This window comes from Microplitis demolitor, chromosome 2 (assembly GCF_026212275.2).
Source record: "Microplitis demolitor isolate Queensland-Clemson2020A chromosome 2, iyMicDemo2.1a, whole genome shotgun sequence".
NCBI lineage: Eukaryota > Metazoa > Arthropoda > Insecta > Hymenoptera > Braconidae > Microplitis > Microplitis demolitor.
This window is the reverse complement of record NC_068546.1, coordinates 15,216,040-15,288,128: the sequence shown is the minus strand read 5'-3', so window position 1 is coordinate 15,288,128 and position 72,089 is coordinate 15,216,040. Positions and strand designations below refer to the sequence as shown.

General features: G+C 32.6%; 1 protein-coding gene and 2 long non-coding RNA genes across 4 annotated transcripts in view; all 3 read right to left on the bottom strand.

The window, feature by feature from the left end:
* Positions 1-4,298, bottom strand: part of LOC128668987 (uncharacterized) — an 8,127-nt gene extending 3,829 nt beyond the window's left edge. For both annotated transcript variants that reach the window (XR_008404539.1, XR_008404540.1), the window contains exons 1-4: positions 4,024-4,298; positions 2,769-2,891; positions 2,426-2,576; positions 1-2,016 (exon numbers count right to left, since the gene is read on the bottom strand). The exon at positions 1-2,016 is cut by the window's left edge. This is a non-coding gene — a long non-coding RNA (uncharacterized LOC128668987). The remainder of the gene's footprint in view (positions 2,017-2,425; positions 2,577-2,768; positions 2,892-4,023) is intronic.
* A 1,482-nt stretch (positions 4,299-5,780) lies between these two features.
* Positions 5,781-6,701, bottom strand: LOC103568768 (uncharacterized). Its single transcript, XR_008404596.1, has 4 exons — positions 6,647-6,701; positions 6,431-6,504; positions 6,093-6,329; positions 5,781-5,995 (listed from the first exon to the last, which is right to left on the bottom strand). It is a non-coding gene; the product is annotated as an uncharacterized LOC103568768 (long non-coding RNA).
* Positions 6,702-25,527: 18,826 nt separating this feature from the next.
* Positions 25,528-51,919, bottom strand: LOC106693212 (uncharacterized). Its single transcript, XM_053737021.1, has 8 exons — positions 50,550-51,919; positions 49,361-50,504; positions 46,505-49,252; positions 27,705-27,795; positions 27,315-27,438; positions 26,856-27,214; positions 26,411-26,694; positions 25,528-25,833 (listed from the first exon to the last, which is right to left on the bottom strand). Exons 1-8 carry the CDS (start codon positions 51,917-51,919, stop codon positions 25,528-25,530), a joined length of 6,426 nt encoding a protein of 2,141 aa, XP_053592996.1.
* Between the last annotated feature and the right edge of the window lie 20,170 nt (positions 51,920-72,089).

Sequence of the window (72,089 nt, the reverse complement as noted above, 5' to 3'; positions counted from 1 at the left end):
GATATTCCTGATCATCGTCATCCAAGGGGGTCAATCCAAGGACGACCTGACCATCCAGCCTCTGGCAGACAACCCGGGTCTACTGTATGACCCGTTTAAGAAGATTCACCTGGTAGAAAAAAACTGGTGCATCATTTCTTCCATTAACGTCCGAGGATTGGTCGATATGTATCCCTTTGAGTGGAACCATCTCCACTCGACCATGCTAGGCTGTACCAAAATTATCGGCTCTGGGTCTTGCATGCACTACCTGAAGATGGACCTAATAACCGAAATACAAGCCTCAATAAATCAAGCTAAATGCCGCTTGGACCAGCTCCTTGAAGAAACAACATTTAAAACTCCGCCGTTTGACCGTAATCAACGAGCTCCATGGTTCGGGTTTGTCGGCACAATTGCCCGAGAACTGTTCGGAACCATGGACTATGAAGACAAAGAACATATCACCAACGAGATCAACAAATTATATCAAGACAATGCAGAAATGGTGCACCTAGTACAGAACGCCATTCACCTCGTCAAGAGTGAGATCATTACTATTCTCCAAAGTGAGGCTTAAATGCAGTCCTATCTGAATAATCTTGTAGGCGCTACTACGAACTTGATGAATTCCACCAACAATTACTTGGGTAAACTCGCATATTTGATGAAAGTCATGATGCTGGGGTATGAGCGAAAGGAGATTGCCAGTAACCATCTTCGAGTCCTGGAGGAAGCTGAATCCATCATAGAGGAAGCCAAGGCCGGCCGACTCTTCCCACAAGCTATATCACCAAGTCAACTCTACCGAGCATCCGTCGACATCATGAGGAAGCATCCGGATTTGAATCCACCTCAACCAATTGACCGAATGGATATCTCAACCTTGTCAGCTGTGTCTACAGTAAAAGTAGCAAGGGCGAAACGTTATCTGCTTATCATAGTAACCCTACCCCTGTTCCATGAAATTCCGTTATTATCATACGAAATGAAACGACTGCCAAAGCCAGAAAATCTGAATGACAAAATTCAGACACTGACGATACTACCGTTGAAAAGGTTCTTAGTTACGGACCCAGGCTTGAGGAGATTCTACTTAGCAGATTCTGAATATATCAACAAATGCAAATCTATCGGGGACGATTTGTCTTGTCGTCCCGACATACCATTCCAGTCTGCCGAAGTCCAAGAAGAAGTAGACTGTGAAATGAAGCTGCTTTTGAAGTCAACTGAGGATATCTCAAGAACTTGCAATGTCCGCACCATCCTAGAGTGTAAAACCACGTGGATCAAGCTCAATCAATCAAATTCTTGGGTGTAATCGACTTGTAAGGAAGAAAAGCTAATCTTCAAGTGCTTATATCCGGTTGAGAAAGAATAACACATCAACGGAACAGGAATGGTCCATGTTCACGGTAGATGCGAAATTAAAAGCGAAAAATATATAATCAAAAGCATAGATAAAGAGATCACTCAGCTGAACATCACCTTGCCAAGGTTGAACTTAGCCTCGGAAACGCTATCAACGAATTTAACAGATGAACCAAAAATATCTAGATTTCTCTTCAAGAAAAACGTCGACCCGTTAAAAACAGTAGACAAATTCCGACCCTGGGGAACAGGATTGGAAGAAACGGAAAATCGAATGTCCGAAATATCATTACACCATCAAGAAGACGATATCCATCGAACGATGACGGTGGGAAACATATCCATCCTAGCTGTCCTGTGTGTCATCCTCGTCGTTCCAATATTCTTCAAATGTTGCGTATGCTCAAGCAAGAAGCGCTGCTTCACCTACAAGAAAAACAAGCAGCCAGGCGAGGTACATCCTAAGCCAGTAAAAGAAACCAGACGTACCTCAGACTTTAAATCAAGGTCTGTCCAAATTAAGGACCAACCAGAAGTCATCGAGCTCCAGGAAACTCCACCAGCTCTTTCAAGTCGTGTCGTCTTCTCTGCAAGTAAATCAGCAACTCCAACTCGTACCACGAGAGGCCTTCGCCTCTCAGATTTCAACGCTCCAATCTAATCATCCTAAACAAGATAAAAATAATGTATAAGTCAAATCAAAATGTCACTGAAAAATAGAAATCCTCTTTTAAAGTACTTTAAATCCAAACCCAAAATAATGTTCGGGCCTTTCTGTGACTTTACAAATTCTTTTACATTTACCGACACTCCACGTCGTCTTAAAAGAGGATTCTTATTTTACCGGCATAACATTTTAAGAAAATTATATTACTATATTCTAATTAGGGAAATATTTAGAATCTAAATTTGTAAGATTAAGTTTCGAAAAATTATATATCTAAATTCAAAATTCACTCAAATTATAACAAGCATTTAAGTCCCCTGGACATTTGAGAAAACAGAAGAATTGGTAATTCCTGTTAAGCTAAAGAAATTATTTTTTTTTAAATCTAACTAAGAGACAAGTGCTTACCTCTCACAGCGCATGCGCAACTCCGAACATTATTAACAGCCGCTTCTTACAGCCGTTGACATAACTCCTGAGGAAACACCATGCTCCACTAAAATTCGCCTTATTAAAATTCAGCTCCAGGAAAACATCCTTATTACTCCTATTTCACTACCTATAATAACAGGAAATGGAAGCAATAAATAGAAGAATAAATTTCTTTCAACAACAAACATCAGGATGTCTATAACGTTCCCTTCTATTTTACGCGTCTCACGGCGGAGTGTGGTTGGCGCTGAATAGCCGTTATGGCTCTCCGTTGGTTGGAAAACTAAAAATAAAATAATAACAAAACAAAATGTCCCACCTGGAGATATCCTGAATCTCCCTGGACCTGCAGCTCTGCTCAGGCTGGGTTAGACAACCTATTTGGGCGCCAGTTCGTGTGCCCCACGAACAAAATTAACTCAAAATAAAACAACGGAGAAAACTGAAAATGAAAATAAAAATAAATGACAGGATAGCGATTTTCAGATTTAAGAATAGGTTAGCAAGAAAAAGATAGCAGTAATTGAAATAATAAAATTTAATAATACCGGGTTGCTGACCATTTGCATTTAATTATCCTTTAATCAATAAATTAATTAATCAAATATATATCATACTCACATAAACAATATCACAAAATAATAGTTCACTTACAAAAATAATAATAGTATGCGCATACAAAATTATAATCCAAATAATAATACTGAATAAAACAATACGTTTATCAGCCGCAAAAATAATTTATTGCACGTACAGAATATAATCACTCGCCTGTGATTGTCGGAAGAAAATATAAATACTAGTAAATAATAATTTCACTCACACGTGAAAATGAACAAACGAAATAAGTGTACTGAACTGATAACAATCTCAAAAATACTACTTTAATAAGTATAAAGTATTATATCACTCGCATGTGATCATAGAAAATATTAAATGAAATAATCTCGTATAGGAATTTGAAGTATCTCCAATAAAATTCCCAGTAATTTCCAATGGTAAATTTTACGGCATTCACAAAATAATATTATTCTATACCCAACTAATAGTTATGGGATGGTAGTCTTGGATCAAAATAATTACAAATAATATTTACACCTCTGTATCACTCTCACGTGATAAATAAAATAATAAAATAATAATACGCACCAGAAATCAATTATAAAAATAATAAATCAAATTAATAATAAATGATAACTTATCAACTATAATATATATATATATATATATATATATATATATATATATATATATATATATATATATATATATATTGGAAAACCAGTCGCATATGTGTTGTCACAATAAAATTATTATTCACCACGTGACATAAAATAATAATAACATCAAAATAATTCCCAGGATTAATATCTGGTATTAAGCAAATAATAATAAATATTTCCAATCAAAACTTAAACATCCACTGGGTTCAAAAATCATTCACCTCATCATATGCTTGAAACCAATATTATTACTAGAGAATTGCTATTTCTGTTATGATCACGCGACTGCAAATGGCCACCAACGCGGGAAAGCAAAGTTACACGCCAATGAATTAACTCAAAGGTACTTACAGTCGTCGTTGTAAGCAAACTGCGAAAACAGCTCCCTACGGTTCCACGATAAGTGATAATTAAAACTCAGCAATTATCAGTGCAAATTTGCACTATTAGATAACAGAAATTGTTGTATGTATATAGCCAAAACCTAAGTGGCGTCTCAAAATAATTTAGCTAGCAACAAGCACACACCCTGCTCGTACAATGTTTATCCCACGTCTGACCACGGCAGCACGTGAATTTCATGCCGGCACCTCGGCCGGCGCCATCTTTATAAAGATATCTTACTTCAACCAATGGAGAACTAGCTCTGTCGCATGTTAGTTTGACTAATACCAACGACAACTTACACGATGTCAATTGTGTAACCCTGCCAATTCCCGACATTACATGGCGAATTGCTCCTCGCATTACTGATTAAAATTCCTATAATATGCAAACTTACTCAATGACTTATGCATAACAACTCTGAATTAATTTATAATATAATGAATTTGTCGATGACAACTGTTGCGTCGGCGCGCACGCGCCGACCAACCACAATAAACACAAGCATATAAATTTAATGCATGATTATTTCCCCAGCATCCTACATTATGCTTAAGCGCGTGTATTCATCAGTGAATTTTCCTGATTAATATCCAGTTTATCTGTAAGGAAACTTCTTAGTAAAACTAACATAATAATTTAAACTAAATTATACATGTAACAAAATAATCCTAATGTATGGAGAGTCGTGTGAGCAGCGTGTGCTGCCATCTGTTGCGCACCGACCCGATGTGAGACTACTGCGATATTAAAATATCGTGACATATTACTCACCTCATAATGGTCTTATGTTCCTTAAAAATTTTAACTAACTTACCTGGCGAATCGCGCCATTTAATAATAATAATAATAATAAATTTAAAAGAAAAGAGGAAAAGAAAATAAAAACCGCTTTTCTCTTCGTTTACACTCGCATATTTTATATCCGAGATTGTATACGGTTATTAAAACGGATGGGAAGGTTTTGGGTTAAAAGAAGGAAAAAACGATCTTCAAGCTCATTTCCTCTCTATTGAGAAGAGAAAATTGACAGCTAAAAGTGACTCGAGAGTGATAGCATATCCGGATTTACCCAGCAAACGTTGGCGATGACCAAATTGCACCATTTTAGTCCAATTCCTCGAATTTTTCCCCCTCTGGCTTATCTTTCCCGTCCTCCTCAAAGAACCAAGAGATCGGTATCCAATCTTCCATCCAATCATCTAAATCCTCGTCCTTTTCCCTCCAGAGATGTTTACTCTAGGCCAGGAAAAGCTCACGCTTCAATCGGTCAGGACAGCAGGGCAGAGAACCACAGCTTAAATAATACTGGGCAAACGATTATAATCATAACGTTATAAACACAACTGACCTTGACTTAACACTTGAACACTTACGTGTAACAGATTGTTGTGCACACCACACGAGTAATAACACTCACAAATATAAATTTTGGGGTCCCAAATTGCAAAAATTCTTCGAATATAAGCAAATTCTGCATAGGTTCTTACAAAATAATAAATGGGATCCCCAAGGTCGTACTTCTGTCCAAAAGACACACACATTATGCTAGCTTCAAACCAGATGACTGAATGGCTGACTTTGCGCATAAATGGCTAGTCAGCAGTAATAAGACGCGTTAGCCATGAGAGAGTTATTACAGTAAAAGAAGTAAAAGATAAAGAATAAAAATATAATGAGAAAACTCTTGAGAAATAATAAAATAAAATTGCAACCTCTGGAAATCCATTCAAAATTTTCTTTTATTCCCCAAAATTTACAACCATTAACGCCTTTTGAATAGCCAGACGATAGAGGAACCTTTTAAACTTGAGTTCAACAACCGCAAATTATTCCTGTTTTCTCGAACGTCACGGAAACTTCTGAAAACTTCCAATAAATAACTGTCACGAACCTCGGCATTATCAGTAAAATGCAAGTGCAAATCGACCACCATATACTGAAATCCATAAGTTAATAAAATATAGAGGGAAATTCCTTCTCTCATTATATCTAAATCATTTTTCAAAAAAAAAAGACAAGATAAATCCGTTTACCTCTAATAGGGTAAGAACACGACCATCAGCATCCAGCGGGGGTGACGGTGGTGCCACAGAATGGATCCAATCGATCTCACACTGGTTAGTCGCGAACAAAAAAATCGGGTCCGAATCCAAGTACCAGCGGGCTTGTACTTCGATGAGAACCTCCTCCAGTGGGATCGGTAAAGGATCCAATTTTGGATCGACAATCTCGAAAGGCAGGCGATTAATACACATTTTTAGCAACAAATCCTGGAATTACCGAAATTCAGATCGTGAACTGAACTAGACACTACCAAAATCCCGTATTTTTAAAATTGAAAATGAGTTTTAATAAAAATTAGCCAACTTACCCCTTATTGCAACGAACGTCCTCTAGCTACAAGAACAACTCGACTAAAACACTAGATTCAAATATTATCCTTTCCTTCAAAAAAAAAAATTAATTAAATAAAATTAAACATGACCTTGCTTGATCAGCACAAAAGTTCATGATAATCTGACAAATCAACAATAATTTATACTAAGCTGAACATGAAATTTGTAACAATTTTTAAATCTAATTTCACCTTTTATTATTGTTAGAATCCATCCAGTATGAGGATTATTCATGTAAAAATCGGGTAATCTATGTCATCAACGAAATAAGCTGTTTGAGAGAATGGTTCCTTTGGCTACCGTAAGATGGTGCCACTTGCCGGTTAAGATCTACTAAGATGAGATCAATACGACGGTCGATAATTAACATCTCATTGATGCTATGCTACCGCGGCAGCGGCGAACGCGGGCAAAGAAGAGACCGATTAACAAACCCCCCCCCCCCATATGCCGAGCATTCGCTCTCTCTTAATCTCCACATCTCATGTCACGCGCTCACTCCCACTCATACAAGCTACACGGCCATAACAAAAACCTATACTTAAATCTTAAAATTAAATTAAAATTACATCTAAAGACTAAAAATTACTTTAAAATTGTAATTAGACTAATTCTAAAAATTTATTTTCTAAAAAAAAAAAGGAAAAAAAAGGGGGGAGGGAGAAACCCATTTAGAATAAAATAAAAAGGAAGTTATTTATTGATAAATAATACAATTTTATTTATTTTTTTTTCCAACAAAAAAAAGGGGAATATATATTTATAAAATCATAAAAAGGGGAGGGGGGAGCTTTTGTTTTTTGAAGCCTCAACCCGCTGCTGGGGATGGCTAATCCTCCTCGGGGGCCCTCGGCAGGTCGGCTCTAAAAAGGAAAAAAAAAATTTCATTAACAAAAATCATAAAGAAAAAAAAACACCTCTAATAAATTCCTAGCTGTCTCCTTATCTCATGAGGTCCTCGGCCGTCTCGATCAAATTGGTTGCCAGGACCCAAATCTCTTCGATATTTGGTGACACCAACTGAACCCGAGGAGGCGTAGTGGGCCAGGAGGCCCGGAAGTACTGGGTCACCACCTCGAGTTCAGGAGGGAGAACTCCCACGATTTCTCGGACACCGAGGAGCAGCCTCATCCCCAGCAAGGGGTTGATGGCCCTCGTGAACACATCCACGAGTATCCCGATTTCTCATAACGCCTGGAAAAAAGGAAAAATATATCAAATTAAGATTTTCTTTTTTTTGGTGAATTTAGGGTAAAATGATAAACGGAAGTAAATAATACTTACATCAAAATTAAACTGGTGCCTCACCAGTTGAAACCACGTCAAGAACCCTCGGTAGTGTCGGCGGGTGACGTACATTTTTTTTTCTCCTGTCTTGTTTTGTTCTTTTATAGAAACTATCGAAGTTGTTGGCTTCAATGCTACTTTCGCAATGAGTATTCCTACCTACAAATTGCACGGAGCGTCAGCGGAATGCGCCTCGAGATAAGACGATAGCCGGAGATCAAATTCTTCATGCAGACGCGGCAAATCTATTCGCAATAAAAAAACGCTAGATTTCGGCTAAATGCAGATTCGCACATTGCGAATAAATCATTTTCTCCATCTTATTTCGGTACCGTTCACAGTCTCAAGGTCATCCATACACATATGCAAATGGACATGCATCATGTGCATTTAGAGAGATAAATCACCTAATAATCTTATAATCCTAATTTTTGGTAAATATCCTATGTAATCGTTATGTTTAAAAATAGTTATTATTTTGGTAATGGGAAAATAATCGATTTTAGAGGAAAACTATATAAAATAATATAATAATACATAAAATCATATCAGAATAATCGTCTAAATTTTATATACTTATATAATCTCCTAGTTCTAAGACGTTTTAGAATTTTAAGCGTTATCGCAAGCTTTGTAAAAGAGGGGACATATATTTAGGAAAGCAAGAGAGTTTTGCAACCCTCTTACTTTCCGGGGGATTGTTATGTCCAAATAATTTTTTTTTTTATATTCTAATAATTATTTGAAAATAATTATTACAGAGCTCTTCTTTTCAAAAGCGCGCGAAAACGCAGCGTCAGCTTTTTCCACCTTTTTATGCGACAAGGAATAGTAGGAGGATAACTGCAATAAGACGAACGAAGAATTAATATACTGTCGTCACCTTCCACCAATGACAATAATTGAAAATTCCCCATCAATCGCGAAATCAAAGTTTATAAAAAGCCTGAGCACCCATAGCTCTTGGCTAGTCGGTTCTTCTAACTTACGGTCCGCGAATATTCGAACGTCGAACTTTCGTGCACTCTTATTGCAGGATTCCGCCCCAGGCGTTGAAAGGTCAATAAGAGGATTTTTAATATTTTCTATTTAAACCTTATTGCAGGAATCCGCTTCGGCGTTGGATAATCAATAAGGCATTCTAAAATTGACATCTTTTTGCAGTCAATTATTGCAGGATTCCGCTTAGGCGTTGAAAAAGCAATAATCGACATCTTTATCTATTAAAAATCCGGAAAGATTAATAGAAACATTCGGTCCGATTGAAATAGTGACGCAAATCACGTGTGTTTGCGATTCCATCTCAGGCTGAGTTATTTTGAGCATAAAATCGCTTTTCGGGTGTGTAAAAAGGACGCATTGAACATGAAATAAGAATCTTGTAAAACTATCCGTGAATAACAAATATTCTTAAAATATCATTTGTTAAAAATTGTGTAAAGGATTCAGTGTACAAGTGAATTGTAGCTAAATCAGTAATAAAAAGCCAAAAATCCTAAGTTCAGCCTTCCGAGTTTTATTCAACAGTAGCACATAAGTTTACATCCTACTACCCCAGCCGCGCCCATCCAACCAAATCCTACAAGAGGAAGCTGAGTGAGCTGCAACGTTCTGGAGGGATCTAACCTGCCGTGACTAGAAAGAAAGAAACATCGAAAGGTAGATGTAAGATTTACATTCTATTCTTTCATAAGATAACGGGTTCAACACAAGATCACCAGTCTCTTCGGAGACGTTTGGGTTCTTACTTTTCAAAAGATCCACCATAAATAATAAATTATAGGAAGATACCTCTTCCTCGCATTCTTCAATGTTGTCCGCAACCTCCAAATCGCTCGTCTAAATTTTTCTATCGCTACCAAAGGGAGAAATCCCGGATAATTGATTTAAATTTAAGCGGCGGACATAACATCAGCCTGTTTTTTTTTTGTTAAAAAAAAAGTCGCCTCAAAATGGCACACCCTAATATACATATATATATATATATATATATATATATATATATATGAGGGTATATCATTTCATAGCAACATTTTTTTCAAGTGCTTGTGAAACTGAATTTACCACAAAAGAAAAATTTTCGTACCATAACAAAAAATTCTATCTCTATTACAGATCTAGCTCATTTAATAATTCGAGTGGCCCTTTAAATAACACAGAAAAATTGTTTTTTCAAGCCTTGAGCTTTTCTAACTTATTGACAGGTCGATAGATCGAATCGATTTATATACAGTTTTTTCAGAAATTTTCTGGAAAATCAGCATTATCGTATATCCCTTCTGCTTTAAATAGTAGTATAATTTATGCGCTGTTACAACACATAAATGATGCATTTCAACATACACAGATACATACAAACGTTAGCATCGACTCTGAATCACCCTTCTTATGGGTATTGAACATCGCTAATCATTTTGAATCGTTTCTTTTAATCAGGGGCTCATCACAACATTACTTTGATCATTAGTAGTATGGGACTCCATCACTTGTATCAGCTCCTGTTCCTCGACGGATAATTCCTGCATTTTAAACCTAAAAAACATAGATGAACATTACTATTAATTCAAATATATATATATATATATATATATATATATATATATATATATATATATATATATATATTAGGATGTGCCATTTTGAGGCGACTTTTTTTTTCAACAAAAAAAAAGGCTGAAAACTCGCAGAAAGGTAAGAAAAGAAGCCTGTTAGAAGCGGATCTCTTAATATTAATATTTAGAGGTGCCTATTTCTAATTTTTCATTTCCCATTTTAATAACATGGTAAAAAAAATATTTTATTTTTTTATTTTTCTAGCTCGGCATTTGCACCTCATATAAATAAGTCCATAGCATAATCTTATAGAGAATTGAACGCTCTACAAAAAAGGTCTATTATCATTTTTCGATAAATCCATCCATTCAAAAGTTATTAGAGCTGGAATTCAAATCTATAATGAATTTCCAGATCTTTAAACTTTTCCAGCAAAACTATCAGACTTATCAAAAAATATCGTATAATATTTTTATAGACAATTTTATTCCCTTCAAATTATTTTAAATAAAGTTTTTGGAAATTCCGCATTGTTTTCTAGTTATTTTTATTTTAATGCCAAGCTCGAAAAAATAATAGTCTTCTAATCTATTCTGAGAACTTAACATTAAAATGAAAAAAAAACTAGAAAATCATAGTTTTTAATATTTTTCTCGGATATTTCATATTTTATTGTTGCTTACATGAGTCAAAACTTATTTAAATCTTGATTTTGATCCCTGACATTGATTTCTGCCTCAGTACACTTATTTTATCGAACATAATCAGGAATTAAATTTAAAAAACCGCTTCATTAATGATTTTCGATTCTTAAATTTTCAAACTTCAGTATAAAACGTAACTTGTTAGAGCAAAACGTAACTTGAAAAGATCATAAAAAAACAATCGCATGTGATAGCATTTTCGAGCGCAAAGAACTCGAAAATATATCTGCACTAATGTTTTCGAGCTCCTTGAGGTCGAAAACAGCGGGAAGTTTTGGGGCTGGCCCGCAGGGCCAACCGACGCCCAGATTCTTTTTTAGAATTTTCTAGCTTACAAACCAATCAACGGATTTTCATAGACAATATACATTTTTGTTGGGAATTGAACGCTCTACAAAAAAAGTCTCGTATCATTTTTTTATAAATCTCATTGTTCAAAACTTATTCAAGCTTCAAGTCCAATTTATTATAAATTTTGAGATTTTTTTAGTTTTCTAGCGAAACTATCAGTCGTCTTGTAAAATCTCATTGGAACTTTTTGTAGATAATTTTATTTTTTACAAATCATTACGAATAAAATTTTTGAAATTCCACATTGTTTACAAGTTATTTTCATTTCATTGTCGATCTTAAAAAAATAGATTTTTAATTGATTTTAAGCCTTTGACTATGAAATGAAAATAACTTGTGAACAATGCGGAGTTTCAAAAAACTTTATTTGTAATAATTTGTAAGGAATAAAATTATCTACAAAAAGTTCCAACGACATTTTTCGATAATACTGATAGCTTCGTAGGAAAAATGAAAAAAAACTCAAACTTCTATCAAAAATTTATTAAAAAATGATAAGAGACTTTTTTTGTAAAACGTTCAATTTCCTACAACAAAATTTATTGCGCATAAAAATCTATTGAGTGATCTGTGAGCTAGAAAATTCTTAAAAAAAATTTTCCCCGTGTTATTTAAATGGAAAATAGAGAAATGGATTGAAGGAAACCTTAATATCATTATTAAGAGCTCGAATTAGCACAAAAAATTTTAATTTTCAGTTATACTTTTAATTTTTGGATACCAAAAAAAATTTGTTTTTCTCGAAACGCTCTAATAGTCATATGGCAGAGTTTTAAAAAACTTTATCAAAAATAATTTGTAAAGAATAAAATTGTCTATAAAAAACATCTCAAGACTTCTACACGGACTGTAGTTGAAAGTACCGCTAAGCACATACAGGCTTTTTCAACGAGCATATTATTCTTTTTAAATAAAAGTTTAAACAATTGAGATAGGGCTGAGTTTTATTCAACAAAAAGATAAAAATTAAGATTTATATGTATTTAGCATGGAAAAACTTCAACGACGTTATTACAGTTCTTAAAATTGATATTAAGAGCTGAAAATTAGATTGAATTTTTATTTTAGCATGTAGATCGAGATTTTCAATGGGGAACGAAAAAAAAATATTTGTCTGAAACGGAGCACTTTAATATGTATATTAGAGTGTTAAAAAAAACTTATTTTCTTTTTTTTTTTTTTTTTTTTTTGATTGTATCGAAAATATTGTTGGAAATGAGGCAAAAACAATACTATGAGAGTTTAAGGTCTTAATATTCAAAGTAAGAACTGCCGCATCACAAATTTCTATTTCTCATTTAAATAACATGGTAAAGATTTTTTGTAAAGTTTTGAATTTTATTACTCATCAGCGAATCAGCGTATCGGTAAAATCAATAGGTGTTTTAGTTGAAAATTGAACACTCTACAAAAAAGGTCGACCTGAGACCAGAGATCGAACAGAGATCTTATCATTTTCCGATAAATTAAAATTTTCAAAAGTTGTTCAGAGTGAAAGCTCGATTCATAGTAAATTTCAGTATTATTTGACTTTTCCGGTGAAACTATCAGACTTATCATAAAATGTCGTAAAGTTTTTTTTTGTAGACAATTTTATTTCCTACAAATTGTCTCTAATAAAATTTTTTCTGATTCCGCACAATTTTCTAGTTTTTTCCACTTCAATGTCAAGCCCTTGAAATCGATCAGAACATTATTTTTTTAGAGCTTGAAAATTAAAATAGAGATAACTAGAAAACAATGCGAAATATCAAAAAACTTCATCAGAGATAGTTTGTATAAAAGAAAATTGTCTGCAGAAAAAAAGCCAGTGACATTTTGTGATATGCCTGTTTGTTTCACCGGAAAAGTAAAACGAAATTGAAATATACTATAAATTTGACTTCAAGCTCTAATTACTTTTGAACAGATAGATTTATCACAAAATGATAAGAGACCTTTTCTGTAAAGCGTTTAATTTCCAACAAAAATACACTCTTTTTGATACACTGATTTGCTGATGAGTGGTAAAATTCCTAAGTTTAAAAAAAATTTTTCCCATGTTATTTAAACGGGAAATAGAAAATTGCGATGCTGAAGTTATGAATTTCGATATTAATAGCTCAAACTCTCACAGTGTTTTTTTTTCATCATTTCCAACAATATTTTCAACATAATGAAGAGAAAAAATTACTCGGTTCTTTTTTCAAACAGTCATATATATATAAATGGGCAGATCCATTACTTTTCGAAGAAAGTGTGTGCGGATGGATTACCAATTTGGACGCTGTTTTTTTTCTTGAAAGTAGATCAGAAAAGAAGGCGATCCTAAAAATTTGAGCTCGATACCCCTAAATCCGACCACTGGAGAATTGTTTGAAATTTAAAACAAGTTAATTTTTTAATTATTTCTAAAAATTTGTATCTTAGCTTCTATATAACTTACAGACTTTTCCGGTGGCGTTTTTTTTCTGTGTATACTCTACTTTCAAGAAAAAAATAGATATTTGCTCAACACTTTTATCCGGCTTATTTGGTAGCTTCTAACTGAACTACTGATTTAATAAAATTTCCCCCTTTTTTTTAAATCCTCTCATATCTACAGTTATTAGAGTAGAAGAATAAATAAAAACTAATATTTTTTGTGTAGGGGTCTCCGGTTGAAATCTACCATAATTTATTTCCTTAATCGCTTCGATTTCGTTTATATACGGCCATCCAATGCCGATCAACTTTTCGAAAATTGCTATTTTCAGATCGCTATTACTTTTTTCTCGGAACTTCGATTTGCTTAAAATTTTTAGGGAAGTTGCTTTGTTATATCCCTGAAAAGCTCTAAAAATTTTAACTTCGGTATCGAGCTTGTATCCGAGTTATAAATTTTCAAACATCATGAAAATTAGTTTGCTTAAATGAATTATTTATTTGTTTTTATGTTTGTTATCAATACCTGATTAATAGTATATTAACGCATTAAGTGGAAGGTGTTTTCGACAACGAGTTTGATTTGTTCACGAGCCGTTAGGCGAGTGTTGTCAACACAAGAGTGTCGAAAGCCCTTCTCACTAATGTATTTTTGCAACTCATGGTAAGAGAGCATGTCTCTGGTTGGTTCAAAACGACACTACAAAGAATAAATATCGCGAAAAATACACGTTATATATATATATATATATATATATATATATATATATATATATATATATATATATATATATATATATATATATTGGAACAATGTGAATTGTCTTCATCGTCCTCAGCCTTGAAGTTCCCAATTTTCTCCGTCTTCTTGCCGCCCGAATTTAATACGTCATAGTGCCATGGTCACATGACTTAATTCTCACGGCGAGCCATGTCCGTAAGGGTGAAGTGGGGACAGAGTCAGAGGCGAGTCCCAGACCCTCAATTATCGGTCAATCACTTCGATCCTGGATCACTTAGTATTTAGACGTACTTTTCTTATTAATTTGCGATACTTATTAGTTATATTGAGCTATTTCTATTATTACACTGGCAATTTTACTTGCAATATTATTACCTTACTTTTTATAAATTGTTATAAATATCCTAAATCAAGTGTTAATAAACTTATAAATATTGTACATCACTGGCAATTCACTCGTGACATTAAATAAAATAATATCAAACAATAAATTCTGTGTAAAACTGCGCCAATCTGCGTGGAGGAGTATTGTATCCAGCATCTACGAGGAATATTCTATATATTGTTAATTGCGACGCATTTATTGTAAGTAATTGAATTTTATTATAATTAGCAATAAAACTTGCATCTTTTTAATTAATCCATTCACTCTATCTTTCACTTATATTATTTATTTTCCTATTTTACTGGTAAGAATTATTAAATCGTCTATTAAGAATATTATTAAATAAGAACTAATAAATCTATTCATTATAAGAAATCTATTGATAAATAATAAGCCGTGAAGTAAGTTGGTAAATTTTACATACGTTGCCGTGTTTGAATAAGTGCGGGTCCTTGCTTTGCAAGAACCCCAGCCCACTGCTCTGTCCAAGTAAAATAAAAATTTGTTAGAGGCCAGCCTAAGCTAGGGTTCAACCCGCAAATTCTGGTGGCTGCTGGTTAAAATCGCGAAAGTAAAAAGCGATTTGTCTCAATATATATATATACATATATATATATATATATTAGGGTGCTTCATTTTGGAGCAACATTTTTTTTAAAGTGCATGTGAAAAAAATCATAGTTCAACACAAAAAAAAAAATTTTCGCGCAAGAAAAAAAATTTTGTCGATTACAGACCTAGCTCATTGAAAAATTCGATTTTCCCATTTAAATAACACGGGAAAAAATTTTTTTTTAACTTTATGTATTGTTAACTCTTTAACAAATTAATAGAACGAATAGACTAATACATATTTTTCTAGGAAATTGAACGTTCTACAGAAAAGGTCTCTTATCATTTTTCGATAAATCCACTTGTTCAAAAGTTATTATAGGTCGAAGTAAAGTTGGAGATCTTTTTACTTTTACGGCGAAACTATCAGACTTATCACAAAATTTTATAGAATCTTTTTTGTTGACAATTCCATTCTCTACAAATTATCATGAGTAAAGTTTTTTCGAATTCCGCATTGTTTTCTATTTATTTTTATTTTAATTACAAGCTCTTAAAGAAGTGGTTTTGATCGATTTCAAGAGCTCGACATTAAAATGGTAATAACTAGAAAACAATGCGGAATTTGAAAAAAATTTACTATTAATAATTTGTAGAGAATAAAATTGTCAACTAAAAAGATCTTACAACATTTTGTGATAAGTCTGATAGTTTCGCCGTAAAAGTAAAAAGATCTCCAACTTTACTTCGAGCTCTAATAACTTTTGAACTAGTGGATTTATCGAAAAATGATAAGAGACCTTTTTTGTAGAGCGTTCAATTTCCTAGAAAAATATGTATTATTCTATTCGCTCTATTAATTTATTAAAGAGTTAACAATACTTAAAGCTAAAAAAAATTTTTTTCCTGTGTTATTTAAATGGGAAAATCGAATTTTTCAATGAGCTAGGTCTGTAATCGACATAGAATTTTTTTTCTCGTGCGAAAAATTTTTTTTTGTGTTGAACTATGATTTTTTCCACATGCACTCAAAAAAAAATGTAGCTCCGAAATGAAGCACCCTAATATATATATATATATATAAGATACCCGCGGGTAATAAGGCCTGTCGGGTAATAAAGCCTAAGTGACGGAAATGGTATTTGAAATAACCGCCTCTGCTAAAGGCTACTCTAGAAGAAGGGTCTTACATATAGATATTACGACAAATTTATTAAATCCCGATACCACGTGTCCTGTCTTCTATATTTCATCATCCGTCATATGCTGTCGTAGCGCAGAAGAAATTATAAAAAACAATCTAGTCTTCTGACTCTTAAAAAGTATTGTCGCTAAATTTAAGTGATGATTCATCTCTAATACCAATTTTATTAAGTATAGTTAAACTATTCCAGTTTGTTTAACCCGTAGACCTTATTACCCTACCATAGTAAAATAAGACCTATTCGTATGGTTTTTGTAAAAGTATAATTTTTTGTTTTTTTATGGTAAAAATTACCATTGCTTCATTATATTTCATAGCTAATGTATTGACATAAATATTAATGATACATTTCGATAATTAAATGCAATATTTTCGATTCTATTCAAAATCTCCCTTAGTCAGGCCTTATTACCCGCCGGTACCTTACAGACATACTATTTATTAGTCATTGCCTTATTATGTTTGCCTTAGTTATGACTATTTTTTAAATTTTACAAATATTTTTATGGACTGCTGGATTTGTTTTCAACGATTAATTTAATACTGTGCTTATGTAATTGTGTTGGTTATACTTTATTTTTAAAATAGTTACATTTCACAGGTTAACCAATAACAGAATAGACCAACAACGAACTGGATTCACGGATGAAAGTGGTAAGTATCCCTCTAAATCAATTACAAAAAATTATATTTCAACAGAGGGTCCAAAAGTTGATTTATCGCATTTCATTAATGAAAAAATTAATGACGAAAAATCAACTATTCAATTACCGTTCTCATCTGTTAATGATGATAACAATGTCGCTGTAGTAGCTAAAGGGATCGAGGCCATTGTATTCGATATTCATGACAATAATGCTGAAGCAACTAATTTTCAAACAATCTCTGATGAGGTATGTGAGGATAGCACTAATGACATTGATCTATTAGTTTCACTTGCAACAAATCTTTCTCAGCATAGAATAAACAACAATTCTACAGAAAATTCGAATTCAAATGAATTTCTTTCTCAGAAAGTTGAAGCAGAAAATTTTAAACACTGCCAGCTTTTAACAGAACCTGAACCATATATATCAAATGTGGAAAAACTTTTTAATATTATTCGAGGTAGTATAAACCAAGCAAATGACAAATTCAAAGAATCTGCTGGTAAACAGTGTACAGCGATGGCTTCTTCTGCCATAGCGTTGGCTACCTTCGTTCCTATTCAACATTGGAAGTCCCCAATTATTGACTCAGTTCTCGATATTAGAAATGGTCTTTATGAGACTAGCATGTCTCTTCGCCCAGATCCTCCTGTTGAAGATGGAGCTAGTGATCAATATTACTTAGAAGTTTCTGAACTTCATGATGAAGTATGCATTGACCCGTCATTCAGTTGTCGTTTTAAGATTAAAGATATTTTTTACGGCAAATGTATTGATAGTATTTATACCGATTTTATGCAACTACAACAACGACTTGAGATATTTGTAGGAAATAATATTAGTGCAATATTAACGATGAATGGTCTTTCTATATCTATTATTTCCCATGACGGTTTGTATTACTTATTTGATTCACATAGTAGAAATGAAGCAGGCTATGTAAGTAATGCAGAAGGTAAATCTTGTATTTGCTGTTTCAATAATTTGCAACAATTATTCCTCATGATAGTCAATAATATGTATATTGCTGATGGAAGTGCTGGTACTCAAAGAAACGTATTCCTTTCAGCTACAACTGAAGTGAATGTTGTTAAAGTAAATGATCAAGCTTATCAAATGGAAGGATTACTTTTAGGAGGACCATTTGAAATTTTTGAGACATTTTTGAAAAACAAATATCCGGAAATAACAGAATAATCGGTCAGTAATAATTTATCAAGTTATGAATCAGGAAGTCCCGATGTTAATATCTTAGAAAACTCGGAACAAGGTGACTCTAACCTTAATAAATCTACAAATTCTTGACAAGGCGACCCTAATCTTAAAAGACCATCATCTGCTGAAAAATCATCATCACAAAAAAAAAAAAAAAAAAAAAAAAAAAAGAGAACTCACCGCCCACGTAGTTCTTTTGTAAGTAATTCACATACTAAATTAATCATTGATGTTGGATACGTACAAAATCAGCTCAATACATCTTTTTATGAGCATCGCTTAAGCTCATATAATAATCAATGTCATTATTTGAAATGTCAACTAAACTTCATTGGACCAATTATGAATGGCTTACAAAGTACATTATTATATGAATGTTCTGAGTGTAAATTTGAATTTATAATTCTTAGTGAGCCAGAAGCTGACGATATTGCACGAACTAATGATAGCATTGTATTAGGTTGTGTGTCTAGTGGAATTGGTTTTTATCAGCTGGAAGGGTTATTTACTGCTGCAGATTTGCTTTGTCACAACTATCAATCATATTGTGTAGCTGAGACAGTAGTAGGTTGTTATGTTGCTAAAACAGCATTGAAATCAATGTCTGAAGCTGCGCTAGAATCAGCGAACAGAGCTCGGGATGAAGGGCGTGTTACTGAAAATGATATTCCATATACAACAGTTATTACAGACGGCACTTATCAAAAAAGACGTTATTCGTCAGGATTATTTAATTCTTCTTCTGGAGCCGCTTTTGTTATTGATAAATTCACTAACAAAGTTCTTGATGCTGGAGTAGCAAATAAAAGATGCTCACAGTGCCAATACGGACAACAAGCATATTATCTTTGTTGGCATAATTACTCAGCAAACCTGAGTTCTACACAAATGGAATCGTCTATTATTTTGGAACTATTCCAAAGTAGCGTTAAGAAGTATAGTTTGATATACCAAACAATATTAACTGATGGTGACAGCAGTATTCATCAAGCAATAGTTGATAATAATGTATAAGGAGAATATAACATCACAGTCAATAAAATAAACTGTGTAAATCACTTGATTCGAAGATTAGTAAAAAATCTTTGTAATGCTGCAAAACTTAGTCAGCTGAGCAGACAAGTTAAGCTCGAAAAGCTATTAATGAAGCGGGTATCCGATGTTCTAAAGCTATACGAGCAGCAGCTCGTCATTGGAATTCTACGAAAGATTCCTATAAAACAAAAATAATAAAAATGCAAGAAGATTTAGAAAATATACCATTTCACGCTTTCGGACAACATCGCAATTGTTATCAACATTATTGCGATAATAAACCTGATATTGATAACGTACTGGCATTAATAGAACTTAATGTTTGGAATACAATATTAGGATATTATACTCGATGTATATCTGTCCCTGAAGACATATTGTCAAATTCAAGTAATAATCCGGCCGAGTGCGCAAATAATGTTATTACTTCGAAAGTCGCCGGTAAACGAATTGATTTCTGTAAATTAGGTGGGTATACAATTCGTGTAGCATTTGCTGTGACTCAATTTAATAGTAAAACTGCTATGTGCGATACATTTTCTACCTGGGAAAAACATGTTTTTGAACGATTATTGATTTTAGAAAATAGAAAGCTTAAAAAAGTCGAAGATAATAATCGTCGTTATACTGAAAAGGGAAATCAAACTCGTTACACTAAAAATAACAATACTACAGAAGATTGTTATTATGGACCTAGTGCCGGTATTGCAATTACTCCTGATGAGTTTGAAAAATTACTCAGTCGTCATCGAAAAAAATTGATACAATTGCAAAATAAACGCGTTGAGATAGAACGTGAAACTGTTGACCAAGCTAAATCTACAAAATGGCACACAACCCGACGTTTGCTTTTGACTGCATTAAAATTTAAAAATATATGTAAATGTAAAAAAGAAAATACAAGAAATAATGTTCTCAAATCAATCTTGTATCCAACGATTAACAATAATAGTCCTCCGTTGATTCACGGTAGGCGTAATGAAGCAAATGCACTCGACAGACTTGAAGAGCATTTGAATATTGTAGTTGAACCTTGTGGATTATTTATTGATGATACTATTCTTGGGTTTGGAGCTTTACCAGATGGCTTAGTTGGACAAAATGGAATAGTTGAAATGAAATGTCTTTACTCCATCAAAGAATCAGAACCCTCAGAACCTATAAGAAAAGGTAGCAAATGGGGTAATGAACACTTTAAAGATAAGAATCCATCATTGTTAAGAACAAGCAGTTCTTATTATTATCAAATTCAAGGTCAACTACATATTACCAAAAGAAAATGGTGCACTTTATCAACATGGACACCAAGAGCTTCACTGAATCTAAAAATCATTTATGATGAAAAATTTTGGACCGAACAAATGTTTCCTCTTTTTAATGATTTTTATTGGAAATATTTAGTGCCAGAATTGCTAAATCCAACTTTGCTCTACAACTCTACGAATTCTAAGAGAAAAGCTGAACAATCTCAGAAGATTCCGAAAGTTCATAAAGAATCAAATGAACCTTTACAGGAATTTTATTATGGTGAGAAGAAAATTCAGCAATGGTTTTCTTTAACTCCAATTGTTCGTAGTAGAGAAGCTCAAACAGGAAATCTTAACAAGAACAACAATAATCAAAATAACGATAATGATTCTTGTAATATCAATGTTGATTGTAATATTGATGAAGAAATGGCACAGTCAATGGAAAATTTAGATGATTATTTTTCTGATGATGACTTCTTTGATTATATATGTCAAGAAGACGAATATTATTCGCTAAGTGACAATTAATACGTTGGCACTTAATAGACGATGTATATTTTATAACTAAACTTAATAATTAGAAAATATCATGAACGTACCATTTGTAATCTGCATTACTTTTGCGACTGATTACTTGTAAGTACCTTCTGCAGTCTGCATTACTTTTGCGACTGTTTACATGCAAGTACTTTCTGCAGTCTGCATTACTTTTGCGACTGATTACATGTAAATACCTTCTGGAGTCTGCATTGCTTTTGCGACTGATTACTTGCAAATACCTTTTGCAGTCTGCATTGAATTCGCGACTGGTAATATCTGAATGCAATTGCAGTCTGCATTAATATTGCGACTGATAATATAAAGGTGTGACATAAAATTAATCCTGTTTCACCTATATCTCTCCATTAAAGTAAGTAAAAATTTCTTATAATAGTAAATTAATAATGTAAAATAATATAATAACAGTAGATTTTGTATGAAATAATAAGTAAATAAACTTAAAGAACTAGTAGATTTATCATTAAATTTGTAATTTTGTTCAAGTAATATGAAAAATCATGCAGATTTTATACAAAATATACTATAAGGATAAAAAAAAATTTTGGGGCGTACATTTTTTGGTAAAAATGAAATCTTTATTTCAATATTTATTGATTGGTATGTATTATTATTTAATTGCAGTTTCTTTCATTTTCAAATAATATTTTCTTTTACAATAAAAAAAAAACATGCAAAATTTGTGAATTTCATTTTCTCAAAACCCGACATCCACCTCCTCGATTGGTACGCCCTGGAAACTGATACTTTGTATTGAACGTGAAAATCAAACACAGGCGTATAAAATACAAACTGTCAAGCTAACGGATGCGGAAACAATGTATTACTTACTTAATATCAATTTATGCTTATGTCATTAATTTGTTTTCAAATGATCGACTTGTTCCCTTATTAAAAGAATCGATTAAAAAAATTTTTTTTCCAATCGTTTTTATACTTCTTAATGCTTTTGAATACTTTGAATACTTTTGAATCACCCTTTTTATGGGCATTGAACATTCCAAATCGTTTCGAATCGTTTCTTTTAATCAGGGTTTCAAGATTTGATAATCGATACAGATATTAATGCAGCCCTATTATAGTAAATGTAAGTTACCGTACAAATTACATGCTGTAGGATATTCTATAACGAAATTCTTTTTGTTAAATATATTTATGTAAATTTTTTTAAAAAACTAATGTCTGAATTACGAATACAACTATATGATGTTTATAGACCTTCAGTTTACTGAATTTATAATTCAATTGTTGTGTTACTAAATAAAAAAATTAATCATAGTTGTTATATTCTGTTACGTTTTGGAAAAATACCCCAAATTAATTAAAAATCAAAATAATTTTTAATTATTAAATTGAATCTAGGTTTGGCCTCGTTGGAGTGTCTATAGACCCCCGGTGGGCCCTGGTCGTTGATTATTTTATTAATTATTAATTTTATTTAATTTTCGCGATTTTAAAATATGTTCGCGACCCGGTCTCCATATTATTTAAGAGGATGCGATTATTTGGGGAATCCTGAACAGCTGGTGGCAGCGCCCAGGACTGGATAAATTAATGAGCAGCCGGTATCAGCGCTCAATATTTTATTGATAATTTTGGATTATTGGGCTGCTGGTAGCAGCGCTTAAAATAACCGTGAAGTCGTAGGGTATTGGGCTGCATAATGGCAGCCCAAAATAAGGTTGAATTGATTTCAGAATTAATAGTGTTTATTAATTCTAAGGAGAGCAGAGCAGAGGTTTGAGCTCTAGAAGCTCTCTCTTAAGACTGACTTTTTAGTTATTATAAAAATATAATAAAGCAACAAAAGTTGGCAAAATGTTGACGCTGCATCTCAGGTTCCCTGTGAGAGAATCATCGTGGCCCGGGTCTCATGCATCGTCATCTGTTTTGAATACCCGCGAACCACGGCGACTCTCTTATCGTAACCGATTTCCGTTACTTTGCGTAAAATTAATTCAATAAAAATAATTAATTTAATTTAATCAATAAACTATTACGGGAATGTAACAGTTCTAAATTTTATTGACATTTTGCTAGTTGTGACTTTGGAAAAATTAATTTTTTAATAAAATCCATACTAAATGTTGCTATGCATGTGAGTTTTTTTTTTTTTTACTTTATCTTCAATGATGATTAACTCTTTTGGATACCCGGGAAAAAATGTTTTCATACAATGTTATAAAATTTTATTGAATTTAATAAGATTTTACAAAATTATATAAATTTTTATACAATTTTATTAAATTGTATTGCGAAATTTTATAGAATTTCATATAATTTTATTAAATTTTATATAAACTCAAAAAATTAAGTAATTGTGTTTATTATGCCAAATTTTTAATTCCAATCATCTAGAATGATTGGAACGTTTTTCAATGCAAAAATAGTTAATGTTATAATTTTTTTTAATATAATTAATAATTATTGAATAATAACTTTGTCACGATATTTTAATATCGCGGCAGTCTCGCATCAGGTCGGTGAGCAACAGAGAGCAGCACACGCTGCTCACACGTCTCATCCGACATTGTATTATAATTATTGTTTGTTTACATGTAAGATTTTATTTAATTATTGTGTTAATAATATGTTATTGATTTCTTAGGTATAAATTGTATTTGAAGCAGGAGATTTCACTAATGAATTTGAGCATATATTTGGAAGTTTGTAACGCTGGGGAATATAGTTGCGAATTTCATTTATGTGCTTATGATTATTTTGAATTGGTTGGCGCATGCGCGCCACCGCAACAGTTGGCATCCGTAGAGTTATTTATTACAAATGAATCTACTAGTTTTGAATAAATCATTGGTTGATTTACCGGTAAATCATAGTAACAATTAATTATGAAATATACAGTTGGTACAGTTGAGTATAGTAAAATTTTAGTATTAAGGGACCTAATAATTAAATGAAATTTTATTTAATTGTATGAAATTTGATGAAATTTTATTAAGTTTTATAAGATTTCATGAAATTATATTAAATTTTATACAATTTTATAAAGTTAGATCTTAGAAGGAAATTAATAAGTAAATTTCATTTTATAAAATTGTATTCAATTTTATAACATGTCATAAAACTGTAGAGAATTTAATGTTATTATTGTACATAGTGTGAAGTAGCATTTAGTAAAATTGGATGAAATTTCACATAATTTTGTAAAATTTTATCAAGTTCATTATTATAAAAATTGTTATATGACAACTATATACATACAGTTTTATCTGATTTTGCTATAAAATTTATTAAAATGTTATAGAAACATTGTCCCGGGGATCTTATTAAATTAGACCTGATCACGCTCAATTGATATGAAACCTATATATATATATATATATATATATATATATATATATATATACATATATATATATATATATATATATATATATATATATATTAGGGTGATTCATTTCCGCAAAAGTTTTTTTTTTTTAAAGTGCTCAAGCAAAATCTTAATCTACATCAAAAAAAAATTTTTTTTCACCAAATTTGAGCTCTTAATTCCAATGCTAAGTACTTACTATTTTAATTTTATTTTTTCCCATTTAAAATGCTCGTAAAAAAAATTTTTTTTTTTTAAATTTCTAATGCTGAGCTACTTTTGATGATATTGAGAAATGAATGGCTGAATCTTGTAGGGGATTCCATGCTCTTCAAAATTCCCCCTGGACTTTTTAATGTAGCTAACACTGGTTCACCAGTAAGAGCTATCGAACTAAATTTTTTGACGAACATCGTGATTTTCTCATTTTTTAGGACGAACCGCTAAATATAGGGAAACAATGAAGACATATTTTTTAAGGAAATTTCATCCTCTTTAAAAAAGGTCCTGAGGCCTAAGTTGCTCCGACCGATAGTTTCTGAGTTACAGTAATTTTTACAATTGAAAATGTAAAAAATGGATAAAAAATGGAAAATTATGACATTTAAATTCAATTATCCGATTGATAATTGTCATATTTTTGTATATTATGAATTTCATTTATATTTATTTTGAAATTTGACTTGTTATAAAAGTAAAAATAACAAATAAAGTAATTAAAAAACAAGAAAAGTAGTCGAAATATTTAGAAAGTTACGTTACTGTTTAACATATTTTAAACGTGATAAAATTTAGAATATTTATAAATATTATCCTCATATATTTTAAATAATTATTAAGTTTTCTAAAAATATATTAATATTTTGTTCTTGAATACAGCTTTTTGGCACACGTCGGAAATTCTTTCCTACATTCTTGAACTACTAATAGTAAATATTGTTTCTGATCTTCGTCATATGTACCAAAATCGTTAAATTTTTCAATTAGTGCAACGCATCGTTCGGCAGTATCGTTAACAACACGTAATTCTTTGAATGTTTCGCGAGGAAGCTTGAATGTTTCGCGAGGAGCTCTGAATTTTATACCGCCGGTAGGTACACCACCTAAAAAAATGTAGCTTAACGCCAAAAGTTCATAATAGTCATCTCTTGAAGTGCGATTCTGTAAAATATAATAAATAATCAAAATTAGTATATCTTTATAATGTTGCCGTACATTTATTGATCCCAAATAACAATCCTTTGCAATTCTTGAGCAAGTCTGGTCTCAAGATCGATAGGTGCTAGTGTCTTTTTCTACGAATGTGTCTTGCTGCAGATACTTGTAACCAGATTTAAATTGCCTAGGGCAAACCTTATACAAAAAACTCGTGCCAGATTATAACTCAATTCTGGAGGAAGACTATGGTTAAAGATAGTTACGTATGGCTTGCTCAAGATCCTGCGTAAGGCTAAAAATTAACCTTGAGCCTTGAGCAGATTTTGAGCAAGCCATGCGTAAGTATCTACGGTAATTTATACTGGTAAAAAAGGATCAACGATTTATTTTTTTTTTAAATAAATAAATTAATTATTTTTAAATGATAAATTTTACTTTTAACTTATACGTATGTGAGTAAGCTTCAGAATATTCATTAAATAAAAGAAATTGTTAGCTAATTAAGAAAATCATGTGCAACTCAACAATTATTTTCCTGAACAGTAATAAACTATACCATGTTTTCGATTTGTGTTGTTACCTGTAGATGATCTTCGATAAAAGGTAACACATTATTTTTTTTCTCGTTCAGGATATCTCTAATCATAGTATCTTCAATACCGACGTCATATTTTAACTTGTCTATTTTTTCCCAATTACTTTTGAATCTGACAAAAATAGGTACATTAGGACTATTAGTAGCCGGCCATGCTACTGCTACCACATTCTTCAATACAATTTCAAAAATGTGGTGTCTACAAGCCAAATTCAATAACTTCTTGTTTAATTTTTCTTCTAATAAAACGCACGCACCTTTTTTATCACCTTCGAGAAATAATTAAAATAATTAAAATCAAACACTGCTCGAAAAAATTAAATTAGCATAAAAAAGTTCGAAATTTTTCAGTGGTGTTCGACGGACTGTATCTAAATAAAAAAATTTCTTTAAGTAGCGTATTTTTAAATTACAATAAATTTCAATTTACCAGTATTTACGCTGGTTGTATCAAAACACATCCCTACTATGCTGTCAGCAATATTACACTCATTTGAAGTTTCAAAAATTACTTCAGCTTCATTAGCTCCACTTGATTCATCTAGCACAGGTACACCGAGTAATTGTTCCATATTTATTCCCGAAACAACAATTGGTAGTCTTTCAACTTTCTTCATTGGCTGATTTGAAAGTTCAGGAAGTATCTTTCCGTCCCAGTGTACGACCAGATTTTTTGCAGTTTGATGAATACCATCTTTCAAACTTCCAACGACCGATTTTCGAAATTTTAATCGAGCATTACGAATTGTCGTGTAACTTATATTATAGGTTTTAACTTCTAATCCAAGGCTAACAATCACAGCAGAAATAATATGTATAGCACTCCGATTACTTGTTTTAGTACGGTCTAATGCTGCTACCAAAATTTCTGTCATGATATCAACCTTACGTTTTTTTTTTAGCTTGTGGAAGCTCATCTTCGTAATCTGATAAAGACCGTTTTTCAAATTGATTCGACGATTGGCTGCTTCCTTCATTTGACATCGAAAACTGAGATAATTTTTGACTCAGGTCTACGAAAAAATAAATGAGTAAAAATATTATACAGTTAAATTAAGATTACTTGAGAAATGAAAAAGAAGATGTAAAAATGTGCTAATTTAATCAATGAAAGAAAATTTTGAAATATTTTGTTGTTCTAACAATACATCAACGGATTTTGGTCAATATGACAAAAACAAAATAAAAAAACTTTAAGCTTTACTTCATAGTTAAGATAAATTCGTTGCGAAAAGAACGTAGCAGCGACAATTAGATTATGAAAAAATTGTGTACTTACTAAATTCAATGTTTCCATTTTCATCTCTTATTTCTTCTTGTTTATCATGTAAATCAGACTGGTCGTGAAATATTACGAATTTTCCATCTAACTTAGATATTAGTGGTAAACATTTATTACAGCTGTTTTGACGACATTCTTCTAAAAATAATTGTAAATCACTTGAAACACTTTTAACTTCACTATTATCAGTGATATCAAATAATTTATCTAATTGAACAGAAAAATTTTCCACTTTTTTCATTTGATTGTTGGACTTATTGTTAATAAATTTTTGCTTTTTAATTTCCTTATATTCTTCATAAAATTTTTCAAGTTTTCGAATGCTATTTCGTTTAAGTGCCGTTGGAAGTCCAATTTTATTCCACAGAGCATCTAATTCATTAATAGTTTCGGCAGAACTCAAACGGATAGTTAATTTTAGAGTAAGATGTTTATGCATAAATAAATTGATAACGTCACGATAAAAAGGTAATTTGCAACAATTAAATTCTTCAATCTGAAAACCAAGTAGATAGTTGTATGTCCTATTGCCAACTTTTTCAGTCATATTGGACAAATGTGAGGTTATGAAATTAATTTAAAAAAAATCAAATCACTATTGATTTAATTACTACTTAAAAAAAGAAGAAAAAGTGAACAAAAACGTTTAAAAAATTAAGAATATAATGAAGATTTAAATATATTTAATTATAGAAATTAATTTGTTTTATTTAGGTATGAAAAATGATTGATTAACAAAATGATCACTTAACGCGAAAAACAATGAGAGAAGCTAAAGTGAGGTTATGTATATCAAAAGCCTCAAAGCTATTTACGTGAAGAATAGAGTCGCCAATACTATATTGATTCGTGATAGCACTCGTAACATTACGTCAGTTACTTATCCAATCGAATAATCAGTATTCTTTTTCAGCTTAAGCGAAAAAAACCATCTTTAGGCTAATTAGTGTAGCAATAAATAGCGATTTCTACTCATACGTGCTTGTTGAAAATGTAGAAGACGATGACTATAATTAAATCTTATTTAACTTATACAGATATTTTCCTCTTATAATATAAATATGTTAAAAAATTATATAATATACGTTACAATTTAACTTTTCTTGTTTTTTAATTACTTTATTTGTTATTTTTACTTTTATAACAAGTCAAATTTCAAAATAAATATAAATGAAATTCATAATATACAAAAATATGACAATTATCAATCGGATAATTGAATTTAAATATCATAATTTTCCATTTTTTATCCATTTTTTACATTTTCAATTGTAAAAATTACTGTAACTCAGAAACTATCGGTCGGAGCAACTTAGGCCTCAGGACCTTTTTTAAAGAGGATGAAATTTCCTTAAAAAATATGTCTTCATTGTTTCCCTATATTTAGCGGTTCGTCCTAAAAAATGAGAAAATCACGATTTTCGTCGAAAAATTTAGTTCGATAGCTCTTACTGGTGAACCAGTGTGAGCTACATTAAAAAGTCCAAGGGCAATTTTGAAGAGCATGGAATCCCCTACAATATTCAGCCATTCATTTCTCAATATCATCAAAAGCAGCTCAGCATTAGAAATTTAAAAAAAAAAAAAATTTTTTTTACGTGCATTTTAAATGGGAAAAAATAAAATTAAAACAGTAAGTACTTAGCATTGGAATTAAGAGCTCAAATTAGGTGAAAAATTTTTTTTTTTGATGTAGATTAAGATTTTGCTTGAGCACTTTAAAAAAAAAAACTTTTGCAGAAATGAATCACCCTAATATATATATTAGGATGCTTCGTTTCCAACGAAAGTATTTTTTTTGCTGCTCATGTAGCAAAATATTGTTTTTTCTGCTAAAAAAAAAAATTCCTGCCAAGTTTGAGCTCTTAATTCTAATCCTAAGTGCTTTCCATTTGATTTCCAAGATTTCCCATTTAAAATACACGTAAATTAAATTACTTTTTTTTTAAGTTTCTAATACTCAGCTGCGTCTTATAATTTCGACGCGGTTTTGGTCGCAAATTGTAGAGTATTTGGTGTTCTTCAAGTGCCCATAGTTACTTAGCTGTGATTCCAGCTGTTTCACTTGTGTCGGTTGCGGAAGTCATTTTTCCTATGATATTGACCTTTATTGGCTTGTAGAACGTAAACCAGTGAAAGCATACTGAAAATGTTAATGGGAATTATGTAGGAAATTTTATTCCTTTAAAAAAAAGTCCAATGAGTCAAGTCGCTAAAGTCTATAGTTTCCGAGTTATAGTGATTTTAATAATTTAAAAAATAAAAAAAAAAAAAAAAAAGACGATTGATATTTTTCAAACAATTTTTCAGCCAAGAAATAAATTGCTTCAATGGAACTAATAAATTTATCAAGCTAAAAAAATTTTATTTTCTTATTTTTTTATCTAATTAATTATTTTTCGGTTAAAATATTATTAGCACTGCCGTGAATCAGATAAATATTATTTATTTAGAAGCATTTAAATAAGGGATAAGAATGTTCGCCCGCATGAAAAAACTTTGTATGTGAAAAAATACATATTTTGAAATATATGAATATTGTAATGTGATATATTGTACAGTATATAAAATAATATTTATATTTTTGCCGTATTAATATATGATAATATATTGAAAAAAAAATACACTGCTGCATTATATTAACTATGTATTTGTTAATATAATTTTTGTTTATGTAAGTTTAACATTCATATCTTGGTATATCTTTTTGTAACAGGGAACTTTGAATTTTCCGCGCTTAATTACCGTGATTTTCTATCATGTGCGCGGTCGATATAATCTATTACTGCCCCAGGGTTATCCGGGGTAGAGTGCGACTGTCGTCTCGAGCGGAAATCGTAGGGGCTTGTCTGTCAGTCCCACTTAGCGATAAGTAGGGGTAGCTAATTTTCCGGAAGTAGCCGAATTCGGCCGAGTGGGTGTACAGTGATAAGTGAAGAGAACCCAAACTGAGACACAACCGGACAAGACGCCGAACCACCAAGACGCTTCCATCACACAGGTAATTAATTAATTCTAAACTTGGATTCTTTAGTGGAACCAAGCGATAATTACATTAAATATTATTGATACCAGGCCGTTAGCCGGTACCTTTTATATCACTGTATTAATTATCTGGAAAAGCAGGTGAAGGAGCCAACACCAACTAAATTAAAAGTGAGGCGAGAATTAACTGAAAAAAAGGCACGAGAGACAAGCAGGAGAACGCGACGAACGAGAAGGAAAAGGATCTCAAGAGAGACGGAACAAAGAGAAACGCATTGAAATAATCAGGTATTAATTAAATTAATTATTTTAGGCCAAAGCCGAAATATTAATTTAATTTAAAAATACTTAGTCGTTCGTCGAGGTATCCGCGTCTAGGCCCATATTTAATTAATTAGTTGTAAAATTAATTTATTAATAAAATTAAGCCAGACGGTTGTCTAACCGGGTCCAGGCCCAATTGCCGGGTCCAGGGCGTTGTCTTGAAATTCCAGGCCGTTGCCGGAGTTATTGCGTCGTAGAAATTTCTAGGCCGATGAGCCAGAATTTTCCATAGTTTAGTCCGCGTTGTTACAAATTAATTTATTAATTAAAATAATTAAATCAACCAAATAAAATATTAATTAAAATAATTACTCGGACCAGACTAATAATTAAAGTAAATTAGTAATAAATAAAATTAGTTAATAAAATTATTATGAAATATTCTCGGCATAAGAAAATCTGAAAACAAAAGTCGGGAAAGTTGAGTCAGGATTAGAAATGAGACTTTACTAACTAAAACTTAAAACATTAATTCTAGTAAATTCGGATCAGTATTATATTGAAGAAATAATGTTAGTTATTGGAAATGAATTAATTGAAATTAATTAATTAATTAATAATCATAATTCTTCTCTTAAATTAATTAATTAATTTATAATTGTGTAGCGGGAAAACCCATTTTAAAGTCAGTGTGTGTGTGAGAAAAGTCCAGGGGACTTGAGTGCAGTATGTGTGGGAAATAAGTTTTAAAATGTGTAAATTAGTTAATAATTAATTCGGGAGGTAACCGATTTTAATCATAAGTCCAAAGGTAGTTGGCAATGATTTTAACTGAGTGTGAGTGTGTGTGTGATGCCAAGGTAGTGGCTACGTAGTTAAGTAAAGTAAGTCCAAAGGTAATTGGCAGAAGTTATAAGGTCAAAAAGGTTAATAGTTATAAGGTTAATAGTTATAAGGTTATAAGGTCAAAGGTTATAAGGTCTAAAGGTTTAAGGTCTAAAGGTTTAATAGTTATAAGGTATAAGTTATAAGGTCTAAAGTTATAAGGTCATAAGTTATAAAATTATAAGGTTTTAATTGAAAGGTTGTGAATTAAATAAAAGGTAATACTATTGTAATAACTAAATCTAAGTTATTTATAAAATTATCCTTCCTTTTCCTACTCTTACAATTAACTTTTACACCGACCCTGAGTATTAAGAACCGGTTCTGGAAGACCGTTAATCCTTCCAGTGGCGCCCTTAAAAAGGTAATTTAAGGACGACCAGAGTAACAGCCTAGCCCTGTTATATTTTTTTATTGTATATATTTTTATAGTATATTGCAAAATATATAATACTCTATATATTTTGCAATATACAACATCCAATATATTGAAAAATCTATAATACTTTATATATTTTCTGTCGTATAGTGAGCTTGAAGTCAAATTTATACAAAATTTTGAGATAATTTTACTTCTGGCGAAACTATCAGACTTCCCGGGAAAAAATGTTTTTGCCTAATAATATATAATTATATATAATAGCATATGTGATCAGATCCAAAAATTGGCCAGATCTGATTATATATAATCATGCATGAACGAATATAGTCATTTTTAAAAGCTCATTGAAAATATCTTAAAATTATTAATTAAGTAATTTAATTAAGATTTATTGTCTTCATTAATATAAATTTCGGTTAAATTTAAATTAAAAAAAAAAAAATTACTATCGGTTAACTATTACTGTACTAAGGGGTCACCCATCCAATTAATGATCCACGTTGATGCCGCTTAACTTTGGTAATCACTGGATTGTAGTTGGGTCCTCTAGTCTGTTACACACTTATGATAATAGAAGTTTATGGCATTACTTGACTCAAATAATCAAATTGATACATCCTACGTAAATAATGCACCTAATGATGAATTTGGTTTTCTACATAAATTACAATCGAATTCATTAGATACATATAGTCAAATATATTTATCTATAAACTTATAAATATTCGTATATAAATCGATATCGATTTATACTTTTGAATTGCTGTCGAAATCTTTGAACATTTCTTTAAGTATCGAAGATTTAAGTTTGATTGATAGTTGACAAAATAAAAATTTAATAACATTGATTCTAAAAAATTATCATATTATGTAATATATATATATATATATATATATATATATATATATATATATATATATATATATATATATATATATGTAGATGTATATATTTATATATATATGGGGCGCTCCACGCCAAATTGGACACCATTTAGCTTTTGCATCTCGGATTTTTTTGAAACTTTTTTATCTTTTAGTAAAGAATGAAAGAGGCCCTCATGATTTTTTTTTTAATTTTTTCCTCCAACCGTTTTCGAGATATCAAATTTTGAAAAATATAGAAATTTTTTTGGAAATGCCTACAACTTCGCGAAAGGTGGTTTAAATAAAATTTTAATAGAGGCAAAATATGTTTGTTTTTAGACATCTTTTCAGTAAAAAATAAAAAAAATTTTTAGAACCACGCTACTATTGAAATTTAAAATTTTAAGTATAAATTGTCGATTTACAAAAAACACGTACTGATCGATTTTCCTCATAATTTTTCACAGCAAATTTTCACCTTTTCTATAAATTTTTCAGCTATGCTCATAATGGGATAACGATGGGATCTATTTTTTGTCGATTTTTTAAATTTCACATTCCAGTTTTTTTTAAAGAAAAATGTATAAAAGAAATATCATGCTCAGGATTTACTATTTATAATTATCTGACACACAATTATCATAAAAATTTTCAAATTTTATTTTCACAGAAAAATTATTATTAATTCACATTTATTTCCTTACACGTTTAATAATTTTTCTGTGGAAATAAAATTTGAAAATTTTGATGATAATTGTGTGTTAGATAATTATTAATAGTAAATCCTGAGCATGATATTATTTTTACACATTTTTCTTTAAAAAAAACCGGAATGTAAAATTTAAAAAATCGAAAAAAAAAATATATCCCATCGTTATCCCATTATGAGCATCGCTGAAAAAGTTGTAAAAAAGATGAAAATTTGCTGTGAAAAATTATGAAGAAAATCGATCAGTACGTGTTTTTTGAAAATCGACAATTTATACTTAAATTTTTAGAGAGGCCCCTCTTTCAACGTATACTAAAAGATAAAAAAATTTTAAAAAAATCCGAGATGCAAAAGCTAAATGGTGTCCGATTTGGCGTGGAACGCCCCTTATATATATATATATATATATATATATATATATATATATATATATATATATATATATTTATATTTATAGGTTTCATATCAATGAAGGCTGATGAGATCTAATTATATATAGCTTTATACATAGTTCGAGACATAATGTATTGGTCAGACATGATCAGATTAAATTATATATAGTCATGCATAATTATATATAGAGGTAGATATAATTATATATAATCATACATAAATTAATGTATAATTATGTATAATCATACATACTTATATATAATTAGGCAAAATCATTTTTTCCCGGGAATTATCATAAAATGGCATAGATTCTTTTTAGTAGACAATTTTGATCCTTAAAAATTATCTTTGATGAAGTATTTTGAAATTCCGCATTGTTTTCTAGTTTTGCACCACTTTTTACTGGTTCATTTTAGGAGAGTGGTGTTTTGATCGATTTCAAGAACTTGGTAATAATACCTAGTATTCAAAAAGTAGAACACAATTACGCGTTTATCAATCAATATATTGGAAGCAAAGAAGGGGGAGGGGGTACTTAAGGAAATAATACACTAAGAAAATTAAGTAATTGTGTTTATTATGCTAAATTTTTAATTCCAGTCATCTAAAATGATTGGAACGTTTTTCAATGCAAAAACAGTTTTTTTTTTCTTTTTGGTTATCGTCCCAATTGGGCCACGTACCAGAATAGTTAGTGCTATAATTTTTTTTTAATAGAATTAATAATTATTGGATGATAAATTCTGCAATACATTTCGTAACAATATCAGGATAGTAACAGTTACTATCAGGACGGTAATATTTACTACGAGGGTTATAATATTTACTTCAGCAATGAATTTCGTGACAGTTACTATCAGGATGGTAACAATTATAATTTCTGATGGTAACTGTTACCATCTGGATTATAAATATAACTATTCAAAATAATATAATAATTAACTCTATTTAACATACAGGATTGTAACAATTATCATAAATATATGGTGAATATTACAATCTACATGATTTATATACAATCATGTAGATAATATTTACTACTATCTGATTGATGGTAGAAATTTTTACCATAGCTAGATAGTAACTCCTATTATTTATTTACTGAGTTTAAGTTTTCGAGGTCCCACATACGCTAAATCTTTTTTTCTATGATTTTCAAAGCAACTAAAGAAAATTTCAGCTACCGTTAAAAAAAAAAAAATTCATTTTTGCGGGCACAATGAGATACTTCCTAAAAATGGTTAAAAAAGAAATTTCTGGATACTAAACAAATTTAATGAAATTAATTTTTTTTGTGAGTAACTTACATTAAGAAAAATTATATTTTACACAATTATTGGATACAAAAGAAAAAAAAAAGTTTAATAGTTTTTATCATAAAACAAATGTCTAACACTTTTTGGCTGACACTCGACTTGTGAAAAATAAAAAAAAAAAAATTCAAAATAATGCTCAATTATATTTACACAAATCATTTTGGAATGTTTAAAAAATTAAAAAAAAAATTTCAGGGATACCTAATTTTGTCTCCCGCCTCCTAATTTATGTGAATTTATTAATAACAATATTATTATTATAGCAGTTATGTCTTATTATAATTTTTTTTTTGTACTACTATTTTATTATTTACTTATTAATATTTGTATCATTAATATACGTCATCAGCGACTTGTATGGTAGCTGAAATGAAAAATTAATTTTTTTCGTATTTATACTATTTGAATATTTTGGAAAAAGCGTGTTTATTATCGTTGTCCCATATTTTATTGTTGGTTTATTCGAATTACTGTGCATGGATAACGTTATAAATATAAATAATCAAAAATTAAGCTTATATGTAATTTATTCAAGCTTCTATAGCTGCTCTTACACCCATATAAAGTCGCCGAGCTTCGAAATTTTCCTATAGATTGGCCGATGTCTGGTTTGCAATGATTGGCCAATAAATAGCTACACTGTCAAAAATTCCTAATAAATTTTACTGTGGGCGCATAGTAACACCGGGATATAAGAAAACTGGTACAAAATTTACAAGTGTCCTATAGTAAACGTATGCGCATACGTTTACTATGGGACACTTGTAAATTTTGTACCAGTTTTCTTATAGTCCGGTGTTACTATGCACCCATAATAAAATTTGTTGGGAATTTTTTACAGTGTGACTTGTGACAGGGTAATTTTAATGAACATAAATAAATAAATAAAATTGAATTTGAATTTCGTTCCCGCCATAACCGGCCGATGACCTCGTAAGTTACAAGTAGTGTTGCGACTAGTCACCGGGTGTCGCATAGATCACTAAGGCCCGTCCGTTCGTCATTTCCTTTAGTTTAAGAAAGTGGGAATAGGTTTCCGGAGAAGTGGACGGGAGTGAAAAGATATAATGGACTGCGGAACAAAAAGAAGTCAAGAGTTGTCCAGACGACGAGAACCAACGGACGCAAACTTAGCATCATCAAGGTAAATATATACGTCCGTTCACGCTTCACGTGGAACGAGGCGATAATTAATTTATATTTAACTGTTCAAATAATTATTAGGCCTTTAGGCCGATAATTATAATAATCGATAACTTAGCAAAATATTAATGCGTATTGTTCCTTGACAGATTACCAATTGAAATTTCTGGGTGACGAGAGAGAGAGTGCAGACCAGCGGAGAGAAACATAAAGGAGGCGACGAGACCACTTGATACCTTCTCATCAGGACTGTTTGAGTTTTCTCGAGGTAAAAATTATAATTAATTCAGGCCTCTAACTTAAATAGTTGAGGGCCGAATTAATGATAATTAATTTACTTAATATCTTTCTGCTGGTTTCGCGATATTAGATTGATATTTCAAGGCCCGTCGGCTAGTGTAATCACGCGTCTCGGAGTCCCGAAATTTACGTAAAATCTTTGCCGTGTACTCGTCGTTCTGCTGTAACTCGAAATTTATTTCATTCGAGGCCTCTCGGCTGGAATAAAATAAATTTTTCCGAATAAATTATCCAATAATTAAATTCAATAATTTTAATAAAAGTATTCAGGCCTGTCGGCCGCTCTAGACAAAAGTTTTCCCGCGTTGTAAAATCGTAAATTAAGGCCTTGCGACGTCAATTTACCGGCCGAATGTTCGAGTCAATTTTAACGTAATTCTAGTCGTAAAATTAGTCATAAAATAATTATAAAATAATGTTAAAATAATTCTAATTAAAATTATAAAATCAAAAATAAGACGCTAGAAAATTTACGATAAAATTGTGTCGAGTAAAACTTAAGAATGGATTATTTTGTCAGTAAATTAAGTTGAGTAAGAATAATTATCAGAAAATTTCGAGTAAATTAAATATATAGATATTGGAAGCAATTGTTAAAGGAAAATTTGTCAGTGAAAATTAATTAATTAATAATTAAATTAAAACCAAAATTAATTAATTAATAAATATAATTGAATTAAATAAGACAGTGAAAATTAATAAATGAATTAAATGAATCAGTGAGAATTAAGTAGTTGTGAAATGTTTATACTGGAAATTTTATTAGTGCAATTTTATATTAAAATATCAAGTTTAATAATTGAGTAAAAGAAAGTGATGTCATTGAGTACGAATTAAATAAAATAAAGTAGAGTGCAAAGTCGAGTCAGTAATTTTAGTAAAGGAAAACTGTGTCTGTGATTTAGGTCCGGTGGACATGTTAAGTTATTTTAAACAATTATACATCCAGGGGATGTTTTTAAATTAATATTAAGGTTTACCGTCCAGGGGACGAGGTATATTTTAAGTGGGTGTGTGGGTGTGGGAAACCGTCCAGGGGACGAGAGAAATTTAGTTTGTCATAAGTTACCGTCCAGGGGACGAGAAAATATTAGTTTGTCATAAGAAACCGTCCAGGGGACGAAATTTAGTTTGTCATAAGTTACCGTCCAGGGGACGAGAAAATATTAGTTTGTCATAAGAAACCGTCCAGGGGACGAAATTTAGTTTGTTATAAGTTACCGTCCAGGGGACGAGAAAATATTAGTTTGTCATAAGAAACCGTCCAGGGGACGAGAAAATATTAGTTTGTCATAAGGAAATTTAGTTTGTCATAAGGAAAATATTAGTTTGTCATAAGTAATGTCCAGGGGACTCAGTAGTTTGTCATAAGAATATTAGTTTGCCATAAGTAATAGTTATTGTCACAAGGTCAATGAAATAAAGCAAGGTGCTTAAAATAAAATAATTTGGATTAACATTATTTCAGCCTATTCTATAGTTCCTCTTCTCACTCACAAAATATTACAAACGATCCTGAATAAATAATTAGTCTCAATTAATTAAAATAAAATCCTACAACATCCGGTTCTGGAAGGCCGAGTCCATCTTCCAGTGGCGCCCTAATATTCGACCATAATACTAGGTGCGACCAGACTTGGCAAGATTAGTCTCTCTGTCATAGACTATACTGGCTCGTGCATGGTGAATCATTAGCAGCCGTCTTTTTGCTTATAAAAACGGCGCACAATTAACCACCATTCGTTGGCCAACGGTTTGATCGAGTGCGCTTGATACCAAGCTTTGGCCGATGATTGATTGCTACGATTGGCCAATGCTTGCGACTGCGATGCTTGGCAAACCGTTATCATCCGATATTTGACCGATCTTCTGCCGATGTTTGCAAATTGGCAGCGATTCACCTCCCAATAATAAGCCGGTTATTTTTCTTTGTATGAGCAATTACTATGCGACCATTAATTGCTGTGATATCAATAATCAAAGTCAAAAAGATCCTTTTTCATTCCAAGACCAAAATCTCAAAAACAAATAGTCATATAGAGGCAACAAAAAGGCAAATTGTAGCTTAATAAATTTCATAACCGAACTGTACATTAGTTTTCTAGAAAAACGATTTTTCCGGGCTCGTAGAGCCAAAAATCAAAATCAAAAAATTAATAGCATTTTTTTTTCGAGCTATTTTTTATCACGCAATAACCATGGCTAAAAAAATCGGTAGAAGATCTTCAAACTACAGAATTGAAGCTTCGAATTTTTTTTTTTTATTTTTCGATACGGCCAGTTTTACAAAAATAAAACATTCCAAAAATCACTAAAAAATTTATAAAATTTTGTTATTCTTTTAATTTCATCAATAAGAGTATTTGTGCTGTCTTTTTTTATTAAATCTATATTTACAGGTATGTAATATTATGAATGTCTCAAAACTAAGTATGCCAAAATTTTTTTCAAGTTGCGTCATGATAAGTGAAAAATTTATGTAAAAGGTTTTGATCTTCAATAATTTCTTACGATCAGAACTTTTACAAATTAAAATATTCATTTATTTATTTTATTTCCAAATTTTCACATAAGGGTTCGAACGAAATTTAATATTAAAATCAATTATGATTCATCAAATTAATAATCAATTATTAAACAACTACGGTACATATCTTCTTTTAATACTTTTTTGATGATACGAAATTCAATTAATTGATACCAATAAATAAAAAATCGCGTGACCTTGACAAGTCCGTTGTAAAGCACAACTCCTCCGCTTCGCGTTCGAGGCGTGCAAAATAAAATTTTATTATTACTATTTCTGAAAGAAATGAATTTTTAAAAAATGTAATTTTTCCCACTACTATATTTGAGCGCCCTGCACGCGCCCACAAAATAGTACAGACCTGATGTTTATATCTGTCAAAATAAAAAGTTACTAAATGGCAAATATAATGATGAAGGTTATTAAAGAAACTACGCTCAACTGGGTATTTATAATTACTGTAAGTAATTTTTTTAATATTCTACGTGTCTTTAAAATTACTTGTAAGTTGGCCTTTTTTTGGATAAATATTAAAATTATTTTTTAATTACTCATATAAAATAAATATGATATTGACAGTTCAAGGTCAATAAAAATATCATTTTCCAATCTCAGGTTTGAAATTTTTCTTGAATTAACTAATGATTTTAAAAAATAATCTCAATTTTTTTATCCATTATAAAATTAATATTTTTTGCATCTGCTTATTTTAAATAATTTTAATTTAATTATAAAGTTTTTTAGCTCTAGTACTTTTTTTAGTACGGCTGCCGGCCACCAGGCGGCGCCACAGTTTTTTGAAAAAAGTGGGGGGGCACCCTTGGAGAATGGCCTTAACAAACTTGTTTATGCATTGGCATATATATATATATATATATATATATATATATATATATATATATATATATATATATATATATATATATATATATATATATATATATATATATATATATATATATATATTATAACGAAAAAAAAAAATTATTAATTCCGCGCTACAAACTTCGTTCTCTGTCCTTAGCATCCAGTCTCAAGTCTATCAGGGCGCCAGGTAATTTTTATCACTGGAATCACCAAACCAGTAAATCTTAAGGATTAGATAAAATTTTTGATCTGTGGAACTATCTCAAAACCACGCATAAATAAAACGGGATAATTTTTGATCTGTGGAATTATCACCAAAACCACGCAACTAAATAAAAACTAGAACTTAACAAGATGCTCAGAACTTATAAGCAAAAACAAAAACTGAGACTGGGAAAACTAAGAACAGAGTTACGGTATGCCATGGTGTCGCTCAGTGTGTAGGTTTATGGAGAGAGGGAGTGGTCCGGGTTACATCATTCCAAATTCATGTAGATTATCAGTGAATTTGCAATTTTTTATTAAACAACAAATAATCTAAAATCTCCATTTAACAATTAACAAAATACTGTAGCTTCGTACGAACGATTCTTCTTTATAACAAAATACTGAATCTAATAATAATGAAATTAATCTTAACAAAAAGGTAAATCGACATCTAAATAAATTAATTAATTACTAAAGCTAATTAACAATCAACTAGTATTTAGTAACCTGGAACAATAACTTATAAAACCGATATTCTAGAACATTCGCTTTTAACAAAACTCATAAAACTAACGTACATGGGTCTAATATTGACGTCAATTAGACGACAATTGCTTTAATAATTAAACATATTTCTTATAATTATTTGTAAAATAATAGTAACAATAAATCGTGAACATGACTCTAAACTGTACCAATATTCTCATAATTCTCTCAGTTCTTAAATATTTTCTTTAATTAAAACAGTAGCATCGTATCTCAAGACTCTGACTCGAACTCAATTAATTATTGATAATTATAATAATTATTTCATACCTGATTACTGATGAATAAAATATCGAGTAACGTCTTACACTGTTTTAAATAATACTTCTATAACAATACTCGATCTGTAGCCTTCCGCAATGCCATGAACTGTAACGCCATTTCTGGACACGTCTGCTCGCTTCGAGCGACCAGAGCTGAATGCTCACGTCCGTACTCTTCGAAGGTCTCCCTTCGACTCCCCTTTTCTCAATCATCAAAATCCAAAACCAAATCTTATCATTATCTATAACTGACCTCTATATCCTAAATCCATAAACCAATTCCCAAACTCTACCATATCGATAACTGGAGGCTTATACCTCACCAAACGTACTCACTAAACCTAACTTTGAGTATGGATATCCTTGGTAGTTGCTCTCCTGGAACAGACTTCAGCTGGGATCGTAAACTTAAAACTAAGTGACCTATGACTTCCTCAGCGGTACAAGTGGTCATGACTTGTCCTCTGAGGCCTGTCAGACAAAACAATTAAAAATGACCAAACGGCTTCCACAACAGCAACGGTCACAATATTACTGTTGAGGCCTGCCAAACCAAAACTCAAAAACTGATCCCAATCTGCATCCATCAGATTCCTTTTATACTGGAGCGCTAGCATTTCAGCTAGACCTCTGCAATCTACCAAGAAGTCTCATAGGGATAAAACTAAGTTCTATCATCAAATGATACCGGGTGACTAATTCAAGTCCCGCTCCGCGGTAACACTGACTTCTCCACATACTCAAAATTCCAAACTGTAAACCAAAACTCAACTTTATCTCAAACATTAATCTCAAACAATATTCCATACTAAATTCCCATAATTCTGATTCTAAATCTTTACTATAATTTTTCTTAACAAAACCCATAACTGTAGCTAAACGTTACTCCATATTTAATTCTCAAACTATAACTTAAATCAAAGATCTGTATCAAAATCGTTAATACCTGTACGCTAAATTCTAAGTCTTGAGCTACCACGCTCGTAAATACAGTAAAAATCAGTTGGTGCTTGTGACGTTCACTTTGATTTGACCCCCATACGAAAAATAACGTCACAATATATATATATATATATATATATACATATATATATATATATATATATATATATATACATATATATATATATATATATATATATATATATATATATATATATAAATATGTATATATATATATATAAATATCTGGATATTTTTAAATATATAAAAAAAAATGTCTAACGATAATTAACAATAATTATTTATAATATATATCATGTATCATTCAGTTGGCGATTATAAATTAATTAATTTTGCTCGCCGCGGCGACCAACAACTACCGGGGGAAGTTATCACGTGAAAATATAAACGGCGAAAGAATCCCAAAGTACTTACTCAAAAATAATATCCAGACAATCAAAATAATATAAGTTGAAAAATATACGTTAATTCACCCAGTGAATCAATAACTATAATCTTTAGCAGAAAATAGTAAAACGCAATTATGCAGAATTTTACTCAGAGGTTGTCGTCTGTGCACAATAACTGCCAGTATCTTTCTCATTTAATTACTCTATCCTCTACCTGTTGGTCGTCGCCCACGTGGCGCGCTCGTCGCCCTAATTTATGATTATCATTATTTTCCCTAGCACTGGGCCTAGTTTTAATTTAAAATATAAATTATAAAGATAATTTCGCGACACCTGAATAATACATTGATAATTATTCAAGTGTATGAACTATTTATTCATACAATATGCATATTTTCATTTTATCCAATAATTTAAGTAATAATTATTTAAAGTCATGAAATTGACGTCGGGAATATAGCTTAGGTATCGATTTTCCCCTACCCGGCGGTCAATATTTTTCCCAAAATATCAAATGACATCCATAATCGGATTACAAGTGTTACGTCAAAATAACACATATTAAGAGTAGCGCTCCTGTTTAGCCTTCGCCTAGCGAAATAACTGGGACGGAGCTATAAGGATGACTGTTTATTTGAAATTAAAAGAAAATAAAAATAAAAATGTTTTGTTGTCTAAGAGATAAATCAAAATAATAAAAATTAAGTAAAATAAAATTTAATTAATTAAGTTAAATAATAAAAGCAAAATTAAAACAACATTCAAATTTATTTAAATCAAAATAATTATTTAAAAATTATTAAAACCAAAATTTAGTTTACATTAGATAATTAAATGCAATTTACAATTTTACACTTTTATGAAATGGTTTAACTCTCGATTTTACTTGTTATTTCATTTATTTGAAATCAATCAATTATTATCTATTTGATTTTTTTTTTTTTTATTTGTTATTCTTCCTTCTTAACTCTTGATAATTGATGAAATTTAATCAAATTGATGGAATATTTATCAAATTTATTTTTTTATTAAAATAAATTATTACTTTTAATAATTCAATAATTATTTAAAAATATTCTGAATTATATTTTTATAATTCAGTTTATAAATATTTAAATTATATTACAACGATTTAATGAAATTAAGGACCTTGCCTTTAAATAATTAAAATTTCGTCAATGACGAATGAGCTCACTTAGGAAACTGAAACTTTTTTCGATTTCCAGAAGAGCTGTTACCGGGTAGTAACATCCCTTCCAATAATTATTTAATCATACCAATTATTTTATTGGCTATAATTAAATCAATATTTTTTTTATAATGATTATTTATGTATATATACTTTTCATGACTTCCAATGCAGTTAGCAACAACGCATAAAGCATTGGAGTCAAATTCACAAATCAATACTTATTGATTCTTATTATTTTTTTCTTTATTACAATAAATTCATTTTATTATTTTAACATTTTATAATTTATTTCATTTTAATTATTATTTATTTGTTTATTGATAATTATTACTTTTTTTTTTTATAAATATTTCATTATTTCATTTCATATTTCTTTATTTTTATTATTAATAAATTTATTATTAATAATTATTTTTTCATACAAAAATTTTTATCAATATTTTTATTATTTTAAAATTTTATTTTATACTTTTTATAATAATATTCTTTTCATATTTCATAATTTCATTTTATTTTCGATTATTAATCATCATTATTTATTTATTTATGTATTTTCATTAATTCATGTCATATTTCATATTTATACAAATTAAATTATTTCATTGTTTTTTTTTTTCATTATTTCATTTTTCATATTTATTTATTTTCAATTTCAATATTTATTTTATTCAACAATAATTTAATTATTAATAAATTTTATTATTTATTAATAATTAACAAACGTAAAAATTTGAAGTATATTCAAATTTAAAACAACATTTTTTTTATTATTAAACTTTTTCCAATAATAATCTTACAAAAATAATTTAAATTTCAATTCAAATTTAAAAATCATCAGCCGTAATAATGGCTGGAAGTTACTTGCTAATTAATTAATTTATGCATAGCCAGATGGCATAGCATGTATGATAATTGATTGACAGCAGGAATAAGACGTCGTGACGTCACACAAGTTTAATAAAAGTAATATGTTAAACAAATGTTGGGGCATAATGTCACGCTGGATTATGCATCCCAACTGTTTCAAAATCCTAAAAAAAAACTTATAACTAACAAAAATCAATTGTTTGTATTTTTAAATTATAAATAAAATTATTTCACACACGTGCTCTCTCATACGCTGCGCGCATGCGCCAACACTGTGAACGGACTGCTGTCTCCATCGGCGAAATGGCGGAATGCCTGCGCAACGATTCAAATTCAGACGAAAATTAAAACATTTGATTTACAACTAATTAAAATTAAATAATTTTGAATCGTTACGTGAAAATCTAAAATCCACAACTCAATCTTATCGTTATCAATAACTGACCTCTATACTCTAGTTCGTAAATCAAACCTCGAACTCTACTATATCGGTAACTGGAAGTTTATACCTCACCAAACGTACTCACTAAACTGATTTGAAGTATGAGTATTTTTGGTCTTGCTCTTCTGGAACAGATTTCAGTTGGGATCATAAAACTTATAAGCTGAGTGACCTATGCCTTCCTCAGCGATACAAGTTGTCATAGCTTGTTCTCTGTGGTCTGTCAGTGTAAAAAGGCTTCGCGTAACGAATTCTAAAATTAGCGGGTATATACTGGGACCTGGGTAGTATAGGTTAAACGCATAGAGTGACGACCTTCGTTTGTATTACGCAGTTTATTCATACGAAAAAATTATGCACCTTGACGGCTGATGAACGTCGTTGGATGCAGGTTGTGGTTCACACGCGAATAACACAGGGAGATTTTCGCACTAGATGGTCCCAATCTACCTTTCCACCAACGCAGTACCTATCCGTGGTACTCAGCAATGCGTCGGAGTTGTCAAACGCGCACCAAATAGACATAAACAGCACCAAGTTCACTGACACGAGGTTTAATCAAATTTAAGTTAAACCAAACTACCCAGAATCCGGCTCGAAGGACCAAAAAATGTAAAAAGGCTTCGCGTAACGAATTCTAAAATTAGCGGGTATATACTGGGACCTGGGTAGTATAGGTTAAACGCATAGAGTGACGACCTTCGTTTGTATTACGCAGTTTATTCATACGAAAAAATTATGCACTAGTTTAAATAAATAATATAGAGTTATATCACAGTTAAGCTTCAAATTATAGCAAGTAGTTTGTGTTAAAAGATAACTAGTAGGATATAAAGCGTCTTTAGGTTAAGCCCTGTCACGCCATGCGGTATGGCACCACATGCCGGAAATCAAAGCAATCTTGCAGAGTAAAGCACTGAGTTTGTACTGTGAACAGAAAATTTATAATAAAAGATGCACAGAATAAGATAAAGTAATGTAATAATGCAAATTTAGCGTGATTAATTGATAATAAGCGGATACGTGTGTTCGAGAGCAAACAGCAAGAGGTCCATGTAATTCGGTATAGCTGGTTCGTTGTTTTTTTTTGTAGGAGAGCGCGCAGCTCCAGTAGAGAAAGATAACCACCGTTCAAGTCTGCCGCTGTCATGCCACCTAGATCGATGATCTGTACCTGACGATCGATAAGCAGCATAGGGTGATACACGGTCAGTGTCCGGCGGTCGATAATGTAGCGGGAGGCGGGAGATTTGAACATTCTCCCCCCTTCGCCGCTTGTAGGCGGAGAACCTGTGATGTTGCTGGAGGAGCATCATGAGAATCTTCCTCATGACGTGAAATTGGCAGTAGTACCAACTTGTGGATTGGTCTGAGGTAAGTTGATGTGGCAGTCTTGACGGTGACGACACGGGTAAGATCATCTTGCCCAGGATGAACGTGCGTGACACGACCCAGCGGCCATTTTGATGGTGGAAACCGTTCATCTAACAATAGCACCATGGAACCTATTCCGATGTCGTGGAAAGACGTGTTCCACTTAGATATGGTTTGATGAGTTTTCAGGCACGATTCAGACCAATTAGCCCAGAACAGCTGAAGGCGCTGCTGAATGTATTGCAGCAATGAGAGACGGTTGATTGGTAGATGCAGGAGTGAGGGTTCAGGTATAGTCGTGAGGGGTGCTCCTCGAATGAAGTGACCGGGAGTGAGTGCAGTGAGGTCATCCGGGTCTTCGGAGAGAGCACTGAGTGGACGAGAGTTGAGAACAGCTTCGATCTGGATCAGCAGCGTTGTATAGTCTTCGTAGGTTAGCAATTTGTCAGAGTTAATTTTAGCTAGGTGTTGTTTGACTGATTTCACAGCAGCTTCCCATTTGCCGCCCATGTGAGGAGCTCCAGGTGGATTGAACTTCCAGTGAGTCCCGTCATTAGCGATCAGCTGTTGCAAGTGTTGCGATTCTTTGGTGAATCCTGCTAGGAGACTCTTCAGTTCGACTTGTGCGCCTTGGAAGTTGGTTCCGCAGTCGCTGGAGAGAGTCTTGCAGATTCCTCGGCGAGATACAAATCGTCTGAACGCTTTGAGGAATCCTTCAGCGCTGTAGTCCGTTACTAATTCCAGGTGAACGGCGGAAGTCGAAAAGCACACAAACACCGCGATCCAGGCCTTATAGGTACGCGAACCACGTACGTTGAAAAATTTAAGAGACACTGGACCAGCACAGTCGACTCCAGAATGCTCAAACACTAGAGATGGGGTAACACGTGATGCGGGAAGTTGTCCCATGCGTTGTTGTGCTCTGGCTCCGCGTATTCTCGTGCAAGTGACGCATCGGTGGATGTGGGACTTAACTGGAGCACGACCACCAAGAATCCAGCAGTACTTGCGCAAGTAGTTCAGAGTTAGCTGAGTACCGCCGTGCAGGGTGCGTGTATGAGCGTTGGAGATGATGAGATGGGAGAGGATTGAGTCTTTCGGCAGAATTGGAGGATGTTTGGCATCTTCATCTAGTTGAGCGTTTTGAAGACGTCCACCAACGCGGAGTAATCCGGTCTGATCAATCCACGCTGTCAGGCGAGTGAGAGGATGGGATTTTGCAAGACTTTTGCCTTGAGAGATTGCTTGGAGCTCGCTGGCAAAGTACGATTGCTGCGTCGATTTGATCCAGAAGGTGAGAGCAAATCGCAGGTCAGCAGGATTTAGTGGTGACGATTTGAGACCAGAACTCGGGACTCTTCTAAAGCACGCTGCGGCTCGTTGAATTGTAGCTGTGACGCGGAGTAACTTGGTAAGAGTTGTGTCTTGGCGGAATAAAACGCCGAACGGCAGCTGTGGAGTTGAGGAGACGTGCACTGTGCTAGGACGAATTCCCATGTCATCTGGCAGTTCATCAGGAGCTGCGAATGAAGGCCAGAGATGATTTGGTTCAGCTAACCAGTCAGGACCTGACCACCAGAGCTTGTGCGTGATGAGTTGGGATGGAGTGAGACCTCGAGAAGCACAATCTGCAGGGTTGTGCTTCCCAGATACAAACCTCCAGGTTGCGTCAGGTGCAGATTGTTGAATTTGTTGCACTCGATTCTTTACAAACTTCTTCCAACGCAGTGCATCACTGTTGATCCAAGCAAGCGATACTGAAGAGTCTGTCCACAAGGTGACGGGAGCGTGTTGCAGCTGGAGAGTGGTTTGAACTCGAGTGATAAGTTTGGAGAGTACTAGCGCGGCTGATAGCTCCAAGCGTGGAATTGTTAAACGATGGAGTGGAGCAACTCTGGTTTTGCTGCAAACGAGAGTCACTGTGGAGGATCCCGATGGCGAAGACACTTTTGCATAGACTGCAGCAGCCATTGCAGCCAGTGAAGCATCCGAGAAGCCATGTATCTCGACTTGAGAATTATCGGATCGTAGTTGAAGCCATCGAGGAATAGTGAGTTGCGAGGGTTGTGCAAGTTCATTGCGAAACGTCGTCCAGCGATGTATGATTTGAGGAGGGAGCGTGTCATCCCATCCGATCTTCTCTTGCCACAAATCCTGCATTAAGACTTTCGCGCGGACGATGATGGGTGAAATCAGACCGAGAGGATCAAAGAGCTGAGCGGTTTCAGAGAGTATAGTGCGTTTGGTGATGGTTGCTTGTAGGATGAGCTGACCCGTGAACATAAGCAGATCTGGAGCGCATTGCCAAGCAAGACCAAGAATCTTAGAGGATGATTCGCTAAATTGATGAGTCTCTGAACTTGTTGACTGAAATAAAGGAAGTCTGAAGAAACCTGGATGGTTGCTTTTCCACTTTGCTAGAGGAAAGCATCCTCGAAGAGCCATTTCTTCAACTTGCGTTGCAATAGCGTTAAGAGATTTGATATCATCAGCACCACCAATAATATCATCGACGTAGCTGCCTTTCTGGAAAGGTTCCACTGCTAAGGGAAAGTCGTGACCTTCATCGAGAAGTAGCTGTTGCAGAGTACGGCCAGCCAAGTAAGGAGCTGACGTGGTACCATAGGTAACAGTGCAGAGATCAAAGTCCTGGACTTGATTGTTCTAGTTGATCCACAGTATGCGTTGGAATTTTTGATCTTCTGGGTGAACCAGAATTTGGCGAAACATCTTCTCTACGTCAGTTGTGAAGATAAGCTGGTGGCGCCGTACGTAAAGGAGGACGTTGAAGATGTCGTTCTGAGTCTTGGGACCTACGTGAAGACAATCATTGAGAGAGTTGCCTGAAGTTGATTTGCAAGAGCCATTAAATACCACGCGGATCTTGTTATTGCGCATGACACCGTGATGTGGCAAGTAATAACCGTCAGCTTCTGCGTTTGAGGGTTTGCCCTTCTGCATATGACCCAGGGACTCGTATTCGTCGAGGAACTCATGGTAGAGATGCTGGAGCTCAGGTTGAGTTGAGATGCGTTTTAGTAAGCGAGTTAATGCGCGTTGTGCGATGCTCTTCGAGTGCCCTAGTGGTGGCGCGTTCGATTTGAAAGGCAGGCGTACAATATAGCGCCCAGAGATGTCTCGCGAGTGGGTAGCCATATAGTAAGCTTCACACTCTGCTTCTTCGGCACTGAGAGACTCCTTGCCTGACGATGAGACGTCTTCCAGCTCCCAGAATCTCGCGATGAGGTCATGAAGCTGAGAGTTGGTGACGAGAAGGCCTTGATGCGCAGGCGATGCGAGCGTTGTCGAATTGATAGGTCCCAGAACTGCCCACCCAAATATAGTTTGGATTGCAATGGGCTGCCCAGGACTTCCAGTCCTGATTCCCGGCTTCATGATCACGCCATAAGAATCAGCTCCGACGAGGATGTCAATGCGGCCAGGTGATGCGTAATTAGGATCCGCTAGCTCTAAATCAGCAATATGAGGCCACGATTGAGGTGAGACATCAACTGGAGGCAATTCAACGGTAAGGTGTGGTAGTACGTGTGCGTGCAGCGTGACTTGATCGTCAGAGTGCGCTGAGCGTAGTAGAATATTAACAGCACCCTTGATAGATCCAGAGGGTACACTTCCGACTCCAATGATTGGAATCCATGATTCAGAGCTTGATAGGTTCAACAGGCGAGTAACGTGCTGAGAGATGAGTGACAACTCGGATCCTGGATCAATCAGAAGCCGTACTGCGTGCGGGCGTTGTGTAGGCGTAATAAGAAAGGCGTAGGCTGTGGCTAGCAGCACTAGAGGTCTTTCTGGTGAGGATGAGTGATAAGATGAGCGTGATTGTTGCGTTGATAGTAGTGACGCAGCAGTAGACGTTGGCGAGAGCGTGCGTTGTGAGCATGGAGTTGCGTTACTGAGTAGTCATGATGACGTATTCGGGTTTTGCAATGAGTCTTGCGTTTGAGAGCCTTTAAAACGGCTCGAGAGAGTCGTCGGAGCGTTAGATTTGGCTGGTGGAGCGTAGAGATGCGTGGAATCGTGTAGCATGGAATGATGTGCTGCATTACAGTGACGACAGCGATTTTTGCTACGGCAATTCTCCAGAGCATGCGTCCCAAGACAATTGAGGCATAATGACTTGGAGATTGCTCGCTGATGACGCTCGTTAGGCGTTAGATTGCGGTACAATGGACATGAGACGATGAAATGCGCTTCACCGCAACATGAGCAAGGATTTTGATGTCTTGTAGCAGGTCCAGGACTCGGTCCAGGCGGAGAGTTAGCGTTAGTGGATGACCCGGAAGTCGTAGTGACGCTTTGTTGCGAATTCGCTACATGGACATGCGCAGGGGAGTTTTTGAACCCGTGAGGAGGCTTGTTGTTGCTGGAGGCCCTTTTGTTCGCCTTGGGATCACGTGGCTTTACTGGGAGACGTCCTTCCATGGCTTCGAGAGCTCGTGCACGGGACAAGAGGAACGTTTTGATGCGCTCGTAGGTCGGGAATTCGGACGCAGCTCCGAGAGTAAGTTCCCAATCTTCTCGTGTCGTAGGATCGAGCTTTTGGGTAATGAAGTGTACCACGAAGTGATCCCAATGCTCCACTGGCGACCCGAGTGCAGCAAGAGCGTTCATAACCTCACTGACTGTGTTGATCACATTGTTGACTTCCTTGCTTGCGCGCGACGCCATCTGGGGGATGTTGAATAGTTTGTTCAGCTGAGCGGTGATTAGTACGCGTTTATTCTCGTACCTTGTATTTAAGGTCTGCCAAGCAGTAGCGAATGCAGTCTCAGAGATCTCCACGTTGGCAACAAGGGAGAGCGCGGTAACCTTCAAGCTCTGGAGGAGATAATGCATTTTCTCGACTTCACTGACGCCTTCTTTGTTGACAACCGACGCGAACTTGTTCTTAAATGATTGCCATTCGAGTAGTTCGCCGTTGAAGGTTGGAGGCTGAATCGTGGGCAGCAATGGACGAGCAGTTGTTGCTTGCGCATGTAGGGAGAGATTGTGCGGAGAGAGAGGCGCCGGACGTGGCTCAAGCTCGACCACGCGACGCTTCAGTGCCGACTTGACTAAGACGTAGCGACTTAGTGCTTTTGAGTATCGTCCTTCTTTGAAGTAGTTGTGGGACATGTCGATGTCCTTGCAACCGGTAAGCTTGTCGTGAGCATCAGAGAGTTTGTTCCACATTGACTCAAGCACTTCAAGCTTGATCTCGCAGTCGGTTAGTGGAATGAGCGTGTATTGTCCATCTCCTACTTCAGTGACCATCATGTTGAGACTGCTCAGGTGGGACTCGAACGATAGCAGGTACTTGGCCGACATCTTGGATTTTGCTAAAAGATATCGAAAAAGAATCAATACTAGAAAAAGACGTTAATTAGCAATAAAAGATATTATAAAAGGAGCGAACTGACAGTTTAAGTGTCCTCTAGGAGAAAGTAAGCGATGGTGATGCTGATTAGTGACCTTGACGGCTGATGAACGTCGTTGGATGCAGGTTGTGGTTCACACGCGAATAACACAGGGAGATTTTCGCACTAGATGGTCCCAATCTACCTTTCCACCAACGCAGTACCTATCCGTGGTACTCAGCAATGCGTCGGAGTTGTCAAACGCGCACCAAATAGACATAAACAGCACCAAGTTCACTGACACGAGGTTTAATCAAATTTAAGTTAAACCAAACTACCCAGAATCCGGCTCGAAGGACCAAAAAATGTAAAAAGGCTTCGCGTAACGAATTCTAAAATTAGCGGGTATATACTGGGACCTGGGTAGTATAGGTTAAACGCATAGAGTGACGACCTTCGTTTGTATTACGCAGTTTATTCATACGAAAAAATTATGCACTAGTTTAAATAAATAATATAGAGTTATATCACAGTTAAGCTTCAAATTATAGCAAGTAGTTTGTGTTAAAAGATAACTAGTAGGATATAAAGCGTCTTTAGGTTAAGCCCTGTCACGCCATGCGGTATGGCACCACATGCCGGAAATCAAAGCAATCTTGCAGAGTAAAGCACTGAGTTTGTACTGTGAACAGAAAATTTATAATAAAAGATGCACAGAATAAGATAAAGTAATGTAATAATGCAAATTTAGCGTGATTAATTGATAATAAGCGGATACGTGTGTTCGAGAGCAAACAGCAAGAGGTCCATGTAATTCGGTATAGCTGGTTCGTTGTTTTTTTTTGTAGGAGAGCGCGCAGCTCCAGTAGAGAAAGATAACCACCGTTCAAGTCTGCCGCTGTCATGCCACCTAGATCGATGATCTGTACCTGACGATCGATAAGCAGCATAGGGTGATACACGGTCAGTGTCCGGCGGTCGATAATGTAGCGGGAGGCGGGATATTTGAACAGTCAGACTAAACTATTAAAACTGACCAAACGGCTTCCACAACAGCAACGGTCACAAAATCACTGTTGAGGCCTGTCAAATGAAAACTTCAAAACTGATCCCATTCTGCAACCGGCAGGTGCCGTATGCACTGGAGCGCTGGCATTTCAGCTAGACCTCTGCAATCTACCAAGACGTCTCAGAGAAATAGAACTAGGTTCTATTATCAGATGATACTGGGTGACTAGTGTAAGTAGCGCTCCACGGCAATACTGACTCGTCCACATACTCAAAATACAAAAACTGTAAACTAAAACTCTAACTTTATCATTATCCAAAACTTTAATTTCATACCACATACTATATTGAATTTCCATAAATCTGATTCTAATTTTTTACTCTGATTTTTCTCAATAAAAATCCATAACTGGAGCCAAACGTTACCCTATATTTATTTCTTAAACCTTAACTAAAACAAAATCTGTATTAAAATCGTTAATTTTTGTAAGCTAAATTATAATTATAAGTGTTGAGTTACCATTTTGATTTTTGGACAGCTAAGAGTGAAATACGAGGTTCAAGAGGTCATGGAATTTAATAGCGTCAGGATGCAGATAGAAAATGACTCTGCGGTGGACCGTGGGACATTTCAAAACAATGTCACTTTGTCAAATATATGATGACATTTATGATCAATATATTACGTACCCTAAAAAAAATATAATGTTAAAATCAAAAATCGAGAGGAAAAATTTTCAGTGATAGGAAAAGGGTAAAGAGAGGTTTTGCGGAGGACCGTGGAATTTATTGGTAACAGATATAAAAAATTGAGTCAATCTAAATCACGGAAATATTTTGATGAATTTATGTAACATTTATGGTGACATTTATGATGATTTGAGGGACTCGCTTTGGGTATCTGAAAAATATTGAGTCGGTGAGTTTATTGTAAGAGACCGGCGATAGCGGGGAACTTGTGCATAGAGAGAGAGAGAGAGAGAGAGAGAGAGAGACGTATAATTTTCTTGATTGGTTACTCTTATTTTCCTTTTCTCTTTGACTCTTCTGACTCGACCATTCGTACTCACACACTCTTCTGGTGGAAATTCAGAGCAAACCCAAAAATGGGCTAGATAAATACATGTGCGTAAAAGGTATACACTAGAATATACCTTCACACATACACACACGCATAGATTTCTATACATATCATTGTACATTGTTGGGTGGGCCTTGAACTATGCAGTTTTAATTATAATTTGAAAAATAAAAAAAACCAGAATTCTGAAATCAAAGTTTGATTTTAACGTAATATTGTAAAATTATATTCAAGTATTTAAGATATCATTTATCTGGGTAAAATTCTTTTTGTAATTTGATGGCAGCAACTCAGTGTTGACAAGCGTATTTTGAGTACCGGTGTCTTTCTCTCCCGAAAGTAAATAATGTAAAACGAAGAAGAACATTAGTGTTTTTATTTGTTTACAATTTATATTGAGTAAAGAAAATTCGTAATTGGTTATTTGAGTAACCCGGTAGGTAATTTAGTTTGATTATTATTATTATTTGGCTAGAAAGAGTATATAATTATTTAATGAAGTTTATGATAAAGAACTAATGTACAAAAAAAGATATTTGGTATTGTAGTAATTCAGTGGAATTATATTTATAAATAAATTTGAATATATAATATTGTAATAGGTCCACTTGCTCAATTAATTAAGATGTGGCCTTAATTAAACAAGGGTCCACACATATGTGAAACTTAGGGTGTTTCACAACCTTTGCTCGACTAGTCAGCCTCAGGACAGGATTTTCCCCGTTCTGGGACTCGCAATATAAACTTTAGAAGAGAGAAATTATTATTTACTTATATTTATAGGGAAAATGTTAGGAAAATTTAATAAGTAAATATGTTAAATTAAAATATAAAACTATGGCATTTATTCAGACGAAGTCCCCTTACAAATAAATAAAATGAAAATGTACAATGTATAAAGATAGCTGATGCCATGTGACTCGACTATTTAGAATATTTCAACACGACTCGACTGACAAAATTAATTACTGACTTACTTGTTTAATTATTTATATTGACTCTACTGATTTAATTATTTTACAAATTACAAATGACTCGACAAATTTTAATTAATATTTTACAAATGATTTTAACGAACAAGAACAACTTCACTCACTTCAAACGTTATCAAACTCCAACTAACACTCCGACCTCCTCTCAAATCCAATGTCCTCCAGATCCTCCAATCCTCCAACAGTCCTCCAAATCCAATTCCACAATAATCTCCAAGGTTCCAATAAATTATAAAATAAACTCAGTACAATAAGCTTCCACACCAAGTGGGCTTATAGGCTCTTGGCTGAATAAAAGGATATGGCGTATATCACAGGTACTTGATGTGGTAGTAAAGTAATAGTATCGTAGCAGTCTGGAAATGTACGTCCGTCGCTGATGCGTGCCAGTGACCAATAGTTGAACTGGTTGAAGTGGCCAGGAAAAGCGTCCGTCCACGATGCGAGCCAGTAGCCAAGAGGCTGATTGCTCGCAACCTTGGAGTCATATACCCTCACTCTCACACTTCTAATAACTTCTAGAACCAAGAACTTCGTCAACACTCGACAGGAGCGACCCCAATGATAAGTAGGAGTTTACTTGTTCGCTCATTGTTGTAGAAGGATGTCGTTTTAGCTTTTGGCGCGAGTCGATTTCCAATTTAAACGAAACACAAAAATTCTACCCCGTTACAATATAATATAATATAATATAATATAATATAATAAAATATAATATAATATAATATAATATAATATAATATAATATAATAAAATATAATATAATATAATATAATATTCCGTTCCAGCCCTCACTTGGGACTCAATAATGCTCAACGCACTCAAGTCATTGTTGAAAAACGGCTTTGTAAGAATTGTTTCGGGCATCATATGCCTGACGTTTGCAACTCATTGTTCAAGTGTAAGGTGTGTTAGCAGAAACAACACACAATGATACACCCGGGACTCAATAGTACTCAGAAAACATCTAGCTAAGCCGCTAAACGCACTCAATAAAACCGTCTGCTTCCACATGACGACTCGAGCGGCGCTCAACTGAACTCATCTGTCCTTAACACTTCTGGCACTCACCCTACTTGCGCTCATCGCCCAGCAATCTTACTTGCAATTTGCCTAGTGTGAACTCACTCATCTATACAGATCATTGGTATTGGTGTAGCCAATGCTGGTAGAACCAAAGGTCAAGTTGCATTCAAGCTCTCATCTAGGCATTCAAACGACTCAGTCATCATCAGTGCTCATATACTAGGTGGTCTCACTACTCAACTACCATCTGTTGCACTCAACGAACTCAACTGGGACCAATATAAACAACTACAATTGGCAGACCCAGCGTTCATAAGACCAGGACCAATTGATATCATCATTGGTGCTGATCATTATGGTCTTATCATTAAAAATGCACTCATCAAAAGATCTGAAGGCCAGCCAATCGCTCAAGATACCATCTTCGGCTGGATATTACTCGGTCCAGTCACTCAACACACTCACTGGGTATCTATTGTCTATCATGCTGCTGTCGAGCAGTCAACTCAACAACTTTAAGACCTGCTATCACGCTCCTGGACTCAAGAAGAAATTCCAGTCAGCAAAATCAAGGAACTCAACTCAGATGAAGAAGCGTGTGAAGCGCATTTTTAACAAACTCATCGACGAAAAGATTCAGGACGGTACATAGTCCGATTGCCAGTCGAATCGATACCTCAACAACTGGAAAACTCGTACTCAGCAGCATACCGCTATCTTATTCATCTTAAACGTCGTGTAGAACATGAAGATTGCTTGAAAGCACTCTACCTTGATTTTCTGAGGGAATACAAAGAACTCAATCACATGGTGGAATCAACTCAATCAACAACAATTGAACCAGCCCACTATCTTCCTCATCATGGAGTATTACGGGAGAGCAGCATAACAACTAAGCTGCGAGTAGTCTTAAACGGTTCCAAACTCACCAGATCAAGTCTTTCACTCAACGATGTGCTTCACTCCGGTCCAGAACTGCAACAAGACATCTTCGACGTACTCATAAGCTCATCTTCATAATAGATATCACAAAGATGTTTAGACAGATTTTGGTTGACGAACGTGATCAAAAACTTCAACAGATATTATGGTTCAACGAACAAGGCCAAATTACTCCATACAAACTCACCAAGGTCACCTGAGGGACTAGACCAGCCCCATATTTGGCTGTTCGTGTTTTACTTCAACTGGTTGAAGACGAAGGATATCGATCCGATTTCCTCTAGCGATCATTCCACACACACGGAAGATATGTTGCTGATATCTTTGGTGGAACTGATGACTCAATATTTTAATTAAACTAAAAGTTAATTTTCACTGGTAGCTTTTGCAATCATGCTACCAGGTGTTTAACAAATACATTCACTTCAGCGTAACTTATTACGATTTCATTCAATTAAATTAAATTAAGTCATCACTAATATCAGAATTCAATGAACTCAAATATATATGCATTTAGTGCTATTAAAAAATAATAATTAAGTGTTCAATTATTATCTTCGCTCAATAACCTCTGAATTCATGTCACTTATTATCATGACATTATTGCAATCAACTCAGTATTCAAATATATTCTAATTAATTATCTCAATTATTTTAATTAATTACTTGAGCTCAATTCTATAATTTGTATTCAATTAATTAAGTATTCATGGGCTCAGCCATTAACAGTATTAAAAAATTAATTCAACGATTCAATTTTGTAACTCAGTGATAGTTTGTGCTGTGGCAAATAAAAATATTGTTATATTTTTTAATATGCGTATTTTTCCAATATTCCAACCACCAACCAGTTCTGGCATGTATTTATTGAATAATTATTATAACAGTATCTTTGAACAAAGAGAGATGATCAAAAAGTTCGATAAAACGATGATGTTATGGCTGACAGAGGTTTTACTGTAGATGAGGTATGCCAAAAGAATGATGTGAAACTTATTTCATCCCCTCTTCTGAAGAATCGTAAACAATTTTCAAAAATTAAAGCAACGAGTGGACGTAAAATAGCGAAAGCACGTGTCATATTAAAAGAGCTAATCTGCGAATCAAAACTTTTGAGATTGTATCATTTAAAATATCTATTGGCCTTGTCCATAAAATTGTCAAAATTTTTACTATTGTTTGCACCATTGTAAACCTAAGTCAACCTATTCTTAAAGATGACTAATTTATTCAGGATTAAAATAATGTTAACATTATTGTTACGTTTTAGACAATTTCCAGTTTAATTTAATTATTCAAAAATTCTTTTTTGTGTTTATAAACAATGGTCACTGATTCTGGTCACAGCACCACTGTTACGTTTTGGGAAATTACCCCAAATTGATTAAAAATAAAACGAACTCTTAGTTATTTAATTTTATCCAGTTTTAGCCTCTTTAGAGTGTCTATAAACTTCTGGTGGGCCGTGGTCGTCGATTATTTTATTAATTATTAATTTTCGCGATTTAAATGATTTTTGTGACCCGGTCTTCATGTTATTTAACAGGATGCGGGATTTGGATAATCCTGGACAGCCGGTGGCAGCGCCCAGAACTAGATTAATTATTAGGTCCCCGGTGTCAGTGTTCCTAATAGCAGGACAGGAAGTGAGGACCGCCGGTATCAGCGTTCCCAAATGTACGGGTGAAACCTTGGGGTACCAATGGTACCCAAAAATAAGAAGTTAATTGATTTAAAATTAATTGTGTAGTTTATTAATTATGGAGAGCACAGGTTCGAGCTCCATGAGCTCTTTCCAAAGATTGACTATTTAGTCGTTCTAAAAATATAATAAAGCAACAAAGTTGTAAAAATGTTGACGCTGCATCTCAGGTTCCCTGTGAGAGAATCGTCGTGGCCTGGGTCTCATGCATCGTCATTTGTTTTGATTACCCGCGAGCTACGGCGATTCTCTTATCGTGACCGATTTCCGTTACATTGCATAAAATTAATTTATTAAAAATAATTAATTTAATATAATCAATAAAATATTACAGGCACGTAACATTATCTTTTATATTATATGTATTATATTCTATTGTTAACTTATTCAAGAAAAAAAAACTACAAAGTAAAATTAAAACTTATAAAAAACAATTAAATAATTATTTTTATTCCGTATCTTTCTGCTTTTCATTTCCTTCTTTTTCTTTAATACATATATTATGTAACATTTTATTAAAATATACTTTCTTTAATACTGTTAATAAATTTCTAGTAAATTTCACATAAAAAATAATTGGCATTATTCCAATATTTTTATTTAAAGAAGAGTAAATTATAAAATCTGTAGTTGATTGATTAAGTATCGCCATACTTATTTGAACTCGAGCAAGAGTTCTGAACAAGAGAAAAACACCAGGGCAATATGGTGTTGGCTTTTTGATAAAAGGCAAATATACCAACAGAATCGAGGAGTTGAAAGGCATATCTGAGAAAATAGCAATACTTAACATCAAACTTCCCGTACGAAATAGCAAAGATGAATTATGGTCAATTATTTAGGTCTACTCGCCAACTGAAGCAGATAATAAACAAGATATAAACAAAATAGAAGAATTTTACCGAAAATTACAAAGTACGGTCGATACTGCTCATAAAAATATAATAATAATGGGAGATTTTAATGGACAGATTGGGGAATGTCGAAGTGGCGAAGAGTACACGGTAGGAAGACACGGTAAGAGCAAGAGGAGTGAAAATAGACAAAGATTGGTTAACTTCGTTTAGAAAACAAACTAAGTGTCCTGAATACTATCTTCAAAAAGAAGAAGAATAAGAAATGGACGAGGACCTCCCCAAATGGACTCGTCAAAAATGAAATCGACTACATAATCACCAATAAACTAAAAGTTTTTAAGGATCTGGCAATTATGCATAGTTTAACCTTTAACTTGGACCATAAAATGATTCGTAGAAGAAAGAAGGAAAGGAAAAGAATACAACAAACCAATTGAGACGGAATATTGCGATTTTGTCAATACTCTCAAAACGGAAGCCCGAAAAGTGTCCACAAATAGTAAAGCTGCACTATCCACCGAAACAATTCAACTACTTAAAGAAAGAAAATTGCTATTGCGAGGCAAAAAAAAAAAACAAAGAAAGACAAAAAGCGATTGCAGAAATAAGTAAGAGTATCAACGAAAACATAAGGAAAGACAGAAAAAAAAGGGTAATCACTCTCCAATATCATATTAAGAAAACAGGTGGAGTATAGAAAGCGTTCAAAGAACTGAAATCAAAGACGAATTGGATGCCAAGTGTGAAGGATATACAAGGAGCATGTACTACAAAAAAATCAGACATATTAAATATTGCTACAGAATATTATAAGGAGCTGTATAAGAGCAAAAAAAATAAACCTGTGTTATAACCCGGTGATAATTGGGCCGATGGGGAATAAAGATTTTATATTTTTAGGAATCTATGGATTCCCGGAAATAATCTCTGATCTCGAAAATAATTTAAAAATTTTATTTCTACTTACGTTGGTGGAAAAAGGGGACCGATTTTTAAAAGGGTACCTTTTTCTTAAAATTATTCCAAAATGATTAATTCCGCGTAATCGTCAGGAACCCCCTTGTATGGTTCCAGCTGGGAAGGTCCGGACAGGAATTTCTCAGTATAAAAATGAAACCTTGGATCTGCGTCGCTGATGTAAATGAGAGGTATAGGCCTCTCAACCTCGGTGATCGGGATCAGTTTATATTTAAGTTTCTTGACCTTAAAAAATCTTGAAAGGGAAGTGATACTCCTTACAAAGGACAAATTAGGTCTAATTAATGGTTGGTGGTAACGTTCACCAGAACACAACTTGTCGTTCTCCGTACAGAAGTCATAGTCACAATATTTGGGTTTTGGATCAGAGCCCTTAGGCCGGCGTAATTTCGGCGCCATTGACTCTGTTCGAAGACATTTTTATAACGATATGTGTCCTGAAAGACGCTCTCAGAAATAGTAGTAGTAATGGAGAAGAAAGATAGAATAATTAATTTGTTCCTGACGTTGGAATACAGAGTTCGCTCACTGACTCATAAAAAAAAATAATTAAATGTTTTACTCGATTTGAATGATTGAGATTCTTTTTATTTATTTTATTATTCGAGTAGAATTAACTAGGTAGGAAGGAAATAGTGAATTTGTAGGAAGTTGTAATACACTCAGCGAATCAACGAATGGATCATTGACCAACGCGGGTCGATCTCTTAGTTGCTATCCATTATCATTGTGTATGTTATTTGGAAATTTTGAGATAGCTATTTTCTTTGGTGATAGGAGAGGATGGATGGTAAAAGAAAAGGTTTGGGTGTTAGGCACAGGTTCGTTGAGTTGAATTGATTTTACTTGAAATAATAAAAACAAATTTTGTTGATATGAATTGAATTAAAATAATAATAAGACAAAAAAACTAGACTTTGAGTGGAAAATCTTTGTTCTATGAAAATTTTAATCAGTCAGTGAATCTCTGATTTCGAGTAGGATTCGAAAAAAATAATAAATTTCCAACTATAAACTAATTGATATGTTTTCTAATCAAATAAAAGGATAAAGTCAACCCTTTTATTAAATTTTCGAAACCATGTCAATAATCATTGAATAAAAATATTATTTAAACGTTGCAAACAAATTACACTTGGAACATGAAAATGAATTTAAAGTTTCTCAAATGAAATTGTATAAAGGGAAATTCCCGTTTGATAGTTGAATACCGTGAATAAATTATGAATATATTCTTGTTTAAATCGAATTCTTTGAAAGAAATTCAAATTATTGATGATTTCAAAAAAAGTATCAATAAAAGAAATTTTATTTACTATATCATGGATTGATTCGAATAGATTTCAATAAATGAATAAAAAAAGAAAAGTTTTATTGATTAATAAGTTTAGAATTGATTTAACTGCACTGTATATTGATACGTGATTAAATTGAATAGAATTTAAGGAACAATTTCGGTAGAACAAAAATTTTTATATCGTAAATTTTCTCGTAAATTTAAATGAATTATAAAGAAACAGGATACTGATTTGTTGAAATATTTAGACAATAGAAAAATAGCCCGGGAAAAAATGTTTTTATAAAATTTTATACAATTTCATAAAATTTTGTAAGATTTTATAAAATTTCAGAGCAAAATTTTATAAAAATTCATACAATTTTATAAAGTCTGATCTAAGTAAAGAACGTAATAAATAAATGTAATTTTACAAAATTATAAAACATTTTACAAAATTGTATAAAATATTATAAAATTTTATCCGATTTTATCAAATTTTATATAGTAAGATCTTGAAAGGGACGTTATAATTAGATGAAATGTTACATAATTGCATGAAATTTTAAAAAATTGTATAAACTTTTATACAATTTCACGAAATTATATGAAATTTTATAAAGTAAGATCTTAGTGAGGGAAGTAATAATTAATTGAAATTTTATGAAATTGTACGAAGTTTTATGAAGTTTCATACGATTTCATAAAATTATATAAAATTTTATAGAAAAACGTGAAAAAAAAAATTCTGAAAATTGAAAAAGTTTGATTTTATTAAAATTTATTGTTTTACATTAAGAAAAATTATATTTTACACAATTATTGGATGCATAGGAAGATAAAAAAATTTTTCATAGTTTTTATCATAATACAAAAGTCATTATCATTTTGCGACCGATACTCGATTCAGGGAAAAGTTTAACGAAAAAAATTCAAAATAATGCTCAATTATATTTATAAAAGTAATGTTGGAATGGTTAAAATGCATTTAAAAAATAAATTTTTTTTTTGTAAAATTTTGAGAGTACTTCGTTTTGCTCACCCCCACCTCCCTTTTCCCCTACATATATATATATACATATATATATATATATATATATATATATATATATATATATATATATTAGGGTGCTTCGTTTCCGGCGAAAGTATTTTTTTTGTTGCTCATCAAGCAAGATATTGTTCGTTATGCTTAAACAAAAATTCCTGCCAAGTTTGAGCTCTTAACTCCAATCCTAAGTACTTTCCATTTGATTTCCAAGATTTCCCATTTAAAATAGACGTAAATTAAATTACTTTTATTTTAACTTTCTAATACTCAGCTGCGTTTTATGATATCGACTCGGTTTTGGTCGCAAATTGTAGGGCATTTGGTTTTTTTCAAAAGTGCCCGTAGTAACTTAGCTGAAATTCCAGCTGTTTCACTGATGTCCGCTGAGGAAGTAATTTTTCGTATCAAATTGACCTTTATTGGCTTGCAGAACGTAAACCAATGAATGCACACCAAAAATGTAAACGAGAATTTCATAGGAAATTTTATTGCCTTCAAAAAGAGCTCAATGAGTCAAGTTGCTAAAATCCATAGTTTCCGAGTTAAAGGAGTTTTAATAATTTAAAAAATAAAATAGCAATTGTCATTTTTTTTTAATATTATATTTTTTAAATTATTAAAACTCCTATAACTCGGAAACTATGGACTTTAGCGAGTTGACTAACTTGTTTGAAATTCACCAAAATTTTATAGCTTTTCACGAGTAAATGTTAATTTATTTATTTTAATTGTCCATAGATTTACAACACAGAGTATGTAAAAATCACTGCACCTTTTTATTTTTAACGAAGAGAAACATAATTTTAATTTTTAAAGTTATCAGAACTTATTGGAGTCCTTGAATAAAATTTGATGAATTGAAATCCTTGAAATAAACTTGAAATCCGTAAGTAAAAATTGAACTCCTTGAATAAAACTTTGAAATCCGTAAGTAAAAATTGAAATCTTTGAAATAAACTTGAAATCCGCAAGTAAAAATTGAAATTCTTGAATAACACTTTAAAATCCGTAAATAAAAATTGAAATCCTTGAAATAAAACCTTGAAATCTTCGAATGAAAACGGGATCACACCCGAAACTGTACTTTGTATAAAAAACTTCAAAAACGGGGTCACACCCGGCAGTAACGAAGCGTAAAAACGAACTGGTTAATTAGCGGCTGCAGTGACATTTATTTACTTTGTAATCTTAGATGGACCCCCATAGTAGGGGCTATGAGAAAAGACGCAGAAACACTCTCCCATAGTCATTGTTTAATCATCAAAAAGTTTTATCGATGATCCAGCTGTCCCGGCGTTATCGGAGATGAAATACCGGGAATCTTTATTTATTTAAATAAATCTAATATGCTTTATAAGTAATCATATTTATTTAAACAAATCTGAGATGCTGTCGTCATCCGATAAATTTGTTAATGAATAATTTATTTAAAGTTATAGATAAATTTTAAATAATGCAAAGCCAAAATATAATAGATACTAGATAACAATCAAATTTACTATTTTGGTAAATTTATTCGTAAATTTGAGGGTTTTACAGCCCTCTGAACGGTCTTTTCTTGATTTTTAGTATTAGGATAGCAGCAGGAGTGAGTTGGTTGTTTACTCTTGCCGCGGGCGTTTCTTCTTATTATTCTTGGGCCTTGCTGTTATTGTTCACTCTGCCCGGTACTCAGGTTACTGCATGGTATTCCTGACGCCTACTCATGTTTTGCTTCGCCTACTAATATGCTCTCTTTCGTACAAAGATGGTGTATTTAAGAATTATTATTATAAGCATTATAATTAATTAAATTATATGTTTATGCATGCTGCATTTAAATGTTTAATATATGTATATGCCATGCATGCAGTATTATTGTATTAAGTATATTTAAAAAAATTATATTTATAATTTTAATAGCTAAATTTTAATCGCATAGAAAAATATTGTACGTTTTATGTCATACATACAAGGTTTAGTTTAATAGTGTATGTCGTACATGCACGTATAGTTTTTCTTAATTTTAATATATATATTCATATTTATTTCTATTGTAAATGATTATTACCGGAAATAGTTTTTATATATTCTAATCACATTTATACCTACACATATACTTCTATACGTACATAATATATATATATATATATATATATATATATATATATATATATATATATATATATATAACGCCCGGGTCTCCTACGATAGCATCAACAATTCTGTACAGATCTTAATGATTTTTTTTTACATATTCTCTAGCTAAAAAACTTGGTCCAGTTTGAAGATGAGCTAAATCGGCCGAAAAGTTTGAAAGTTATAGCCGGTCAAAGATTTTTTAATTTTTCAAAAAATTCAACTTTTCTTGATTTATCTTTAAATAACTTTTGATCCTAAAGAGATAATCTATTCTTAGTGCTTGAATCTTTTTATTTATTCGATTTCCTCAATTTAAGCTATGTTGTTTACTCTTTTGATAATTTTTTCTAATACTGTGATGAATTTCAAAATTTTCAGAAAAATAGAAAAAAAAATTTTTTTTTACTTTCTTATTTAATAACTTTCAAGTAATACATAATAGTTGGATCTTGTTAATATTTGTATGTAGCTTATCTAATGAGCTTCATATTTCAGTACTATTTTTTTATATTCAACGAAAATTACCTATTTATTTATTGAAATTTCTCTGTTGCATTCGCTCATCCACATTTTAATAAATTCTTGTAACTGCTTCAATTCTGATTACTGCCGTGTAATACTTTTAAAATCTCAACATTAAAGTATACACAAAGTATTTTGCGAAATTGACAAGCATAAATATAATTTATTTGATAAGCTTTAGATGAACCTCTTAACGCCACCGTCTACCTTACGGATTCAAATAATTAAATAAATAATGAAAAATCAACTTTCATTCCGACTGCCGAATGGCCTTTTTTTGGATGCAGCTGTTATTTTCTGGCTGTCAAGCAGGGCCCGTTCTCAGCTCACTAGATTAATTTACCAACCTATAGTCTATTCCCAAAATAAGGCACCCTAATTACCAACAATTTGAGTACCTTGAGTAGATAATTATAATAACGTAAGAGTATATTATATATCATAAGAAGTATTCTATCATTTTATGACAGAGAGATTATTCTTGCCAAGTCTGGTCGCACCTAGTATTATAGTCGAATATTAGGGCGCCACTGGAAGATGGACTCGGCCTTCCAGAACCGGATGTTGTAGGATTTTATTTTGATTAAATTGAATTAATTGCTTACTCAGGGTCGTTCGTAATATTTTGGGAGTGAGAAGAGGAATCGTAGAGTAGGCTGAAATAATGTTAATCTAAATTTTATTATTTTAAGCACCTTGCTTTATTTCATTAACCTTGTGACAATAATTATTTCGTATGGCAAACTAATATACTTATGACAAACTACTGTGTCCCCTGGACATTACTTATGACAAACTAATTTTCTTATGACAAACTAAATTTTTCCTTATGACAAACTAATATTTCCTCGTCTCCCGGACGGTAACTTATGACAAACTAATATTTTCGTCCCCTGGACGTTTTTCACACCCACACACCCACGTTAAATTATCTCGTCCTCTGGACGGTAAACCTTAATATTGTCCCCTGGACACTGACCTTAACCTAATAACTCGTCCCCTGGACGGTAAACCTTAATTTTAATTTAAAAACCATCCCCTGGATGTATAATTATTTAAAATAAACTTAACATGTCCACCGGACCTAAATCACAGACACAGTTTTCCTTTACTTAAAATTTACTGATTCTACTTTACTTTATTTAATTCTATGACATCACTTTCTTTTACTCAATTAATAAACTTGATTTTTCAATACAAAAATTTCACTAATAAAATCTCTGGTATAAAAATTTCGCAATTATTTAATTCTTAATTATTTTCACTGATTTATTTAATTCATTTTATATTTATTAATTAATTAATTTTTGGTGTTAATTTAATTATAAATTAATTAATTTTTCACTGACAAATTACCCATTAATATTTGCTTCCAAAATCTATATATTTAATTTACTCAATCTTTTCTGATAATTATTCTTAACTTAATTTACTGACAAAATAATCCGTTCTTAACTTTTACTCAACACAATTTTGCCGCAATTTTTCTAGCGTTTTAAAATTCTGATTTTCGATTTTATAATTTTAATTAGAATTATCTTAACATTATTTTATAAATATTTTATGATTAATTTTGCGACTAGAATTACGTTTGAAATTGACTAGAACATTCGGCCGGTGGATTGGCGTCGCAAGGCCTCAATTTATGATTTTACAACGCGGGAAAACTTTTGTCTAGAACCGCCGACAGGCCTGAATACTTTTATTAAATTATTGAATTTGATTGAATTTATTTATGGAATAATTTACGCGGAAAAATTTATTTTAGTCCAGCCGAGAGGCCTCGAATAGAATAAATTTTAAGTTACGACAGAACGACGACTACACGGCAAAGATTTTACGGAAAATACGAGAAGCGTGGTTAAACTAGCCGACGGGCCTTGAGATACCAATCTAATTTCACGAAACTAGCAGAAAGATGTTAAGTACTTTATTTATAATTGATTCGGCCCTCTAATAATTAAATTAGAGGCCTTAATTAATTATAAAATTTACCTTGAGAAAACTTCGACAACGTCTCTGGTGTCTCCTTCACTCCTCAATTTTCCGCCGGTATGTTTTCCTGGTACTCTCTCTCTCTTCCTCGTGAGGTTATTTTATTGAAATCTGTCAAGGAACAGTACGCATTAATATTTAGTTAAGTTATTGATTATTATAATTATCGGCCTAAAGGCCTAATAATTAATTGAACAGTTAAATATAAATTAATGATCGCCTCGTTCCACGTGAAGCGTGATCGGACATATATATTTACCTGGTGATGTTTTTTTCGTCCGGTGTTCTCGCCGTCTGGACAACTCTCACTATTTTTCGTTCCGCAGTCCATTATATCGTTTCACTTCTCCGGAAACCTATTCTCACTTTCTTAGACTAAGGAAATGATGAACGGACGGACCTTAGTGATCCATGCGACACCCGGTGACTAGTCGCATCACTACTCGCAACTTACGAGGTCGTTGGCCGGTTATTAACGGGAACGAAATTCAAATTCAAATTTATTTAACTAATTATGTTTACTAAAATTTACCCTGTCACAATTTGAATTGTATATTATAAGAATATCTTTAACATACGTATATTTTTCAAATCAATAATCAAATAATAAACAAATCACTGGATGTACTTAATCCCACGTATGAGAACATTTTTCATTCTAATCTTGAAGTGCACTAATGCAAAAAATTAAAGGAACAAAAAAATTTTATAAATTTTTTAGTAATTTTTGGAAGGCTGTAACTTTGTGAAAAATAATCGTATCGAGATTTTAAAAAAAGCATTTTATAGCTCGAAGACTCTAGTTTCGGTGCATTTTTATCATAATTTTTTTAACGGTCTGGTTATTACGCTGACATGAGAAATACTGCGAAACAAAAAATTTCTGAATTTTTTTTTGTTTCCAAAGAGCCCACGGACCATGGAAAAATTTTGTCAACTAAACCAATGCACAGGTCATTTGGCGAATTTATTAAGCTTCAATTTAGCTTTCTTTTAACCTCGTAGGACAATTTGTCGCGGAGATATCAGCCTTTAAACAAAAAATGATCCTTCCGGCTTTGATCATCGATATTTCAGGTACCAATCATTGCATAGTATGTTTGAGGGTGGCGTTAAAAACTTGAATTAATTCTCTACAAGACCCGTTTATCATTTCTTGCAGAAAACAATTTTTTTTATTTTTAACATCCTTTAGAAATGAGTACAAAAAAAAGACTTTTTTTGGTTTTTTAGTAAATCAAACGCTACTCTGCAAATATCAATAAAAAAATATTGTTGCCAGGGACTTTTTTAGCTTAGTGTACTCCCAATAACCCTATAAATTTTTAAATTGATCTATCGAGCGGTTTTTGGGGGCGATCAATCTAAGTTTTGTTGAACAATGAAAGGAACAAGTTTTGTTCTTTTAATTGTGTAATCATAATCAAAATAAAAAAATAATTTTTTTTCTACTTTTCTTTGATTTTTGCATTGGTAACTCAGTAAATTTGAGGAAAAAAGATAAAATACGAAAAATTTCCAAAAATTGTCAAAAAAAAAATTTTCGACCCCCAAAAAATAAGTTTCAATTTTTTTAATTTCTTTGATTTTTTTTGACATTTCTTGGAAATTTTTCGTATTTTTTCTCTTTCCCTCACATTTACAGAGATACCAATGCAAAAATCAAAAAAAAGTAAAAAAAAAATTATTTTTTTATTTTGATTAGATCATAAAATTAAAGGAACAAAACTTGTTCCTTTAATTGTTTAACAAAACTTAGATTGATCACCCTCAAAAACGGCTCGATAGATCAATTTAAAAATTTATAGGGTTATTGGGAGTACACTAAGCTAAAAAAGTCCCTGGCAACAATATTTTTTTATCGATATTTGCAGAGTAGCGTTTGATTACTAAAAAACCAAAAAAAGTTTTTTTTTTTGTACTCATTTCTAAAGGATGTTAAAAATAGAAAAATTGTTTTCTGCAAGAAATGATGAACGGGTTTTGTAGAGTATTAATTCAAGTTTTTTACGCCGCCCTCAAATATACTATGCAATGATTGGTACCTGAAATATCGATGATCAAAGCCGAAAGGTTCATTTTTTGTTTGTAGGCTGATATCTCCGCGACAAATTGTCCTACGAGGTTAAAAGAAAGCTAAATTGAAGCTCAATAAATTCGCCAAATGACCTGTGCATTGGTTTAGTTGACAAAATTTTTCCACGGTCCGTGGGCTCTTTGAAAAAAAAAAAATTCAGAAATTTTTTGTTAAAAAAATTTTAATAAAAATGCACCGAAACTAGAGATTTTTAGCTATAAAATGCTTCTTTTAAAATCTCGTTACGATTATTTTTCACAAAGTTACAGCCTTCCAAAAATTACTAAAAAATTTATAAAATTTTTATGTTCCTTTAATTTTTTGCGTTAGTGTATATTCAACTGAAGATAATTTAATTATTTAAAAACACAGCTGTAAAAACTATCAGTAATAATTTGTAAAAAACGCAGATTATATGAAAATGTACTTTGACTTTCAAATAAATAACTTTTCTCAGAAATTTACATCAGCCGAGGATTAAATCCCTTCTCGCGCTCAACGTATGGGTCTTAATGCCCAATCACCTCACGCTGATAAGCAATGACGAGTTCAATGACAAATGATTGCGAACTCTGATCAACAATTTAACCCCACTTAATAATTCTCATCCCACTATTTTTGGTGATTAAAATACATTATAAAAACCCTTGCTTAGTGACTAGGAGGGCTTTTTAACTCTCAGTACTCTTATTAAAACAGCTTTTAACACTCGTTTAAATTGACTGTCAGATTAGACTCAGTTACACTAGAATTTATTAAGACCATCAAGTCCATAGTCATACCTTCTGTTAATTTGACTACTGAACGTAATTAATTTGTATCATAAGTGTATACTTTCAACTTCTAAAATCTATAACTATCATTTGTGAATAAAATTATTGTTATATCTTAATACAACGCCAGTTATTTTGGGTCACTGTGAGGTGATTTTGCTGTCGAGAACCCACTGCCTAGAAATGCTACAAATCTAGCTCTGAACATCAACATCGTGCAGCGAAAACGTAACAGCTAGTATCTATTAATATTGGTGGCAGCGATCGGATTCGACCAGCTCCGAAGTTCCTGGTGAGTTTTCAAAAATCTGAAAATATTTTTTATACGTTGAAAAATCAACTCACATCATCAACCTCAAGATAAAAAAAATTATAATGAGTGAGAAGTGAGAAAAATATAATAAATCAACATTTAAATTCAGTGTTCCAAGTAACAAGTGAAATAGTGAAAATTTTTTTCAATGATAACAAATAACTGAATAAAAATTAAATAAAAAAAATAATAATTAATACTAAAAAATTATAACTTAATAGAAATTTTTTTTTGTGTCTCTAAATCTTCAAGAAAACAGTTAAAAATAAAAATCAAAGACAACAAATAAAAATAAAATCAAATAAAATTAAAATTAATATCAAGAATAAAAAAAAATAGCTCAATCTAAAACTGTTGTTGAAAAAATAATACAATCCATCACACATTCAACTTTACATCGTCATCGGAGCCTTGTTAGCTTATCAGCTACGCGCACTACAGCAGCAGAGCCTTCAACCAACATCTTACTACTCTTCGAAGTCTACAGGAGTCTTACCAGCGTTCTCCTGCCGTATTCAATAAATATTTCTTATCACTTAAGAGTAAGTCAATTTAAATATTTAGTATAAAAATGACTAAAACTGAAGAAATGGAGACAACTATTTCCGAACAACAAAGTCAAATTCTTGCGTTACAAGCGCAATTAGAAAAGTTAAAGCAAATTAGTGTAATGGAAAAAAAGTAATTAGAATCGCAAATGCATGAAAATTTTCAAAAAGAATTCGAAAATAAATTAAAACAACAATTAGATATCTTAACTGCAAACGGTAGTAAAAATAAGACAGTAAATTTAAATAATACCATTACACAGGCTAAATCAGATTATAAAGAATTTTTCAAAACGATACCAGATTTTGATGGTACTACTAGTGGTTATCCAGTAGATTCATTCATATAAAGTTGCGTAGATGCTGAAAAATTTATTGCGCTACATATTCTATATGATAAACAAGTTACTCGATATTTAATAGCAAAATGTAAAGGCGAAGCGTTAAAACGCATTTGTTAAAAAAATTATTCTAACGTTAACGACTTAATTAAATTTATAAATCTTCACTCCAGACCTAAAAAACTTATATCAGTTTGGCTAAAAGAGTTCAATGATTTCGTTCAATTACCTAACGAAAAAGTTTTAAATTTCTGTTATAGAATAGATAATCATTTAACGCGTGCGATCGCGGAAATAGATTTATCGGATATCGTTGATAAAGATTCAAAAAAATGCACTGCAATCGGAGCAGCAGTCCAAGCATTCTTATCAGGTCTCCAACCTAATATAGCTATGTTCTTACAACAAGCTACTGCCCAAAATCTCTATTTAACGCTTGACGACGCAGCAAAAGCAGCGATGGAAATTGAAATTTGTCAACAACAAATGACATCAGTTTCCAAATATTTTGAATCACGCGATCCAGTTTCCAAAAATT

Excerpts from the sequence above, each read along its gene's own strand:
- LOC106693212 (XM_053737021.1), bottom strand. The coding sequence starts at position 51,919 with ATGTCGGCCAAGTACCTGCTATCGTTCGAGTCCCACCTGAGCAGTCTC. Across the intron at positions 50,505-50,549 it reads CGTTTTAAAGGCTCTCAAAC|TAACGCAACTCCATGCTCAC; the intron begins GCAAGACTCATT and ends ATGACTACTCAG. Across the intron at positions 26,695-26,855 it reads TACAACCAGCGTAAATACTG|GTGATAAAAAAGGTGCGTGC; the intron begins GTAAATTGAAAT and ends TATTTCTCGAAG.